Below are 63,601 nucleotides of genomic sequence, written 5' to 3'. Positions count from 1 at the left end.
CATTGCTGCAAAGTCGTGAGTCAGCAGAGTGAACAGCAATGGACTGAGCACACAGCCCTGAGGCGCTCCAGTGCTCAGTGTGGTGGTTCTCCCGGAGAACTCTGCCAGGAATGTTGTCTGGTCCAGCAGACCTCCGTGGGTTGCTTCCACAGCGGTAATGAGACTCGTTAAGAATGGTCCAATCACACAAGACCAAATATATAAAAATAATATTGATTTACCAACAACAAAAATGGGCAGGTATTTGAAACAAGCCAATTAGAGCTTAGCCTCAAGTCACATGCTTTTCAAAACTTTACTTACGTACACACTCGTTTGACCGGTGCCCCGTGCACGCGCAAACACATGCCCGCATGCATGCAAACACACACACACACACACACACACACATATGATAATATGACTAACAGTGGAATAGTGGGACTAAATGATTTTATTTTGTTATTAAAATATATAATTATTGTTAACTTGTTAACGAAGCATTCTTCTGTGGCTAACTTTAAGGGGGTGGCACCCCAGCGCCCCCTATTGACCGGCCACCACTGATAGATAGATGCAGCTTATCATGTTACGGAGAAGCAGCTCCTTAGAAAGAACAATTCTTCGGAATGATTGGGATTGATTATTCACCAGTTCACCATTTTTTCCCCCCAGTTGCTAACCTCCTCACCCAGTCGGTGAAACAGATGTTCTGAAATCATTTCTCTGTGCTTTCACACAAAATGCGTTCAGTGACCACACCTTCATGAATCTTTTGTCCTTCACGCAAAACATGTATTATGCTGCCTATTTGCAGCATTACAGAATTTTTCAAAAGCTAACACACTGCTTTCAAAACTTTCAGTGCAAATGTCCTGTGCTTCTGCAGCAACCAGATTGAAATCCAAAGAAAATATTAGCAGAATATTTACAATAAAATACTGCTTAGTTCATCTGAAAGTCTACTCAGGTGTCCGGTTTTTATTCTCATTACCATCTTTCAGTAAAAGCTTCAGAATGATTTTTTTTTTTTTGGATGAAGGAAGACAGCTTAGTGGGAAGAGAAGAGTGTCAGAGAGAGGAGGAATAATACATTTTCTATAGAGCTCTTGAAAAAATAAAGGATATTGAAGCAAACTGCAGCATTTGATTTGTGTAATGATGTAAAAAGGTGTTCTTATTCTATAATGATATACTGAATTATGTGAAAAATCATTTAAGCTTCAAAGCACTCCAAAGTTCATCATTTCTGTAGTGCTCCTGTTGTTAGTGTTTTTCAGGTTGCTGTGTTACGAGGGACAGCATGCTCTTTCAAAATGACGTGTATTGTTGGTTTGTTTTGGAGATGAGTTGAACTGCTTGTCTGAGATTTATGTTGCTAATGCAGACGGTATGAAGACTGTGTATGATGTGGCTTTAAATCTTACTATCTATTAATCTTAAACTTAATATTAATACAATTGTACAGGTACAATTGTACAAATAACATCAGGTTATTTTTTACTCCTCTATTGTTACGCCAACTCTGTATTACTATGCAAAGTGGCTATTGCACATAGCTGCTTCCTCTGTAACATCAGCCCTCAAAAACCGAGCCACTGTTCATGCTGCATGCAAGCTCAGTGCAAAAGTCACACTATTAGAGCTGTGCAGATGCATCGTGGTAATAAAGTCACCTGAGTGTTTTTGTGTGTTTGTGGTTCAGAATGATGCTGTGACACATCATTGGGACTTTTTATTCCTTTTTCCTTTCCTTCTTGTTTCCCTTTCAGCAAAACTTTTCGCCTTTTATCGGCCCACTCTAATTGATATACTGTCACTAGGCATCTCTACAAAACGCTGAGATGTTTCTGTGAACAGGAAAGTGAGGTAATGGTTCTCTCTTTGTGTCTGTGAAAGGCGTGTGAGGCTGAAGTGTATAAACTGTTAAACTGTTGTTCACACATCAAATTATTTGAAACATTCATTGTCTAAACTTCAAGGTACCAGTTCATTTCTGATCCATTTGAATTAAATCAGATGAACTAGAGAAATCTGAGACACATGGCACAGAACATTTAGTGTATTTGTTAATGCTAACACTGAGATCTAACATCAGCTGTAAGGCAAAAATCTCTCCAGTCACAAGCATGTGTTGGTTGATGAGGCTAAATAGTGTGTACATTTGAGTCTGGTTAACGATTTTTATCTTATCTTGAAATGTTTGTGTTGAATTTCAAATTCTAATTTATCTATACAAAGCTCTTTCTGGTCTAGACAGACAGACAGGCAGACAGACGAGTTGAGGAATATTAGTTTATCATCAGTTTCAACACAAAAGAGGGTGTATTGAGTTTAGACACAGTTCTGAGACAATCCTATAAACCAGACAAGTTTAGCAGGGACAGTATTGTGAATTGTGAGGACATGGAAAGAAGAAACGATGACTGAATGTTTTACTTGACCACAGAGGAAGAGAGAGAGAGAGAAAGACAGAAAGAAAGAACACAAAGAACACGTTGTGGACATTATATCGTATATAAAATGAATACAAGGATGTGTGTGTGTGTGTGTGTGTGACTCACACAAGTAATAAGTTAATAATTACTTTTATAAAGTAATTGAAAAGTTACACTACATATTACATTTTAAACAGAGTAACTTGTTACTCTGTAACCTATTACATTTCCAAAGTAATTGGAAGTAATTACACTATTACAGTAATCTGTAACCTATTACATTTCCAAAGTAACCTTCCCAACACTGTGTGTGAGTGACCTTAGCACACACTGCAAGAACACTCAGAGTGTGAAAAGGGAGGTTTAATCTGTTTAGCATTCAGCACATAGTGAATTAAGGAACAGAATGAGGCACATACAATAGAGCAATTAAATCCATCAACAGGCTTTCCTGAGCTGGAGTGTGTGTGTGTGTGTGTGTGTGTTTGTGTGTGAAACTGAGTGTGTGTGAAACTGAGTGTGTGAAATCTAGAAACACTTCATCTCTCCTTTTATGAACTTAGGTTGGACTATGTGTTTAGTCAGTCTATCTACTTTTAGTTTTAAGGCATTTTCAGAACAAAATGTGTGTGTGTGTGTGTGTGTGTGCTCTCTTTGTAGTATGATCATGAAGCAGGTTGGTAGGACTGTCCATGATTAAGAGCAGTGTGTTCAGTGACCTCTTAAGCATTCAGTCCTCTTTTGTACTGGAAAAGCAGTCCTTGGTATATTGTGGTTTATTATATTTCCTCACAGTCAGTTTATTGCATTAATAAAAGATGGGTAAGGAAAAAAAGAGCGCTGGTTTTTGTGAAATCTTTGTGTCTGTTTTTAAAGGCACCTGTGATGAAAGCAATATCGGACTTTTTACCTGTTATTTCACAAAACCTGCAGCTTTATTCACACAATCTAAAAGATTCGTGTTCGGGTACTGAAGGTCAGGATAGGGTCTGAATTAAGTGTCAGTGTAAAGATGCTAAGACAAATATGTGTGTCTGGTGTGTGTGTGTTTTTTTTTTTTATTTACATTGTTTTATTCATCTATGTTACATGTGCTTGAACATGGTGTCACACAATCTGACTAATTTAACCACTTCTATGGTTAAATGGAACCCTCAGTGGGAGTATTAGTTTCCTAAATCCCATCAGTTGTTTTACCCAAATTACCACACACTCAGAATCGGACTTTTTTTTCGTAGTCGACGTGATGCGCATGGTGACATTTATCATGAAGTGATGGTTTTGAGGTTTTAGTTTTAGGAGGAAGTGGTTGTAATGTCATTTCTGGTTATATTTAAACCCTATATAAGGACTTAAGTTAGAGCACGAGCTGAAGAGGAAGAGAAGAAGAGAAGCAGTAGCAGAATGAGTAGCACAAGCAGACATTACAACCCAGACCTACTTGCTCTAAAAGCAAGATATCTGAAAGCCCTAAAGAATGATTCGGGTTTTCAAAAATGATTTCTAAGCTGAATGAGATCCTTGCATCAGTTTGAGATTAGAATAGCAACAGAAATACTTTTCTTCTTTCTGATATGTGGATATAAACATGAGAAAACAGATTTTGGTTGGATTATCTGAAGAGAAGATTATAAGTTTTTGAGCTCACTACTCAGTTGGAAATTCAGAAAGCTAAAGATTAAAAATTGATTTTAATTCCTAGTTCAATGTCTAAGATGAATATTAAATGAAAACCAGAATTTAAGAGAGGTTTAAAGGTTTCACGGAGAAAGATTTAATCCTCAGATTTCAGCTGAAATTTCCATTTTTTGCTATAAAATTAACACTTGCAGTTTCAATACAACTCATCATTTTTCTAAAGGTTTCCCTGGGAGCTTATCAACATCAAACACACTGCATTCCTCCTTGAAAAGCTGAAACACCGCAGCTTCTACCGACATAGTGGAAAAGTAAGCACTGTGTAAGCAAAACCAAAACTCTTTCACCACACAGGATGCTGACATTTCTATGAGTACGGCTAAGATGGTTAACCATTAGCAGATGATGAATCTACTGCTTGCATTCGCATAACAAGCATGATTCTATAATGGTTTATGTCAACAAATATATCTAAAGCTGAAACAGTGTTCCCTGTTCCCCATTATCGTTACACACTGTGTAGAGTTCTCTATAGTGCTATGATATATTCTAGAAAACATTAATAGCGTTAAAAGGATGTTGCATTTTGCTGGACTTCTAGCTTGACTTCTGCATTCTAAAATCTGAGCTATGGCCTTAAAAAAAAAGAAAAAGATAATATATCTATATATCTGAGTATATGGGTGTGGATGAAACCAGAACGGTTCTGGTTTTAAAATTGAATTGAGTTTAAATAAGAAGGTTAAGGCAGGGTTTAGGAGTGTACATTGTAAAACGTCAGGTTATAAAGAGCCAGGATTAATTGTTAATCCCCAGGTAAAGTATAAGCAGTGTGAAACCTCAAACAAGAAAACCCAGGACACTGTTTATTCAGGGTTTACTAGGACCCAGGGGAACTAATATGTATATATATGGCGATGAATAGCATTACTCATCAGGTGCTGTGTGTCCTTGGTCAGAGCCCGGGTCTTTTATGGGTCACCCCATTGTTGTAACAAAAAACAAATAACTTTTGTGGCACACAACGTCAGCGTAACAGCCAAGCAGCAGTCAATAAGACAGTATATCGTACCACACCATGTCACCATGTCACCATGTCCCTTATGGGCAACATATTGCTATTGTTAGATAGGCTGGGAATTTTCACTCATTCTTCTGACTGAATAACATTTTATGACCATATTTAACCTCTAACATAGTACAGTGGGGGAAAAATCCACCCCCCCCTTCCCCGAACCCTCCCTCTCTCTCCCGCTCTCTCTTTCCCTCTCACACACACATGAGGTGGTAGCGTAATGGTTAAAGTGCTGGACTGCTGACTGAAGGTTGTGTGTTCAAATCTCAGGTCCACCAAGCTGCCACTACTGGGCCCCTGAGAAAGGCCCTTAACCCTCAATTGTATCAAAGTATATAAACTTTAAGTCACTCTGTATAAGTGTGCCAGATGCCAGAAATGTAAATGTATTCATCAAAACTAAGAAGTAGCACCTTCAGAAAGTACACTCTGTCTCCATGCTGAAGTGTAACCAAAAAAAAAGTGAGAGGTTGCAAAAAGCACTTCCTCTCCCACATGAATACATTTAAGCAGGGTGTAACAGCTTCAAGTGCTTTCTTAACTACATGCGCAGATCATTAAGACCAACACCAGTGTAAGAGATTTTTAGTTCTGGCCAAAGGTATTTTGTTCAAGCTCTAAACAGGCAAAAATGTTCAAGTCACATAAACATGAATACACAAATGGCACCAAGTAACTAACATGCACATTTGTCCTGGTCCTGTTATTCATGGCATGAGGTAATGTGGGTGTAATTAGAAAACAAATGTATTTATCAAGGGAATAAGGAAGCAAACCCATGAAGTCCTATCACTGTTAACAACATTGCTAACAAATAGTAAGGTTATCTAAAAAGACGCTCTTTATCTAGACACTGTTTAGCTATCTAGCTAATATATCTAACCAACCAACTATCAGCACTAACACAGTGTGTAGAAGCTGACCAGAAACATTTATTGGCTTAAATTGATAAAATTTATGTTGTTGTTGGTCAGTTCTCAGTTGATCCTGGTTTATATTGTTATATTAAAAAAAACATCTGGTAACCAAGGTCTCGTCACTACACTCCACTACAAACACTGGTCCAATGTGTGAAAGCTCACTCAATTATTTATTCATTAATCATTTTTAATCGTCTCATTCATTGTTTTAGAGTTTAGGGCAGTTATGATTAAATGATTAGCACTAAATGTTTGAATAATAATTTTAAAAAAATTAATAAATTATTAATATTAATAATAATAATAATAATAATAATAATAATAATAATAATAATAATAATAAAAATAATAATAATAATAGGCAATTCTGCAAAACCCACAAAGAACTAAAACAATATAAGCAACATGAGACAGAAATGAGAAAGAGCAGCACTCTAGTAATGTCAGGTTCTGGCACGGAGGCGATCTGTACATATTTCCAGCCCTTTTATTTTTATAGCTGTGGAAAACCCATCCCATCTCATTTGCAGAGTTACCCCCACCTCCAGAGGGGCAGGACTCAGTCGCCTTTTACTACGATGAAACCCTGCTCTTGTCATTTCAGATCTGAGCTTGAGACATACAGAGGTTGAGGCAGAGCTAGAGCACGGTGTGCTTTTATTTTCTTTCGTGTGTGTGTGTGTGTGTGTTAGCAAGGCAGTGGTTTAGAAACAGAACACACATACAGTGATTGGGATTTCCTTTGAGTTAACAGCCGCAGGGTTTAATCATCGGTCAGCTGTCAGTGTGTTCATTCTGTATTGGATTCTTTCTACTCACCATGAGGTGCCTGTTGTTTCTGGGTGAGTCGCAGTTATCTATTTCTGTGTTGTGTTTCTAAGGCAGTGGTTACAGTTTTGTAGTGTTGTAATCATACTACTTTCCTTTTAGAAACTGGTGTGGTGTAACAGATTGTCACAGATCACATATCCGTTTCTGCATGAAATTTCATCATGTATTTGTAATTTAGCAATGAGAATTATTGAGTGGTTGTAAAAATGAAGTGTAGTGTATGCTCTGTAACACTCCCCTGTCAACAGCAGTGCAATGTAGCAGTGTGAAGTTACTCTTAAAGCCTCGCCAATGATTCTTTTCCTATTACAGCAGAGGTGTTTCCTTCCTCTTATACCACAGCAGTTTTCATAATGATGACATTTCATTCCTTGAAAAAAGAAACAAAAAGAACATAATGTACTTTTTCACACTGTAAACGTCTTTACATCCTTTTTACACGTCACTAACACTTGAACACACCCTTGAACACAAGTGGAAATTTTTACCACAATAAATCTTTGCTAATTAGTAATGTTATTTAAGAAAAATGCATCTTTTATTAGACTTAGATGTATAGATTATACAGTACGACTGCCATACACGGCAAGTTGTTGTGAAGGCGGTAATCGTCAGAGGTGCAGAAAGTCCGTCATAATAACAGCTTCTGAATTGAGAATTTAGCATGTAAAGTATGACATAATGTGTTTTAAAAGATCCTTGGACTATATTTTTGCCAGTGAAATCAGAAAAGCAAAATAAAAAATGAGCAGATGTCTGTCTGGACCTACTTTAATGCTCTTTAGTCCACAACATCTGTGGTTTTACAAGCGCCTTCAAAGCAGCCAGTGAAACTACACAACACATAAGTGAACAGCAGAGGGAAATCAGATGTGGGGGCAGAGTGTGGGATACGTCTGAGTGATAAGAGCGAGTGAAAAGGTTAACCCTTGCTGATGCTTTTAATGCTTTTTCCACTGTTTCTCTGACTCACATGCACACAGAGACACACACAGATACACAGACACAGACACACACACACAGATACACAGACATACAAATACACAGACACACACAGATACACAGACATACAAATACACAGACACACACACAGATACACAGACACACACACACAAACACACACACAGATACACAGATACACACACACACAGGGTGATGATATGATATCACGGGACAATGACAATGCAGGATTCTTAGGGGAATTCAGCAGAGCAGCTGTGAAAGAAGTGATAGAAAGGAAAAGAAACAGCTGTGAAGCAAGGAGAGCATGCTGGGGTCTTGTTAGAACACTGCTACGTTGTTAGAGGAGGAAACAGAGCCACAGGAAATCAAAGGTGCATTTATCGCTCCGTGTCCTCCAGCACTGCAGGAGGGTGACGTCAACTCAGGAAGAGCTGATCTGTGTGAGGGGAAAAAAGCTAGAGAGGGAAGCTCAGTTGGGCCAAGTGTAAAACAACTGTGACATATAGAGAGGATCGTCTTAATAAAATAACTTTAACCTTAAAGTAAACATGAGGGAAGATGCAGAAAGGTTTAATAAGAGCATAAACAAACCAAACTCTTAATATCGTGCTGTTGAAGTGGTTGTCAATGTGGTTGATGTGACAAAGTTGATTATTTCCTTATAACAGCAGTGTTTTAACCCGTTACCCCTAGACGGATGAGTTTACAGCTGCTGTACTTGTTTCGTGGACGTTCCACAGCATCAAATATAACAATTAAAGAAAACGATTAAAAAAGGATGATGTGTCATTCTTTAATAAATAAAAAAAACATTAAACTGTAATTGCACTAGATCACACTACACCACTGTTGATTAGTTTTCTATAACAGCACAACACCATGTGTTGTAAGACAAGAACAATATACATTGTGTTAAAGTGCAAACAAAATAATTTCGGTTACATTTTTGTATTATTTAGCAGGTTTTTTATTTCTTTACATGATCAAAAGGGACACAAACCGAATAAATTTGACGTAAACTGTAGAAGCTCTAAGATGAAGCGGTCACTGTGTGTTGGGACGACTGCCCGCTTTCTGCACGGATAAAAAAGGAGCGTGTGAGAATTTTTAGAGCCTTGTATTCTCAAATTACACCCGAGCAAAAACCATGGAAAACACCAGTGACGCAAGTAACCCAGGCCCATGTGTGTTTTTGTGTGAAGCACTCGGGCAGTGCAGCTCCTCTGTGGTCAGTGTGTTTACATTAAAAAGTAGGGTTGCTGTTCACTTCAGTAAGTGTTAGAACTGAGGGCAGGCCTAATACTAAATATTTGTGGTTGGGTGTGTAAAAATAAGTGTGAAGTTAGCTTCTCCTTTCTTTTATCTTATTTAATCTCACACACACACACACACACACACATGCACACACACAGGTTTAATAAATATCTATCATGTTCATCGCAAACGCTATCTAATCATTTGATTCACATGAAACGTTTTTGAAATGGTGTTATTTGTCAGGAATCAGTGTACGTACCCAATGGTTTTATTAACTGTATTAAAAAAGACAGATGAAATCTTAAAACGTGTCAAAAACAGACAAGTGGTCATGTGATAGTCAGACAACCTGAACTGGACTAGAAAGAAATTAGAAAACCAGAATTAAAAGCCACAGAGAGATAAAAATTGGCATATTCTAATGGCTTGTTCCAGACTGGTGCTAAAAACGCCAAGCATATGCTTCACCATGACTGTGTGGGCTTTTATAGTCCTTTTATAGTAAGAGTGTGTTGTGAAGGTAAGTCTAGGTGTGTGTAATCAGTATTCAGGTGAGTGTGAACGTGAGGTGTGTCTCAATCAGCTCTCTAGCTCCCTAGATAGTGAATCAGTGTATCATGTACACACGTTGGGACAGTGGTTCACTAGGCAGTGATGGGACACTGATGACTTTCCAGTGATGTTAAATACCTCATTACTGACTGTAAAAACCAAAACATATCAAATATTTAAAAGTTGTTAAATAAAGTTAAAAATCACTAATAGAAGTAAGTGAGTAAGATAACAAGATGAAGATGGCTGAGAGTTTGGTTCATCCATCGTTTTTTTCAAGCTGAGAGGCTTCAGAAAATATGATGTAATTTCCAGTAAGAGAACAGAGTGAGCATTGATGCTCCCAGGGGTTTTGCACTGCACTGTGCGATTTTTTTGTTTCAGTGAACTTGAAGGATTTTGCCATTTTTGAAAAGAGACACAGGGTTTAACATGGCCATCTCCCTGATCAGCGCCCTGACTACTGAACTAGGGAGCTGACTAAGACGCAGCCTGAACGTTGTAGTCCTCAGCAGCCATGTTTGTAGAGCAATGTGAATTGTGGGAAGTGTAGTTAGATGACATGACAGTCTGTAGTTGGCTTGTGTATTCCACAAGACCTAACACTGTTTGAAGTAAGGTAAGTTACTGTTACTAGTGATTTTTAAAAAAAAAATCTATTTCTTAGTACATTTAATGTTGAAACTTGGAGTACAAGTACAGCAGCTATAAACAGTCCCTCACAGGCCTCTTTTACAGTTCTTCCTCTCTTACAGTTAGTAAGAGAAAAAACACAGGAGCTGATCATCTATTTTAATCACTTGCCCTGCAGCTGAATTGTAGTCAGAGCTGCTATGAAAGAAAATGAATCAACACATTCCAGCATACAAGACAGCACCATGCTATAAGTGTATAACAAGCCAACAACATAGCATTGCACCCTGAAACACCCTGAAACGTGGGCACAGTTACAGCCGGCTGTACGTTTCTGTTCATAGCAACAATAATAAGAAGATAGATCAAGATAAGTGTTGTTTTCACTGATCCCACAGATGCCTGCACAGATGCCATGACATGACAAATATCTGCAAAACATCTGCTCCACACTTCTCAAACATTTTTTTTATTATCACGGGGAGCCTGTGCCTCAGGCGTCATCGGGTATCAAGGCAGGATACACCCTGGACGGAGTGCCAGCCCATCACAGGGCACACACACACACTCATTCACTCACACAATCACACACTACGGGCAATTTAGAGACTCCAATCAGCCTAGAAGCATGTCTTTGGACTGTGGGAGGAAACCGGACCACCCGGAGGAAACCCACCAAGCACAGGGAGAACATGCAAACTCCACACACACACAGTGAACGGGAGGTGTGAGGCGAATGTGCTAACCACTAAACCTATTTCTATAATTCTTTTGATCTATTTATCTTATACTATTTTTAATTGTACACTTTTTTCTTGAAGGTACATCTCACCTCTTAGAGATCAGACCTGCTTCAAGCAATCTGATCAAACCCCTGTTTAGCAAGAAGTGAGGAAATTGAGCCTGCATGGCTACACGTCAGCAGTGAAACAAATCTAGCAGATGTACTGTAGAGTCCAGCGTGATTAGTATCACAGACATCTGCTTAAAGATTTCCAGACTTTCAAATTCAGTGGAATCGCTCTGTTTGTTCATTTAACCCACATTGTTTCCACTGGATAACATGAGAAGCCAGCAGAAGCTCTGCCAATAGAAATGCATTGATGCACAGCTTCAGGTGGCAGGTTCAGATGCAATCTTTTCACACTTAGCTTAACCCTGGGTTAAGCTAACAGTTCACACATGTAATTTAGAAGCAGGGTTAGTGCGACTTTTTCCCCAGGGTTATGAAACTCGATGCAATGTTAGAATGTTGCAGCTAGTTGCTTAGCAACAGACAACCAATCAGAAACTGAACAAAAACCTCATATCACGTTAAAAAAGGCAGGACTCAGCAACATTTAACAATAACGGCTAAGTACCGTGAGGCGGCAAAGCACTAAACATCACGTAAGTGCGTAGGGAGAGGGAAATACGTGACACTGAAACATTAGCAGAAGTTGGACATCAGCAAATACCTGGTGAATTAAACGACAAACTAAAACGGACCAGACTTTGCTTGCTTTTGTTACTACACTTCAAAATGGTGGAACTCAGTACCAGTTTTCATTGAAAATACAATGCAGGTTTTTCTTTTTTATTAAAAGTACCTTCTCTTGATTGGTATTTATATTATATTTTACTTTTGCTTCATGTTTTTTTTTTAATTCTTTTAATTTTCTTTAATCTTTATTACATTAGCTTACTTTATATAATATATTTTTTATTTATTTATAATAGCCTACTTTGTCATATATGATGGCACATGTATTAAATGTGCTCCTAAATCTATGTTATTATAGTATTATTATTATTATTATTAGTAGTAGTAGTAGTAGTAGTAGTAATAATAATAATAATAACAGGTACTCAGTTGTAAACTGAACTAAAGGTAAGTCTTTTCCTGCAGGTCTTCTGTTAGTCATACTGACCAATATGACTGCTTCTTCATACTGTCCTCTGGGATATGAACAAGGGCCAATCATTTGTAAAGGTAAGGACAGACCTGTAACATATATTAGATAATATATCATAATTTCAGACATGCATTTTTTTCTTTTTTCTTAAACAGTTTTTATTCCCTTTAAGACTAACCTGATTTTGTCTATGTTGTTTGTTACTTTTTAATTATAATACAGTGAACAGCAGCATGCTCATTAACCTCACAAGCTTTCATTATATTAACTGATTTATCGTCTGAGGTGTGTGGAATACTGTTTGTATTTTTACACACTCTTTGAAAAAGAAAGTTTCTGTTCTGCGTAATAGAAATAATAGAGGAATAAATGAAAAGTGTTTACATGATTCTGAAATTTCTGGAGATTTTGCTTCTTCACCCTACAGTGAATGTATTTATTCTTTATATGTGATCTCCATCCTACAACACAGATTACAAAGAATGTAAAAACAATACATGTGGTGATAACACAACTTGCCACAACACAGTGGGTAATCCCTACTGTCAGTGTAAACCGGAGTACCAGCCGAATCGAGTTAAATTCACTGAAGATCAAGGTGTACTATGCAGCGGTCAGTATGTTGTATGTAATATTCACAGATTTTTGTTCCTGGATTTCACACATTCATTTTTTTTTCTGAAACAGTTTTTATTCCCTTTAAGAATAATCTGATCTTGTCTGTGTTATCTGTTACTTTTTAATTATAATACAGCGAACAGCAACATGCTCATTAACCTCACAAGCTTTCATTATTATAACTGATTTATCAGCAAACCATATGAAATGTATTCTTATCTACTTGTTTATCTACTTATACTTATCTGTTTTTTTACAAACTTTTTGAGACTTTCTGTTCTGCACGTTAGAAATAATACATGAATAAATGAAAAGTGTTTACATGATTCTAAAATTACTGGAGATTTTTCTGTCTGCTTCTTCATCCTACAATAAATGTATTTATTCTTCATGTGATCTCCATCCTATAACACAGATGAGGATGAGTGTGTCGATAAAGAAAATAGATGTGGTAATAACACAGTTTGTTACAACACAATTGGTAGCTTCTACTGTCAGTGTGAACCGGGCTACCGGCCGGAATTTGTTCACTTCACTGCAGCTGAAGGTGGACTATGCGAAGGTCAGTATGTCTTTAATATTTACAGATTTTTGTGCCTGTATTAACCATGCACTCAGGATAAACCTGAACCTCTGCGCTTGTTCTGTTCTCTTAGACATCGACGAGTGTGAAGGGAACCAATCCATCTGTGGTCTTAATGCTGTGTGCTCTAACAAAATTGGGTCCTACATCTGCACATGTGCTTCGGGTTTTGTGGCCAGCACCGGACAGACGCACTTCAACGCAAGCCAAAATGTTAGATGTAATGGTGAGGTGTGAATTAACATAGAAGCTACACAACAACAACTTATTCTATGTATTTGTGTTAACGTGTTTATCATGCTTGCTTCTTGGTTTAATGAGTAATGTGACTGATTTCTAGACTTTTCTGTGAACTATGCAACACATTTAACAGCTTTACCTTGTACTTACTGTACACTTGCTATGTTTTATTTCTGTGCATGATATATTATTATGATTACTATGATATTATTAGTGAGAAGATAGACCTCTATCAGAATGCTTAGGAATTTTGTTGTTCTGTGTGTTGCTCCATGATATGAAACATATCTGTATCATAAACAAGTAACATAATAGAAGAATAAAATATGTGTCGAGATGAGCTGCTATAGGAAAAATAATAAACACTAGGGTAGATACAGTAACTCTGCTTCATCCCATCTCCATAGTTTTTATTATTTTCCTATAACTGGGCTACCGGGTGAAATAAGTTAAGTTCACTGCAACTTAAGGTGCACAATGTAGCAGTCAGTACGTCTATAATATTCACAGATTTTTGTTCCTGTATTAACCATGCACTCAGGATAAACCTGAACCTCTGCGCTTGTTCTGTTCTCTTAGACATCGACGAGTGTGAAGGGAACCAATCCATCTGTGGTTTTAAAGCTGTGTGCTCTAACAAAATTGGGTCCTACATCTGCACATGTGCTTCGGGTTCTGTGGCCAGCACCGGACAGACGCACTTCAACGCAAGCCAAAATGTTAGATGTAATGGTGAGGTGTGAATTAACATAGAAGCTACACAACAACAACTTATTCTATGTATTTGTGTTAACGTGTTTATCATGCTTGCTTCTTGGTTTAATGAGTAATGTGACTGATTTCTAGACTTTTCTGTGAACTATGCAACACATTTAACATCTTTATCCTGTACTTACTGTACACTTGCTATGTTTTATTTCTGTGCATGATATATTATTATGATTACTATGATATTATTAGTGAGAAGATAGACCTCTATCAGAATGCTTAGGAATTTTGTTGTTCTGTGTGTTGCTCCATGATATGAAACATATCTGTATCATAAACAAGTAACATAATAGAAGAATAAAATATGTGTCGAGATGAGCTGCTATAGGAAAAATAATAAACACTAGGGTAGATACAGTAACTCTGCTTCATCCCATCTCCATAGTTTTTATTATTTTCCTATAACTGGGCTACCGGGTGAAATAAGTTAAGTTCACTGCAACTTAAGGTGCACAATGTAGCAGTCAGTACGTCTATAATATTCACAGATTTTTGTTCCTGTATTAACAGTGCACTCAGGATAAACCTGAACCTCTGCGCTTGTTCTGTTCTCTTAGACATCGACGAGTGTTTGGAGAACAACATCTGTGGTCTTAATGCTGTCTGCTATAACAACAATGGTTCCTATAACTGCTCATGTGCTCTGAGTTTTAAGGCCAGCAAAGGACAGCAATACTTTAACAAAAGCCAAAGAGTTCAATGCAAGGGTGGGGTGTGAATTAATTTGAGGATAATTGCATTAAGCAACAAGCTCTTAACCCTTTAACTTAGGTGTAAGTTTATGATCTGAAATGACAGAAATCGTTTCACATGAATGTGTAACGAAACCAGGCACAGGTGAAAACAATCAGGGATGCCAGTGATGAGACTTGGGGACTTATGGAGAATATGGTGTTGTTGCCGTGGTAGCAACTTTACAAAGAAAAATCTGTCTTCTTTATATAGAAATATAAATCATCCAGAGCTCAGAAGTAGCGCTAGACGAAAACATTTATATATTCTCATCCAGGGACCATCTATGTACTTGAGTCCCAGACAGAAAAATGTCGATATAATCATTAATGTTATTATTTTTGATAAATCTGAAGCTAACTAATAAAATCCAGGTCAAGCTTGGGATTCAGACTCATGTTTGTAAAATATCCCACACAGCACCCCAGTAGTTATGAGCCGCCTGTGACAGGTTTCTATAAAACTGCAACCCAGAATGTTTTATTTCCCGTATACATCAGCAAATTGGCAACAATTATGATTTAAAATGAATGGTGAATGACACATAATGCTTTTTAAACTTTTATTTAAACATTTTAGTTAGTTCCTGTCTTCACTTCCATTGTAGCTTCTCTCTTTCTCTCAATTTTGAGGGGCATTTATCAACAGCATACAGTTTACAGCACATGATTTGTGGCCAGCAACTTGCAGGAGAAGTTTAATGCAAGCGATAAAGTTAAATGCATCAGTGAGTTGTGAATCTGAAGCTAGATTTAATTTACTTGCATTATTGTGTTCATTGTTCTGCAGTCTGTTGATTAAGTGAGGACTAAAACACCTGGGGTCATGCTGGTATAGGAAAATAATCAAAGCTTTTTGCATATTACATATTGCCTAGATTATTATTATGTATGACCTACCAAGTATATAACAGTGCTGTCACCTTGATAAGATTTGTGATGTTTTCTCTGTAGAACTGCAGTGTGACAGACTTGGACACCTATCAGTACAGGTATGAATTAAAAATAAATAAATAAATAAATAAAATAAAAAAAACATTTCTCTAAACTACCAGATATCGATGTCTATTGTATAACAAAGCAAAGAGGCTCGTTCACTTCAGTTTCATTTATGTCTTTGTAAAGGTATGTTAATATTATAAAGTGAAACTATCAAACAAATAATATCTTAAGCTAAAAAATGCTAAATATCCCCCACAGCCTGCCAAATGATCAGTAGCACACAATGTGTGTGTGTGTGTTCTTTTGGTTTTCTTGTATTTCTTATTATTTGCTTCCCTAATGTTTTCATCTGTTCCTTGTTTCCCAATTTACTAAGTGACATTGTATTTAATATGTTGTATATATACAGTGATTTAATGTGTGTGAATGACCACTTGGTATGCTGAGATATTTTACAGGGAAGTGCCTTATAGCTTCACTTTATAAAATAAATAAATAAAAATAATAATAACAACAAAACAACACTATTAATAATAATAATAATAATAATAATAATAATAATAATAATAATAATAGTAATAATTATCATCATCATTAATAAATAAATACATAAATAATATATACTTATTTTAATATATGTATTTAATATATATTTTATATATATAACTAAAATATAAAATCTAAAAATTAAAAATATAATGAAAAATCCCACCCAGAAGAGGACAAGTGAGTATTTTACATATATTTATATTCATATTTGGATATTTTACAGGGAAGTGGCATTTTTAAAGCTTTTATTTGATTGATTTTTTATTTATTTCATAGCTTCACTTTATCAAAAAATAATAACAATAATAATGATAACAACAAAACAACAACAATAACAATATTATTGTTAATATTATTATTGATAATAATAAATAAAATATACAAAACATAATATAATAATAAAAAATCTACAACAAAGTTCTAAAATAATCTAAAAATGAAAAATATATAATGAAAAATCCCTACCCAAAGGAGGACGAGTGGGTTCAGGTTCTTCTGCATATTCCTTAAGCTTGTCGCCGGTGCCTCGGGTTTTCTTGTAGGACTGAACAAATGTGAATGATTCTGAGATGATCATTCATGAAAATCAGCAGCAAATCTCTGTAGTGCTTAAGGAATAAGAAGAGCATACAAAAACCTCATGCTTATCCTTCTCCTCCTCTGTCTGGTGTCACCACAGATCCCTACGCAGCTGCAGCAGGTTCTGGATGAGTTGAAGAGCGCATGTGTGCAAAATGGAGCAAGTGGAGAGGAAATGTTACAGGTAACCATGCATGAGAAGCTGTATGTAACTAAAAGAAATCAAATTCAAATCAATACATTTAGATACCATTAATCTGACATATGCTGGATCTACAAACAGAGCATCAGTCAGTAATTGTATTTATTTCAGTAGCACTGAATGGGCAGGTCATTGGTAAAATCACTTGTTTTGTTTTGTTTTTTTTAACACTTGAGTCTACATTCTACTGTAGGAAAATGATCAGTGACAGGTCATGTGATGATCTGTGAAACAAAGAGAATTTTTTCCTCAATTCAGCAAGCTTTTTTTCCAGTGTACAGCAGTGATTGCACACTGGTTAAGGCACTGGGCTACTAATCATCAGATGGTTATATGTTCAAATCTACTGAACAAGCTGATAGATGGGTTTAGTTACACTAACTACACTAACCTCTCCATCTCTCTCACAGATTCTCATCGAAGCATTAGAAAGCTTTCTTTCAAAGACGTCTTTAACAAATACCAAGCTCATTACTGCAGTGTTCGAGTTGGTTGAAAAGACACTGTCGCTCGTAGGCCAGCTGATGCTCAAAAGCCGTTTCAGCCAGCTATCTTCTCAAACAGGTAAGAGACTTAAAAGAACCGTAAACACACAGCTCACACATTATATTTAGCATGTTTCATAATATAATCTAATCAGACAGAAAATGCAATTATTAGAACATTCACTAATATTTCTTCCACAGGAGTCGAGATGTTGGTCCACAGAAAACCAACCGCTCCACGCGGTCCGTATAATTTGTCCACCAACGAAGTGCAATTCCACAGCGACTGGGAAACAGCAGTGGGAGATTCATACCTGGGTACAAACCTTTTTAAAAAAAATTAAAATCATCTCACTGCTTTTATGTATTTATTTATTTATTTATTTTTACTAATTATTATGTACAATGAATTTTTTGAAACTTTGTTTACTTTGATCTGTAACAAATTAAAAAGATGAATTTGTCCCAGATACAAAAATGGCCTTTTTTATAGCTACTTAAGTTTTATATGAACCTGAGTCAGTTAAATGATTCATTACGATTCATTCATTTATGAGTTTATGTTTAGTTGCATGGTTTAAAAAGATGCAGGCTAATCATCCTGCTGTCTAAATCAGACAACAAGCATCTTGAGTACTTTATACAGTAAGTTGCTTAGATGTCCCCATAAAGAGCCTGAAGAGTATTCACTGAACTCACTGACTCAGCTGATTCAGTTGAGTGATTTGAGTGAGAGAGGCTAGTCTTGATCAAGATGCAGGGATCCTTTTTTAAGCATATCCTTGCTTTCACATTTGACTCACACCTTTTCTTGATCAATAAAGAACTCAAGCAGATTAAGCACGACAACTACAAAAACACAAGCAAAGACTAAAGGATTCACTGAGTCGAACATTGAACTGCTGAATCAAATAGGAGCAAAATGATTCACTGACTCAGTGCCAGTGATATGGTTTGGCCAGTTTTAAGTTCTTAAACTAAAATTATTCTTCTGTTCTTAAACTTAAACTTAGAAATTTATTTACAAAGTCCGTAAGATTTGCAAACAAAACACAACAACCCTAAGAGTAATGTACACTCATAGATGCACACACATACCTGTCAGGTGAGGTGAATCCTCAGGTGTATGACAGGCTTTGGGGATGAATTTTGCATGAATAATGTTTCTGTTCATTCTCAACTGAGAAGAAACCCAGAGGAAAAGAAATTCTTTCACATATTTTAATAATTGCAGTTGCAATTGCAGTAACAAGCTATGCATTGCTATGAAGATGCTACAAAATGTGACTGACCCAACACTAAACACTACCCACTCTCACTCTGCCTGTTTGTGTGAACAGGATATGCCTCTGCGGCCCTATTTGAGTATACAGATGTGAACATTTCACAAGTCAAGAGCTTTATCAACAACAGTTTCCACGAACCAAATAGCTCTGCAAATGCATTCGAGCTCAACTCTAGAGTTGTGACAATAGAGGTCACAAACCCTAACACGGCTCATCTGAAGAAACCTGTTACGCTCAGATTCTCTCATCTGCAGGTACCACACAAGCAACGATACACAAGAGTTTTTCTCATGACATAATCATTTGAATTTTATAACTGATTCAGTGTTGTGCTTGTAATTTATCCTTGAATACACATATTTTATATGTAACCACCCACAGGAGACAACAGAGCAGTAAGATTGGCATGGTATCATTTATGCATATTAATAATCTTCGGTGAAATGAATAGTCTTCAGGAACCTTTTATAAAGTATATATGAAGTATATATAAATATGTATATATATATATATATATAAAGGTTCCTGAAGACTACTGCCGTCAATATTACTTTTGCTTTTTATCCAGGGTTGGGATCGATTCCCATCTCCTGTGTGTGCTTGGAGTTTCCAAGTTCTCCTCATGCCTCGGGGGTTATCTCCAGGTTGTCTGGTCATCATAATTTATGATCAGATATTCATTAAAGAACCATTTTGTTTTGTTTTTTTTAGTAATGATCATGTTTGCATGTGATTATATGCAAGCAAATGTTTAGTAACTCAGGCCAACAATATGAAATAACAGGAAGTGACCTACCCCTTCAAATCTCCCTAACTTGCACTTTCTCTGGCAGGAAGCGGTAAGGAAGGTAGCCTGTGTGTTCTGGGACTCATCAACAGGAGGTGGTGTGTGGTCTAATAAAGGCTGCGATGTGGTCGAATACAGCACCAGTTACACAGTCTGCTCATGCAAACACCTCAGCAGCTTCGCTGTGCTAATGTCGCTCTATGAGCAGGAGGTGGGTGACCCTAATGAAACTGAAAAGCTACTTTAACCTTGAGCTGTTTGGTCAACATAAAGAATGTTTATCTGCATTCCATGGTGTTTTCTATTCTCTGTCTGTGTCCTTGTCATAGGATGTGTTTGAGCTTCAGCTGATTACCTGGATTGGACTCGCTCTGTCTCTAATCTGCCTGCTCATCTGCATACTGACCTTCTGGCTTATCCGCTCCATCCAAAGCACCCGCACCACCATCCACCTGCACCTCTGCATCAGCCTCTTCATCGCCGACCTCATCTTCCTTGCCGGCATCAGCCAAACAGAGTACAAGGTATCATAACTCTGAGCCAATATCCCTAGAACTTCTTGGTAAGAAATTGTCAATTTCAATTAAAGTATTTAAAGATGCAGTTTAAAAACCAAATTTAACGTAGCATTCAGAATTTTTTTAGCAATCTAGATGTGCTCACACATGATTTAAAAGGAACTCTGAGGAGGAACTTGGTAAAGAAACTGATGTCAAAGCTGAAATCACTCTAAAAATTTTACATAGACTGAAGGAAAGTTTTGCAAGTGGTCTCAGAAACAAACAAAAAAAGAAGCAGTAATAGCAGAAGTGAAAATGGTATTACTACACTGACAGGAAAAAAGCATGTAGTTTTATTCAAACTGAACAAAATGTCCTGAAGTGCAGTTTAAAGAAAATTAAATAAATTAAAGTTAAAATTTATGGGTCTATCCTGTTATAAGAAAAAAAAAAACAAAGTGGGCAAAGATCACATTTGATCACATAGATATAAAAGATATAGAATATATATAATTATACCATTTATAAAATATACTCATATACTCAATATATGAGAATGCATGATGCATGTAGCAATCCTTTTTTAGAGATTTTAAAGATATAGAATATAAAATAAATAAAATATAGATATAGAGAAAATCTTTCTACATATTTTTTTTTCAAACTGTAGGCATGAAAGAGGTCAGACTACCAGGTGACAGGCTGGAGAACAAAATGCAGAAGTTAGATGAAAACAGAAAGACAAGATACAGCAGCAGAATAATGTGAAGTAACAGGAAGTTTTGTGCTTTTACCCGGTGCTCAGTAACTCTGTAACATGGTCACGATGATGGGAACATTGAAGGGAACCTAAGTAAATCTATCCACAGATTCCCAATTATTGGTACTGCCTTAAGCGTGCATTGTGTTGTTTCTGGGACATGGTCCAGATTCTGCAAATGTGTACTGATTTCAAAGATTAAAGAAGTTCCACTTTGCAAAATGTTCTTCAACAATTACACAATCTAACTTCCCCTCGGAGTAAAACATCATTCAAAATCTTTCCGTCTTGTGCTTTCTTCTGGTCTTACCTCAGGTGGGATGTGCGGTAGTGGCGGGTCTACTGCACTACTTCTTCCTGGCTGTGTTCTGCTGGATGTGTCTGGAGGGTGTGCAGCTTTTCCGCATGGTGGTGCTGGTGTTCAACACCACTCTGAGTCATGGCTACCTGATGGCCGCCGGTTACGGAGTTCCCGCCCTCATTGTCGTCATATCAGCCTCTGTCAATTACAAAGGATACGGCACGCCACGCTAGTGAGTTTCAGCTAAGCTCTTACTGACCATATCCTTTATAGAATCTCTATCTAACACATCTGTAGTGCACAGAAAGGCTTTTCTCAGGTGAAATCATATCCCCCGGGTGATCATAAACACAATCCTGGATTCTGTAGTTTGATGTTTCACATTGCTCATACTTTACACGGGGTTAATGATTAATCTTGGCTCTTCATAATCTGATGTTTCACACTCCTAAACCCTGCCTTAACCTTCTGCTTATTTGCATATCAACAACCATGATTGGATAAATCGAGCATGACCGCTTTAAATAACAGCTGGTATGAGGTATGTGTTGTTCAGTTTCTAATTGTGTGCCTGTTGCTAAGCACCTAACTGTAACATTCTAACATTGCATCATTTCACACTGTACAATTTTTGGCATCACAATCTGCTAACCCCTCTTCTAAATTACACGTGTGAAACGGTTCTCTACCCGGGGTTATGTGCATATGTAAGTACCACAGACAAGAATCTTAGAGCTTGTCAGGACTGAGAACAGGATAAAATACAAGATCTTACCACAGCTGTTCTTACTTTTGATTTCATTAAGCTTTCCAGTGTGGTTTTGAGGTATTCATGAGCGAACTGATGGGTAGTTGTTGTTTTTTTGCTACATGCTTACTGTGGCAATGTATAACCACAAGATTTTGCAGCAGTGCCAACTCTGAAACATTTCCTTCTACATTTACAAATCATAGTGTTACATACAAAGATGCACAGAAATGGAGATCATCTGCCTTCACAACTGCCCATAGATGACCACAATAAACGTTAAAATGTTGCAATGGTTGAAAATGTTGAGAATCAGAAAAAGTTTTATTGCCAGGTACAGCAAAGGGTCAGCAAGGAGCACTTTACAGTACTAGGAATTTGTCTTGGTGTCAGGTGCAAACATATACACAGGTAAATAATTTAAATAAATACTGTATAAGGTGACTTGTATGTACACAATGTAGAATAAGATAAGTATTGTGTACAAAAGTGTGAGCTTGAATGAACAGTAGTGCAATTTAGAATGTGGAAGTGAGTGTCCGGGTTGGGGGGGGGTCATCTGGGGGTAAATGAAGCACTGTTCAGCAGGCTGACTGCAGTGGGGAAGAAACTGTTCTTGTGGCGTGAGGTCCTGGTCCTGGTCCTGATGGACCGGAGCCTCTTGCCAGAGGGGAGGAACTGAAAAAGTTCGTTTCCAGGATGAAAGGGGTCGGCTGCGATCTTGGCTGCACATCTCTGAGTCCTGGAGAGGTACAGCTCCTGGAGAGATGGAAGACTGCAGCCGATCACCCTCTCAGCAGAATGGATGACACGCTGAAGCTTGGCCTTGTCCCTGGCTGTAGCTGCAGCAAACCAGACTGTGATGGAGGATGTGAGGATAGATTCGATGATGGCATGTAGAAGTTCACCAGCATCTTCTCAGGGAGGAGAAACTTCTTCAGCTGCCGCAGGAAATACATCCTCTGCTGAGCCTTCTTAGTGAGGGAGCTGATGTTCTTCTCCCACTTGCTGAAATTTTGAAAAGTTGAAATTCTTGTCTGTACTCATCACAGATACACTACAGATACAGTAAACAGTCATTATGTTGAGAAAACACTGGACTTATTTCTTTAATACAAGTTCAAGTGATCGATAAATGTGCAACTTTTTTTTTTTTACCTTGCTGCATAGCTGCTGGCTCAGTCTGGAAGATGGATTCATCTGGAGCTTCTTCGGTCCTGTTTGTGTCATAATTGTTGTAAGTACTAAAAGTGTTGGCATATATTTTTATTTTTATTTAAAAAAGAAGCGGGACGTCTTATTAGTGTTTGTTATCTTGTGCTTATTTTGGTGACAGGTGAATGCAGTCTTCTTTCTGATAACTGTATGGAAGCTGGCGGAGAAATTCAACTCCCTCAACCCTGACTTAAACAACCTGACAAAAATCAAGTAAGGTTTTACATTTTACAGATTAACGTTGATTAAACTGTTAAAAAAAAGAGTAACATCAAGGTTCCTATGATATAAATATTCATGTATATAATGGTATATTTATGGAGTAAAAGACATGTGCATAACTTTAAAATTCTGTATACTGAAAATTCTATTTTTGCGAGGATTCGACTTTAAAACCTACAATTACAATAGATACTGATACATCATGCAATAGATACTGATAAGTCATGCAATAGATACTGATACGTCATGCAATAGATACTGATCCGTCAAAATGATGTCTGCACTATAACAGGCATTCATAGACGAGCGAAAGATACACATTGCGCATGCGTAATCCTGAAGCTCATCAAGTAGGACATGAGCAGGCTTTTCAGGCTTTTTTAATCACGCTCAGTTTTTTCAGAGGTTTGTTTTACACACGTGTCTTTTTCCACAGTCATTTTTATCCCATATATATAATTCTGCATGTCATACTATATAGTTATAGAGTCTTATTTTAAAATTGACCCGCTTTAACAAGTCCAGTGAATTAGCTGTGTATAACTCGTGAGCTTTGTTTCCCCCTACAGGACATTCACGATCACTGCCATCGCTCAGCTCTGCATACTCGGCACCATGTGGATCTTCGGCTGTTTTCAGTTTGATGAAAGAATGCTGGTCATGTCCTACCTCTTCACAATCCTCAACAGCTTGCAGGGGGTGCTGGTGTTCATCATGCACTGTCTGCTTTCCAAACAGGTCTGTCTCTTTATCTCCAGTTTACTCAGCACACACCACTGACCTCGATGTTAATGTACAAAAAAAGCACTTTGAATTGAAGATGGTCTGTGAATCACAGTTTAATAGCCGTGTTTCAGAAAGTGTGTTAAAAGACAATGTACATGATTCAGCCAGCAGCCTGGCGATTCCATAATGTCTCTAACATCCTCCTGTCCTCTCATTAGGTGAGAGATGAGTACATCCGTTTCCTGACTTGCCTGACTACACGACAGAAGAGCTCATACTCCGAGTTCAGCACAAACCAGTCCAGCAAATCCCAGGTATGATTGCTTTTAAAGTGAGCCTTGGATTGAATTTGTAATGCAGTCTCATTGGGAGAAAAAAAAATTAAGAATGCATCCTGCAGAATAAAAAAATACTGCTGTCGGGTTGTTCTTGGGTTGTAATAAATGAATAGAGGAGATATTAGCTAATACGACAAAACAGGCCATTAAATTTTCATTTAGTTATCAGACATAAAATGTTTCCTTAAAGCCACGGTTGATGGATATACTGACTCTACTGAAATGGCCCATATTTAAAGGTGGTGTCTCAAAGCTTGAATTAAATGTCTATTTCATTTTAGCTAGCTATCCATTAAAATGATGGAGTGCACCACCAACTTTGGCTGCGTTATCTATCAAGACGGATCCTGAAACGCGCTCTCGTCTATATGCAGTGTGTTTTCCGACAGATATGGCCCAGTGAAACTGGAGTTTTACAGAAGAGATTTTCAGGAAGAGGGCAATTTCTCAGCACCAATAACGTGCTATTAGAGCGCCCAGGTCAAGATAACTATCAGCCGAGCGCTTTGAATGCGGTGACATGGTTGAAAAAGTGTCTGTTCTAGTCCAAACGGCAAATAAACTCTCTGACTTTCTGGCTCCACAGGTATCCAAAAGCATTCACAACACGGGAGAGTCACGGATCTGAAGCCGGAGTGCCTCGAGCGATGCTTTACAAATGCAAGTGTGACCTTGACTGCGTCTCCTGCGTGCTGATTTTTCTGTTGTGAGGCTCGCGTGAGCATAGGCTCATCTGTTGAATTAGCTGCTTTCTCATTCTGCTGTCGTTACTGTTGTTGTTGTTGTACATAGTCTCAGGTTAGTTGTGCTTAAGTCTAAAACCATTAATCTGCCACTCCAGTCAAAGTCCCACTCCAGTTCAGGCTTCATTAATGAAGCATACTTTATACAATGTTCAATACATTAGAAATAAAACACAAAATTAGCCAAAAACGTTTGCCTCCATGACACTGTGACAAAACACTGTCACTGGAGGCTCTTTCCTCACCAGACCAATGATCATACATTTTTCCTTCATTAAACAACATATTTATTTATTCCGCCTATTTAACCTCGAGTTATTAGGTGCGTGCTCTGTTCAAGTCCTCGTGTACACTGTTACTATAGAAACAGTACCATTCGAATGTAATCAACACCTTCTGACCAATCAGAATCGAGACCTCGATGAGAATGCGCTGTGGTAAAAAGGTGAAGTGATTATTTACCAAGTACAGTTAGGAAAAGTTACAGTTACAGTGTGATGGAGCTCACAGGAGGGCTTCATCACACACTCGATCACAGATACGTGCTCGTAAATGGAGTGTGTGTGTGCCTCAGGAAGGGCTCCGGTTTAAGATTAAACCCAAAACGAATAAGGCTTGACCTCAGACGATCGCTTTCTTTAATGAGATCAACAAAGAACAACACCTTTCTGTCCTCAGAGAGCATGTCACTAATGCAGCTCAGTAGAAGCCACTGATTCGGCGTTTAATTGTACAGGCAACAGATAAAATAGCTGAAACGACAATAATGACATTTTTTCCAGGCTTTGATTCATAAGGGAGGTGCAGGACATCCTGAAAAAACCTTTTCTTCATTTGAATGTATTTATAAGTGGATGTATTTTTTTTTAAATATGTTTTTTTAATACAGATAAGTTTATTGTAATATTTAATGCTGAGCTTTAAAGTTATTTTGATAGACCTTTTTATGCACTCTTGTTAGAATGAATGCTGCTTCTGAGCTAGAAAACAGACCTGCGCCTTTCTTTCAAGGACATATTTTGTATTTTTATTAAAAATGTTCAGTCTTGTTATTATTATTATTTTATTTTTAAAAATAAGTTTATTCAGTGCGAGTCTTTCTCTTGCGTTTTGTCTGATGGTTTGATGTTATTGTTGTAATTAAATTTCAGAAAGAAAAAATGTTCAGTCTTATTACAGTCTTGTTATGCAAATGGCTGTGTGGTGCGTATGACACACTTTTTTGTACTGTATATATGATGGAAGCTTCAGATGTAATGTACAGACATAAATGTTTATAGCTGCAGGTACATTCTGGTCCTTACTTCACCCAAAAATAAATAATATACTTTAAAAAAAAAAAAAACTTGGCAGTGCTGACTGTAATGTTGTGAGTTCAAATCCAAATGCCTACATTTAATAATGTTTTTATCCTGTTTATATGAAAAGATGAAGCTTAATGCTACATACAGAAACTCGCAGCAGCAAAGCAAACAGGGATCATTCGTTTCCAGCCATAGCTGCTGACTTATGGTGACAGGGAGCGTTAGTGAGTAGATGTGGGCGTGTCCAAAGTAACGATGCAACAAAGTTGAGAAAAGTTTTACTTTATGCGAATATGGAGTGACTCTTTACAGTGCTTTCCAACAGGAGTGAAGAGAAAAGGAGAGTTCTACCCGTATGATAGGATGCAGATAAATAAATTCCCTCCAAAGGGTTTCATTTTAGCAGCAAGAAAACTGATTTGTTGCCAAGTGAAATGCTAGCTTCTCCACCTGCTGTGAAACCGTGTGTTACATTTATAGTACAGCTGACTGGAGACTCGCAGCGCTGAAATCTCTGCGTTTCTTTCTGAAGAAAACGTCTAAAACACATGGCTTTTCGACATTTTTTTCCTTCGTTTTCAAGTCAGAAGTTTTTAAGGCATGGAATTATGCTTGGAAAATTCACAATGTGTTATAGAAAAATAAAAATAAAAAAAGATTAGGTCGGTTTCACTTTAACCCTTTTTGCCAGTACGCTGGTGTTGGAATGGAAATGGAACATTTTCAGCATCAGTATAAACGAATGATTTTCAGGCTGTGAGTCTGATATAAAATGAGTCAGGACTCCCCTTACACAGAATTTTAGTGGTTGAAAAGAACACCTTTCAATTTTTAAGGATTATGAAGGAGTACTCGGAGCATCTCAGAGAGTGGAAATGGGTCTGATATAACCATTTACTTTGAAGATGTAAAAAAAAATAAACAATTTTTGTTTTATTTTCTAGGAATATATTGCCCCTAGTAGGCGAAGTAAAAACAGAAATACTTAAAGGTTTTAAGTCCTGAGTGTCTCCTTTCATATGAGATTCATATTAACCACCACTGTGGAGTGAGACATGACAAAGACATTCAATGCTGATTATAGACACACTGAAACAGGAGCAAACTCCATTTTTGGCCTCTGGGAAAAAGAACTCAGAATCCTGTAGCATCTAATGAGAGCACTGTAACATCAGATGAGGCACCTGTTGCACAGATAATGTGTTTGTGACATGCAGGCTACAGTATATAGGCTTTAACTGGTTTAGTAATATGACAAGTGCTGGGATTGTTTTCTTCCTGACTTAAACTTTCTTCTTCTTCTTTGGGCTTTTCCCTTCAGGGGTCACCACAGCGAATCATCTCTCTCCACCTATCCCTACCTTCTGCATCCTCAAAACTTGCACCCACTAGCTTCATATCCTCATTTATTCCATCCATATACCTCCTCTTTGGCCTTCCTCTTTGCCTCCTGCCTGGCAGCTCCATGTCCAACATTCTCCTACCAATATACTCACTCTCCCTCCTCTGAACATGTCCAAACCATCTTAATCTGGCCTCCATAACTTTGTCCCCCAAACGTCCAACATGAGCTGTCCCTCTGATGTATTCTTCCTGACTTTTCTCCAAAATTCAGACATCTTGATAATGCTCCAGACATCAGATTCATCATAACTGCTAGAGCTTGAAAAATTGCTTCTTTATCTCAGACAGGAAATGCAATCCAATTTGGATAACGTTAGGAATATTTAGGTGAAGTCTGCTTCTCGTGGGCTTCTGTAGCTTGATGCAAATTAGGCATTTAAAAAAAAATGTATTCGATTTGACCAAATTTATTTAATGAAACCAAGACAATATACTAACATTAGATGTTTACTTCCATTTCTTTATGCAGACAGCAAGCCGCTTTCGCCTTGAGTGCTATTGATGGAACTTCCCTTGCATACAAAAATCTCAACAATGACTCTTAATTCCCAGAAATGCAACCTCTGTCACGTCACAAAGGATTCGATAATTAGCAGATGGTTTGAATCAGGTGTGATAGAGCCACTAAGCATTTCATTTCACAGTGCAGTGGAGTGGGGCGGAAAGTTGGCACTGAGCGCCACTTATCTTAAGGTACCATTAATAAAAACAATGTCCTCTTGTGCAATCTAAGAGCACAACCTTGGAGCCAGGCTGATCTAAAATGTACAGATCCAGTAAATACTATTCAGCAGTTTTGTGGAAGTTTGTCATTTTTAATAGGCTGACATCCATCTTTTAGTCTCTAGGCATTTGTTGGCTGCCAGAGACTTTAAAATGGATTTATTAATTCATTAATTTTTCATTTAGAGCCAGTCCCAAAAATTCACCTTGTTTGGGATGCCTCCACACATACCCATCCATCCATCCATTTTCTATACCCGCTTTATTCTTAATTAGGGTCACATTGGGTGAAAGGCAGGCCACACACACCCCTTATATATATATTTATTAACTTGTAATTTCACTACAGACAATCCAGCTCTTATGTTTTTGGGAGGTTGAAGGACACCAGAGAAACTCACATGAACAGTAACACAATTCTGTATAGATATTAACACAAGTTCAGAATCAAACGCTGGACCCTGGGACCTGTGAGCAGTAGACTCTTTGCTTATTAAAACTTGCATTTATTTTTTATGAGCTGGCTAAACTCTTTGTAAACTCAATCTGGGATCTGAAATGAGTGTCAGACTGAGACCGATGAGAGTAGAGAATGAAGAATCAAGCCATGACTGTGACAGCTCATCAGCCTTGTTTATGAGGTAGTTTCAGTCGTAAATCATGGTAAATATAACCTCCCCAAAACCTATGCAAATACTCACTAGGGCTTTGCCTTTGTTCTCAAATTAGTGTCAATTATTCATCCACAAGCTGCTGGAAACGTTCTTCAGCGGATTTTCTTGTTTATCTCGTTCTACCACATCCCAAAGGTGTTCTGCTGGATTCAGATCCAGTGACTGGAAAAGCCAGTAAAGAACAATGACCTCATAGCTACATTCATGAAAAAAGTCTGAGACAACTTGTGCTTTGTGAATTGTAGCCATGAAGCGATATATACGGTCAGCAACAATACTCATATATTATGTGGCATTCAAGCCAAGACTGATTGTTGTTAATAGCCCAAAGTGTGCCATGAAAAATTCTCTCCACACCTCCACCAGCCACAGACAGACTACCATCTGTATGCATCAGCAGAAATCCAGATTCATCATGCCAAGCTGTCTAGTTTTGGTGATCCTTTGCCCAATGCAGCATCAGCTTTCTGTTCTTGGCTAACAGAAGTATAACATGGTGCTGCTTTTGAAGCCCATCTGCCTCTGAGATACTGTAGCCGTTCTGTCCACTCGAACCAGCTGCTACTCCTGAGCTCTTAAGGAAAGCCTTTAACCAAATGCTGTAAATGGAAGTCTAAAGTTCCAGAGCATATGGTCCAGACTTCCAGCCTCTCGATTAATAAAGTCTGAGTCAGGTTTAGAATCATGTGGTTAAGAGTTCATGTCCTAAGTCCAGAGTCTTTGGTTGTCAAACCTAAGCTGAGATCAGAGTCCCAAGCCATAAAAGTCCAAATTGAGTCCTGAGTCCCAAGCCATAGAAGCAGTGTTTAGTCTACTGTTTCTATCTTCTAGAACTAGTTTTGTGTCTCACTGCATGTCTGAGTCAGAGAGAAGGTCATCTGAGCAAACTGAAACCATTTCTTGCTCTAGATCTAATACCCCTACTTAAAGAGTCTATTTCAAATCCAAGCAATAGAGTCAAAATGGAGTTCAGAGTTTTTAGTTCAGTGTTTGTAACTTGTATAAGCTACAAAACAAACTGCTCTTGATGTTTTTGCAAATTAGAAATGAAGTTAGTTGTGGTTGTTATCAATTCATTCTACATTTCGATGTTCTCTTTCCAATTCATTTCTTTTATTTCATTGCTTTTGCATCTAAAGAAAACAACATACATAGCCATCATGATGGAGCATTCGGAGCTGGGAGGGAAATTCCATCCAGCACATGGGTTTGTGCACTTTTTAGGATGCATTCAATGAAATAAGGCTTTTATATTGACAGAAATATTGGAGTAGCACAGCAATCTGTGTTATCTGAGTCAGAGGTCAGCGAAGAAGAAGAGAAGACCCGATTCAGTAAATTAGTTACTCGGTGAGATTCAAGTCACGGATGTGTGAAGCGAGACTTTATCTCTGCTGCTTGCATTTCTGCCACTCCCTGGCAGGCTGATTTAGCGCAAAAGAAATGGATGTGCATTGTTCCTTCTCTTAATTTCTTTCCAGTATTCTTGATTACACTCAGCCACCCAAATATCTCAAAGAAGATTAATCAGAATGGCATCATGGTGGCTGATCTCCATTCTATTTAAATAATTAGGGAGAGGAATAAATAGCTTCGTCATGTTAATGAATATTGCTCCTGACTATTGATTGCTTATTCATAATGCCAAGCCATTACGCAGTCACTTCAAAGCTAATTGTATCCAAAGTGCCGTGTTTCCAAACTTCAGTTAACATGTCGTTTCTGAGATAAAGCGATATTGCTTCCTAATACAATCAACAGCACAGGGATAAATGGCCCTTGACATAGTGTGAATAGTGCAAGGTTACTGTCTGCCAATGTGTACTCAAGGTTTCCATTAGATGCACAGGAACAGCCTGAAAGACTACTGGATTTAAAGATGAGCAGAGTCAGAAAATAGGTAGGAAGAGGAGGGAGGGTGAAAGGGAGGGGGGCGAAGAGGGAACATGGACGGTGGACAGATATGACAAAAAGGAGGTGGCTTGGAAAGAAAGGGTGTCAGAGAGAGAGAAAGAGAGAGAGAGAGATGGTAGCTGGCTGAGGCAAAGCACTGGTCAAATTAGTGAGGGGAAAGTGCTGAGGGGGGGGAGAGAGAGAGAGAGAGAGAGAGAGAGAGAGAGAGAGATTACTAGCCTCTGTAGCCTCAAGAATACTAAAGGAAGGAGGCACTGGAGGAAGCGACTCTGGGGAAGTGACTCCAGCACCTGGGTGAGTGAGGAACCTCGACTCTGATCATTCTCTTCTGTTAAATAACGTCTGCATGATGCTTAACTTGCCAATAAATTATGCAAAAACTTATCATCATAATAAGGACACATAATAATAGGAAGTGGTTTAATGTTAATGCTCTTACTCTGAGCTCTCAGTGACGTGCGTTAATCTGTCATATGAATGTATGTTGATTATTTTAAGTGAACAAGGAGTGGCTTCCTTTCCATCCTCAGTGTACTCCCTCAGTGGGTTTCTCCTCCACACGGATCTGTTTTTTTCTTTTTATGGTTTTTAAAGCTCAAAACTGTCAGCGTTTTGTTGAATGCAAATTATTCATTGTTTTCCACTTCGAGAGCAACAGAGTAATCGTTCCCGATTGTACGGAGGATGTTTACTGCAATGTAACAAAACATCCAGCAGATACGCATACGTATATCTCTGAAGGACAAAAAAAATAAATAAATGATCCAATTTCCAGTTGTCTGTGCCGAATATTCCTGTCCTGCTGTGGACTATTTGCTCAATACGATGCTGATGAAAAGTTAAAAAAACAAAAACAAAAAAACAAGGAAGGATGCACAACAAGGCCGTAGTGAGGGAAGGAGAGGAAAAAGTCGTCTAAATAACACAGTATGTTGAGTTAAAAAAGCTAAACTGATTATTCATTCACTCAGGAAAGAGTTTCATTTTCAGCCATTGTGCTGCAGTGTGTCATTTTGGACAGTGTTTGAAGGGGAGAAAGTAGGCTGATGCTGCTATATCAGATCAGAAAAAAAAAACCTCATCTCAGTGTGAAAGAGTGTGAAAGCCTCCAAAAAAAAATGATATGATACCCTGAAATGATATCTCAGTTTGTCTGATAGTGTAAAACTTACTAAGCTGCTGATGGCTAATATTTAATATCACTAGATCTGAACACTCAGAAATGCTGACGCTGACATTAAAACATGATGAATAGACATGCGGGGTTTTTTTTTTCTTTAGGTTTGATCCGGTTACGATCTGTTCCTGATTTATTTAAAGAAGCACCGCTCCTTATTAACTCGATTAAGAAGCTGACAAATTTAAGTAGTCTGTTTAAGCCCTTCTGCTCGTTTATCTGCTTTTAATTGGCTTCTGTGAGAATTTCCACATCAGTGCTTCGATATGCTTCATTTTTTCTGACATGGCTTGGTGGTGTTTCTCATTTCTCTGTAGTGTGACAAGCTGCAAATTTGTTTTTTTTTTGTTAAATGAAAGTGAAAAAGAGAAAATGAATTGAGAGCGAGAGGAAAAAACGAAAAAAAACAAAAGAGGGATACAACAGTTTATCGCTGCTATAATGTAGCAATACAGAAACAATACAGATAACGATAAATGGATAAATGTAGGATGAACCATATGATTCAAAAAAGTATGACACAAAGTGTGGAAAAGTCCAGAAAATTGCTGCGGTATGAGTGAAATAAAACAATGCAGTGGAAACTTATTGGTGCCATTGTTAACACTGCTTCATCATTGCTTTTTGATGATGTCTCAGTGTTTTATTCCTTACATAAGAATTGCACCACAAAAAATCGTGGTGTCCATCCATTTTCTATACCCGCTTTATTCCTAATCAGGGTCACGGGGATCTGCTGGAGCCTGTCCCAGCACACATTGAGCAAAAAGCAGGGTTACACCTGTGGGAGTAAACCCATGCAAGCACAGGGAGAACATGCAAACTCCACACAGAAAGGCCCCCGCCTACTCGAACCCGAGATTTGAACCCAGGACCATCTTCATGTGAGGCAACAGTGCTAACCACTAAGCCAGTGTGCTACCCAAAAGCTGGATGTATTTATTTCATTTACTTGCGAATATCGGTAACTTTAACGCTATCAAATCACGATGGATGTACGAACATTAATTGTGTATTTTTAAATCACTGAATTAAATCAGACACTAAGCTGAGAATCAAACCCACAGTGCTAGTGTTTTATATCAGACACATTACCACTGCTCTATACTATACCAGACATGAGTTAATGATCTAAATGCAATACTGTAGATTCACTGTATGAGATTTCACACTGGAACTGGTTAATACTACATGACCTGATCACGCTTTACTCTACATCATTAGAAACATATTTAAAATGTTGTATAAGCAATCACAAAAAATCACGTTTTGCTGAACACAGATTCCTTTCTTTCAGTGTGGTGATATCTTAAATGAAGTTAATGTTAAAGCTACTTTCAGAGCCTACTTTTAGACATATTTACAAATTTTATGCTCAACACTATCTTATTCTATCGGCAGATAATTGTTCCCTCTTTTCCACTCCCCCCCAACTTCTTGTTCCATTTTCCTAATTACTCCATTGCTGTAGAGTAACATTTATTAAAAAATGTGTTCTTTCCTCAGGCCTAGATAAATGATGTGAAAGAATAAAAAATAAAAAAGGAAGGAAGGAAGGAAGGAAGGACAATCTGTAAATTTGTTAAAAAATATCAGTAATTGTAAATAAACAGAGTGTGTTAAAACAGGCTGGACAGGAGAGATAGAGATAGATAGAGAGAGAGAGAGAGAGAGAGAGAGCTTTAGAGGAAAGAGAAGACGGCGATGCTGCAGGAAAGGAAGAAAACAAATGAGTTGTCGAAATTCATTGAGCTCAGAGGAGATTAAGGGACAATTCAAAGCAGACAGATGAACAGAAATGGCTCTTGCAAATAAAACATGGTTATCAGTTATATCAGAATTTCAGTAATATAACTTCCTTGTCTTCGACTCTTGATTGTTTCACCTCATCCTCAAACCATGCTTATGAATTTCATCTAAACGGATCTTCTAAGACAAAGACGGTTTTGGGCTTTTACTCCATCAAAATAGACCTTGGGGATGGATAGTCAGGAATTTTTATGAGAGCAAAATCTGATGCAAATGTTCATCAAGGAAGAGTGACAAGCTGAGCAGAGAACATTACGACATTACCTAGAGCAGCTTGACACTTAGAACAGAGAAAGTTTTTTTGTTTTGTTTTAAAGGACAAGCTGTGCCTAGCTATCTGGAAAATGTGTAATTGCAGCGTAGAGCTGTTGGATAAAGGAGATTACTCTGCTAAGTAAGCAGACATTGTGTGCATTATGATGAGAATGTAATATTTGCTCCATGTTTGTGTCTAGGGGGCTCTGGTCATCAAGCAGTGAGGAGAGCATGAGCTTTTATTTTGAACGTGATTGCACTCATTCAAAGGCAGTCAGGTGTAATTATGGCAAGAGGTGAAGTGAAAATCTGCTGCTGTCATGTTAACAGGTTAAGAGCTAATTCAGTAATGTCAACAGCGACACACCCGTGTGCCATGCCACACACACAGCCGTGTATCTTTTTAACCCACTCTTCTTTTTCTAGGTGGTGCACATCTGAAAGCTGGCCTCCACCGCCTCTGATCACCTCACCATGGATTTTGTCTTCACCTCCTCTGGTCCTACCACATGTCAAGACTTGAACCTGTCGTTCTTCAGTCGACATGATTCAAACTCCACATCTCCCTCAACTCTTCCCCCACCGAACTTTGGGTTGTCCTACTTCACCATGACCTTCGGGATCCTCTCCAACCTGATCGGCCTGGCCATCGTCTCGGCCTCCTACACCCGCTTCCACCACCGAGCCAAGACCCCATTTCTGCTGCTGGCAGCTGCTCTGCTTTTGAGTGACCTGGCGGGTCATTTGGTCACCGGTGCATTCGCCTTGCACCTGCATCTTGGAAGACTCAGGAGGCAACGAGCAGCGAGCAGGGAGGCAAGTGGCCCCCCTCAGGTTTTTTGCAAACTCTTCGGGGCCTGCATGGTCTTCTTTGGCTTGACTCCTCTCCTCTTGGGTAGCGCCATGGCTGTTGAGAGGTGTGTGGGCATCACACAACCTCTCCAGCATTCTGCTTTGGCAACGACAGCCCACGTTCGCCTCTGTGTCCTCCTGCTCATCACTGTGGCCTTTACCTTAGCGGCACTCCCCTTGCTCAACGTGGGTACTTACGAACCTCAGTTCCCAGGTACCTGGTGCTTCCTTCCTGTTCACGGTGCACTCTCGAGCGCTGACGCCGGCCTGGCACTGACCTTCTCCAGCCTGGGCCTGGCAGCTCTAACAGTCTCTGTACTGTGTAATGCTGTGAGTGGGCTGACGCTGCTGCAGGCCAGGTTTAACAACCAAGGGGCAAAACTGACCGCCTCCAGGAGACGCAGATCGTCTATGTCGTCTGTACATTCGCTGGATGTGGAGATGATGGTGCAGCTGGTGGTCATAACCGTGGTGTCCTCTGTCTGCTGGAGTCCTTTCCTCGTGAGTGGATACATTAAATATTAAAGAATTTAAAGAATCCTCTGCTGCCACCAAGGCACATATACAGAAAGCAAGGACAGCCATCAAGTGGTGTACTCATGTTAGCATTTTAATAATAAAATTCTAGAAATTACAGGAAAGCTTTAAATACCTGAAAACTGGCCATTTAGGGGAAAAAGTGAGCAATTTTTTTAAATACATTGCACACTGCTACTTTAATGTATAAAAAAGATAGAATACACACTGCCCATTTAATGCATCTAATGAAGATGTAGACAAATTTATAAAGAAATAAGGCTGTAATCCATCTAATCAATACATAGAAACAGGCTTTAGTTGGACAAACTGCCTATGCAATGTATCTAAATTATAAAACATTTATAAACACTTTTAACTGCAACATTAATGCATCTAATTAGATTTTATATATGTTTATATATTTTATATATGTTTTTATATATGTAAAATTACAAATTACCTCTATTATAACTAAATAAAAGGCTAGGGTTAACATGACAAAATGTTCCTTTAATGCATTTACTGGAAATAAAGCATATGTGTGAAAAATGTAACGAAGCTTTAACACTCAGAGAATAACATCCCAATTATTTAAAGCTAAAGCGAATGCATTACTGTAATAAATAAATAAATAAAATAAATAGACAATATAGCCGTTGCCAAGAGTGTTGAGTTATAGCACTTTAAAGGTGAAAGACAAGTTGAAACGTCATGGATATTCTTGTTCTTGTGATTTGCTCATGTTCCCTTGCTCAGATTTACATCTCCATGTCAGTGAGACAGTTCTACAGAGGAAACACCAATCCAGACCCACAGTATGAGCGGCTGCTGCTGCTGGGCTTGAGGATGGCATCCTGGAACCAGATCCTGGACCCGTGGGTGTACATCCTCCTGAGACGGGCCGTGCTGAGGCGGGTGTGCGGTCTGCTGTGGCCCAGCAGGGTCATTTTAACCCAGAGCAGCTCGTGTAGGAGTTCAGAGCGACAGGAAATCAATTTACACTAACATCACCACTAAATCGTCGTTTTGTTCTGATCATGTTCCTGTACACGAGCCTTCTGCGAGGCTTATCTCCAAATCAAACAGAATACATGTCACACCAACATGCACCAGGTTTGTTAGGCATGTACAAACGACTGGAGATTTGCTCTAATATTAAGGGCTGACTTCTGAGAGTTGGACTGATATTTTAGAAAAGTTTAAATTATTTATGAATTTTTCTGTCTAAACCAGGTTTGACTCTGGAAATATTGGCACCTGTCATGAATATGAGAAAAATTAATATATAGAAGGAACAGCGAATACAGTCAGTGATGATTTTAAACATTTTTGGGGGGAAAACACTAGTTTGGAAAGATTTGTATGTAACATATGAGAGGAATACATGCGTCAAATGTGCTGTGTGTCATTCAAAGAAACACTGGATACAAGCATACACTGGAAAAAAGCTTTTCATTTCTGATACTGAAACACTTCTAGGTATTGTAGGATTCGACCTAGATCCTTTAAAGGACAACCGAAGAACCCTGACCCTTTGTTCACACTAGTAATCGACACTAACACAGTTACAAGCGACTTTTTCCCATGTGCTTTTCATGAGCGAGTTGTGATGACAAGCGACATGTGAAATGAATCCTGCTCGATTCTGTGTGAATCATGTACAACATATAACTCCCTCATTTTACCCTGTCATATAAGACTTCTAATTAAATGTGTTGAGAAACAACAAGAAGGAAAATAAATCTGCTAGTAGCAGACACTGTTTGTTGATGCCTCAGGTGAGCGTACGTAGCTAGGTACAATTAGCTATTCTGCCAAAACAAAGCTAAGCACAAAGCCTAGCGTATATCATGTAACCAGTTTCTACACCGATTAGTGTATTATTTAAGTTGTGTTCAAAAAGAATTATCATATGAAGTGATATATAGCTGCTACTACTGTTTGAAAAATACTCCAGACAGGCCACACACAAACTACAACACAGGCGTTCCCTACACGCCTACATTCAATGTGACGCAAATTAGTGCCAGTGTGAACATAGGATTAAGAGTATTATTTCTTTTACTTTGTGAAAGTTTTACTCTTCATATATATTTGTAGCATTTTACACAATCATTCTTCCCATTCTCATAAAGGTTGCCACTCATACTGGCACTATCTACAGTCTGTCTTGGATGTTTTGTTCGATATTAAACAAATGTGTGAACACTTTTAAGTTTACGGTTCGTTTTATTTCTGGTTGTGGATGCATTCATCTTAATAATTGTTTGAAACGAGATTGACCAAAGGATAGGACAGAAATCAATTTCGAGGATAGTGACTTTTATTTTGGAAAATCAGTCCATCGCGACCATTTTGAAACCATGACTATCCAGGGCTGAATCCCAAACGCCTCCTATTTTCCACTATGTAGGCTGAATCCGTTTATTTAACTCATACCCTACGTAGTGCACTCATATAGAGAAGCGTTTAGGACACGCACACGGCTCCATAAGAAGCAATGCATATTTGCTATTCCTCTTAAAGTGTTAATGCTTAATAAAATGTGCAGATAAGAGTTGTTTGAATATGATAACGTGCGATAAGAGTTCGTGATGTTTATTTCCAGGCATTGATTTGTTGTTGAATAAAACACTCCTCTTTACCAGTTGGGTCATGAATGTTCTATAGAGTTGTAGCAAACTTCAGTGAGGTTGGAACATCAACAAGGTCGTCCCATGCCGACCTCCACTCACTCCTGAAGCGGTGTGTTAATCATCAGCTCTCCATGTCCTTATCAGCCTGACACACACTCCAGTTATCTCACTCTCTGACACACACCTTTACCTCTCCTCATTTCGCCACAGGTGAGTAGTTTCCCTGCCAAGACGGGACGCTCCAGCTTCTTCTTCCTCCTCCTCTTCCTCCTCCCCCTTCGTGGGACTTTTATGAACGCGTTTGTTGTTGTAGAAGTGCTGCTCTGTTCTGTCTCCGCGCCATTCGGAGAGAGGACCGGGAGAGGTCTGAGTAAGTGTGTGTGTGTGTGTGTTTGTGCTTGTGTAGGATGCGCTATGTCGTGTCTCTCGGCTCTCTCGGCCTGCTCCGGCTGCTCGGCGCGCCCTGGTCGTGGAGCGTGGCCGCTGGACTCGGCCTGTACCTGGGCTCCGGGGGCTGGAGATACTTGTACGTGGCCGTGCGCACCGCCAAGAGGGACCTCCAGTGAGTACTGCTCGAGTGCACCACGCTACTAATCCTCATCAAGACTTTTATCCTTTACAGATGTCCAGCACGCACATGGACACTTCGACCCTGTCCCTCTGGAGAGAGCCTGAGCTGTGGAGTTACAGTGCTGCAAACTCTTTTCAGGGGAATGTAACTTTTTCAGCACTCTTTAAGCACTAGATCGCACCGAATGACGTAAAAAATCTTGAATGAAAAGTACAAGTGAAAGGAAAAGAAACAGTGGGGTGAAAATGAAGCCTTTGGTCATGCCGACTCGCACTGTTTATGAGTTACACGTGTAGTGGTCATGTTCATCAAAGACTGACCATTCTATCAATTCTGTGGTCAGGAATTCGGACACAATGAAGCAGTGAAAGTGGAGTCAGGAAATAATGGTACTGTAAATATCACCAAGAATAGGTTTTAAACAATTTGTTGCTGTGAGCATGCGGTGGTAATCAGTAATTGGCCGTAGTGGACTGCTGATTAGTTACTGATTGTTGGAAACAAGCTGTGGTGATCAGTTATTTATAGCAAACAGTGGGGATAAGTGATTGGTTGTTGGGGACAAATCAGGATTACCAGTAACTGATTGGTTGGGTCAGTGGGGATCAGTGGTTGGACTCTGAGTACAAATAGTGCTGATTAGTGATTGGTTGTTTGGATCAATAAAGATTAGTGATTCTCTGGCTCAATGAAGACCAATGATTGGATTTATAGTGATTATTGATTGGATGCATGGTGATTGGTTGTTTTGGATCAGAGATCAGTGATTGTTTGGATTCATGGTGATCAGTGATTGGTCTCTGGGGACAAACGGTGCTGATCAGTGTTTTTTTTGTTTGGTTCAGTGGTGGTCACTGATTCGTTGCTTGGATTCAGGGTGATCAGTGATTGGATTCGTGGTGATCAGTGATTGTTTGGATTCAGGGTGATCAGTAATTGGATACATTGTGATCAGTGATTGGTCTCTGGGGACAAATGGTGCTGATCAGTGATTGGTTGTTGCAAACAAACAGTGGTGATCAGTTATTATTAGTGAGGGCACACAGTGGTGATCAGGGATTGATTTTTGGGATTAAACAGTCGTGGTCAGTGATTAGTCGTTGGGAAACGAGTGACGCTTTCTTTCTGGACTTTGTAACAAATAATATTTTGTCAGGTTATTTATACTTTTAACAGACAGGTCAAAAGATATTTTCAAGGTCAAATAAGTATAGAAGGAATTCACAACAGATTGCTGATATCCTCCAAGCACAGACATGCGTAAAGATGAAATTCCGGAATATCAGAGAAGTCATAATAATGCACATGCTCAACGAACTTGACTCTTCCAGCTTACTAAGAAATATAATTATTTATCCTAATGAATTTATAAGTAATGTAAATTATTGCATATAAGTTGGAACATTCAATATACAACTCCAGTGAAGAGCTGCTTCTTTTTCCTGAAGTATTGGCACCTGTCATGAACACGAGCAGACATGAATATATAGAAGGAATAACTCGTGTGATCCGTGAATCTTATTCATTTGTGCAGCTTTGATTGTGATATTTTTTAACTTTCAGTGTTTGTACAGTTCTGTGCATACTGTAATGTGTGTGTGTGTGTGTTACATGTTGTAGCAAGCATGCTGAATGTCTATGCCTGGACTTGCCAAGTTTTTTCCTGTGTGTCCTGTATGTTGTCCCTCAAATGAGTCAAAAATTCACAGATGTTTGCAGCAGCAACACAACTAGGTTTTATTTATAAAATATAAGGTGGTGAGCATGATGGAGAAAAAAAGTTCAGTATATTACAATGAAACTGAATGATAATTTTTTTTGCCAGCTAAACAGTAAAATCCTGACAGGAGGTTTTTTTTTTTTTTTTTTTTTTTTTTTTTTAAACCTCCCTAAAAATGTAAGAAATCTCGTTCTTTGCTTATTGTCAGGGATTGGATTCCCACAGGAGTTTTGCAGACAATAATACTTCAGATTTATTCCCTCTCCCCCATAAAATTTGTGGTATATAATTTTTTTTGTTTTTTTTTGTTTTTTTTATTTATCTATTTATTTATTTATTTATCTATTTATCTATCTATCTTTATTATTATTTTTATCTACTTATTTATTTATTTTGAGGAAAAGAGCTTGAATTGCTGAAATTCTTCTGGATTCTTCTTTTAAACTACCAGGGAAGACACATTTAATGACTTCTCATCTACTAATTTTTTCACTGAAGATCCTGTAAGGATAGACCTGCGATTAAAGAAACATACAGCCTTCAGAGCGTTTCTTGAATAAATAAGTAAAATGTACATTCCTCATTGTGAGCTTTATTTAGTAAGGATTGCTCCGAGCGATCTTTTAGCTGCCCTGCAAGTTTTTGCGTAATCATATACCATCCTCGTGTCATTGGCTTTGAGTCGATCGTCATAGCTGCGCTCATGCTCTGAGATTTTAATCACAAGTTATCTGACACTTCATGTGAAGCCCTCAATTATGTGTCCTGTTTGAAAAAATAATATAACATTTAATTGCGATTGTGTAAAATAAGGCTGAACCTCTTGCTTTGGAAACACTGCTCCAGACACTTTCATAACGTGCAACAACAACGTAATGAAGTCTAGCTTTAATTCATCAGGGAGCGTGGATTAATTACTCCTGATATTACTGCAGCTCCATGGAATTAATCTTTACTCATTAGTTTCATGTTGATTTTGTTGTCATTCACACTGCTTGTACCTCTTACGACTTGATGGATTTAATACGTTTCTGATGCTCTCGCAGCTTTACAAGGTGTTGTTTTTCTCACATCGTGCTCTTCTGCCTTTCTATCCAGGGCGTCTGTGATCTTGCTCATCCTGTCACACTGCTGCTTTAGCTGTGGTTTTGATTCTGTTTCGATAGTCATGTACAGGATGCTGTTGTTGTTGTGTGTGTGTGTGTGTGTGTGGTTGTGTGTGTGTGTGTGTTTTCCTGTCTGAACTTGCCCAATCAAATTCTGGTGAACCTGTTGCTGTAGTAGTGAAAGTTCAGAACTACAAAACAAAAACTTCAAATACTTATTTTTTTTTCTGCCTGAATGCCAAGCTTGCGCCCATTGTTTTTCCCCTCAACCTCAATCCATAATTTTTGTTCCTGGACCTTCTACGGATGCTTTCATCTTCAGTGTTTAGTCTGTTTGAACATGTCCACCTCTTCTGTGAGGTGAAAGCGCAGCTTTCGCACTGGAGTCTGCTCCGAGGTGCTCTCGTCTCCGAAACTCTTCTCCTCCAGCATACATAATCAGTCAATCCTTTTCATCCTGCCACATTTGGCATTTAACAGTTCAAGGATTTAGATTTTTTTTTTCTCATTTTTTGAGGTCTTCCTTTCTTCCTGTCAGACTTCACAAGACTATTTTTAAATGTCCCGAGACATCCCCAGAGTTTCGAACCCCAGGCTTATGATTATAATTTAGATCTGTCTCAAACGCCTGGTATAATTTGGGATATCTGTAATAAGATCTCTGCCAACCATTATTTCCTTATTTAACGTTATGGAGGCGTAGTGAAAGGAAGTAAAATGCACTCTGCTATGTGCTCTCTTCCATTCACCTGTGTGGAGCTTGAGTACAGCTCTGTTAGAAAGTGCTTACATGTGTGTCTCACTACAAAAGAAGAATACTGTGCTTGTGATTTTACTAGTTTGAGTATTAGAAGTTCAAGCTACAACAGTAATGGAAAAAAAGAGTTTATTCAAGCATATTTAATACATAATCTGTTTACAGGATGTTCACCGGTATGTAAACTGCTTGAACTGCAGACTGATGCATACAATAGAATCACAAATTCTTATCTGGTCATGGACTTTCAGCCTTAAATGGTACAGTGAAGATAAACAACCTCTTGATCACTGAGGAGCAAGCTAGCATGCTTAAATGATGGATATTAGATACTAATGTGTGTGTGTGTGTGTGTGGCAAGTCCACTTATCGGCACAAAAACCTTTCCAGTCAGAAAGTTTTCTGAATAGACAATACATCAAGCGTGCAAAAGCAATCTAAGGTGTTAATGTGCTCATCACTATCTTTGATAAATCCCTTTTAAGTCACATGCTGCTCAAGAGGACACTTTAAATGCCACTTTTCCACTAGGTGTAAAATAAATCTAATTAAATCCTCTCTGTAAATCAAGACGAGCTTGTAATCAGCTCATCGGATATCTAACTTCGGTTCATTACCTGCTGATTAACTGAATTATTTACGTGGGTCCCACACGAGTCAAGTGGAAATGAGATGTTGAGAGACGATCTGTTTCCTGGTTTTAATGTATTTCCTGGATGTTTTTTATTTCTCCATTCCAGTGGTGTGCTGGTGCTCCTGAGGGTGAAGCTGGCACTGTTGCGTCACCTGCGTAACGGTAGCACCATCCCCTCCATCTTCGCCCAGACAGTTGCTCGCCATCCGGACAAACCGGCTCTGATCTACGAGGCCACTGGGGAAACGTGGACCTTCTCTGAGCTGGACCAGCTGAGTAATGGTGTGGCTCACTGGGCACTGAGTCAGGGCTGGGGCTCAGGCGATGTGGTGGCTCTGTTGATGGAGAGCAGGCCTCTGCAGGTGGCTCTGTGGCTCGGTCTGGCTAAACTCGGCATCGAGGCAGCGCTCATCAACTTCAACCTTAGGAGAGACTCCCTCATGCACTGCCTGGGCGTGTCAAGAGCACGGGCGCTCATTTTTGGGGCAGAGCTCGCTGATGGTAAAGCTTTTGTTATGCACTTCCCTTAGGATCACATGATTTGAAGTAGCTTTGCACAAAAAAAACCAGAAACAACTGAACAAGTTGCATCACAAAGTGTGAAAAAAGCAAGCATTTTGGTCTCAACATTCACAAAATGACCATAAAATGACTTCAGAAACTCAATTTTGTGTAGTCTTAGTAACTGGTAATAACAGCATCACAAAAATCATTAGCTTGCTGATGCATAATTGTGACCTGATTATAGTTACTTCAAATGAGGTAAAGTCATGAGACATGATGTTTATAAGAACAAATTTTTAAGGACTTTTTTGTATGATGGACCCAGAATATTAGCTTTTTGATTCTTCAGACCTTTCAGACTGTGCTTAATAAATGATGCAGACACATTAATTCTACTTTTTAGCTTTTAATTCCTGATGGCGTCTCTCTTTGTAGCCGTGTCGGAGGTGAGCTCCTCTCTCAGCGAGTCTATGGCTCTCTTCTGCACCGGAGACCTGAGTCTTGATCACATGACCTCCCTCAAAGCTCAGCCTTTGGACTCACTGCTGGCATCTACGCCGCGCCATCCTCTCTCCTGCACTCCATCCAAGGGCTTCAGCGGTGAGTGGTGACGCCAGCTCGCTCCAAGTCTATCTAAAAGTCGCTGCAGCAATATGACATTTCTGTGGCGTAATCTGAGGGTTACAGCATTCCAGCACAGACATGATGTTAAGTGTGTCAGAAATTTAGAAACACAGATGTGTAGGTAGAGTGAGCTGCATTTTGTGTGTGTATATATATATGTGTGTATATATATATATATATATATATATATGTATGTATGTATGTATGTAATATATATATAAAATATATATATAAAATGCAGCTCACTCTACCTACACATCCGCGTTTCTAAATTTCTGACTATCTATATATATATATATATATATATATATATATATATATATATATATATATATATATATATAAAAAATGTGTGTGTATATGTATTTTTAGTCAGAACGTCTCACTGATATTTATATATATATATATATATATATATATATATATATATATATATATATATATATATATATATATATATATATATCAGTGAGACGTTCTGATATATATATATATATTTTATATTATGCAGATATTTGTTTTTTATTTATTTATTTGCTTATTAGAATAGAAGTCACTCATTTATTACATTTGTGTTGGTTATCTACTGGAGATGTTGTTTAAAAAATATTAATATTTATACAAGCCTGTAGTGAAATGGTCTGAACAATGAAAGCCCCAGTTACTCAGGTTTTGTGTTGAGATGCTCACTGGAACCCAAACTGCTCTTGATTAGTCTCGTTCACGTACCCGGCTGGCGTTTGGCCATGAGGCCCCTCCGGTCTTTCTAAAGTCTTTTAGCTCTTTTTAGGCAGGAGGGAAAAAGTTCCCAAGACTGCAGGATGGGAAAGTGTTTTCAGTCCTGTGAGTTTGTTTTTGGGGTCAAGACTCCTTATTTAAAATCTTTAAAAAGATACGGATTTGTTTATTTAGTCTTTAGACAAAGGAAACTGGGATATAAATTCATATACATACATGTACACACACATGCATATTTAATATAACTGTAATGTAATGTGAGTAGATACATTTTATGCTGTGTTGTTCTTCTTCTTCTTCTTATTGTTATTATTATTATTATTATTATTATTATTATTATTATTATTACAGAAATAAAGATGTGTGTCTTGATCTAAATGAACATATCGTCATAGTGACCCTGACTTCAATCTCATGCAAACTGTGAGACATTTTGCATATCCACTACATTTTGCATTAGCTTGAAATTGTTGTAAATTTACACAAAATACTGTCTTTTAAATTTTATTCGTACATTAACCATCTGACCTGATGATGAGGATGATGATGAGAATGAGGATGATGATGAGAATGAGGATGAAGAGTCATTGTATGTGTGAGTGTTTTAGAAGCTCAAAAAAAGTAAATAAATAAAACTGATGGCTACACAGGGACATCAGCATGTACTCATACTGCTCTTTTATCTACAGACCGTTTGTTCTACATTTACACGTCTGGCACCACTGGACTCCCCAAAGCTGCTATCGTGGTGCACAGTCGGTATGTCCAGCTACACCATTACCTTCTCCTTTAATTCCCAATATCTGATTTTTGTGTTTCTTGTTTTGCTAACAGTTGCACTGCTTGTCTTTGTTTTGTGATAAAGATATTACAGAATGGCTGCTTTTGGCTATTACGCTTTCGGCATGAAGCAAGATGACATCCTGTATGACTGCTTACCTCTCTACCATTCTGCAGGTAAGCAGTGCATTATTCTTAAATTTAAAAAAAAAAAAGCTTTACACTTTCGGAGAACTATACAGTGTTGAACATCGAGAGGAACAGAGTATGAAATTTCATTTATTTATTTATAATTTTCATGTACTTGAAAGAATTTCATGTCTGTGAATGGAAAGGCTGTCAGAAAACGTCAGACACTTCAGAGCGTTCGTGGTGGTGAAATTGGACAGTAGACAGTTTAATTTATTGGACAGCAGAGTCTTGGTGCATTACACCGTCTCTTTATTAGCCTGTCAGTTAGAATTAAAGATTAAACCTTGAAGCAGCCGTGCAATAAATGTACAGCGTTAGAAGACTGCGACACTGCAGAGGTTTTACCCTGAAGTTTTAAGATTCATTATAGAGTTATATAAACCTTTCACACTGAACATACACAAGCTTAGGGTTGGGTTTTTTTGTTTTGTTTTTTTGTATTTTGTTTTGTGATTTTTTTTTGTGTGTTTTAGGTTTGAGTTTTGTTTTGTTTTTTGTTTTGTGAGTTCTGTTTTTTTTTTTTTTTTTTTTAAGGTTTGGGTTTTGTTTTGTGATTTTATTTGTTTGTTATTTTGGGGTTTTCTTGTTTGTTTGTTGTGATTAATGATTTTATTTATTTGTTTGTTTGTTTTTGTTTGCTTTGTTGTTGTTCTATGGCTGTCCCGTCCTGAATCCTCAAATATTTTATGGAAAACAACGCATTAAACACCACATCAGACAAGCAGTTCTTTTTACATTAAAAAAAGTTAGTAATATGTTAAATAAATAAATATGTTTAATAGTGTTCTTAAACTAAACTACTCAGTAAAACTAAACTATTAAAATATCTTAACATATAATAAATTATAAAAACATAGTAAATAAATAATTAATTATTTAAATGAATTATTGCAACCTGGTCTATTTTATGGTAATCTATAGTATAGATTATTTATTTATTTATTTTTATTATTGATTATATAAAAATCTATTTTTATTTAATTTATTATATTATTAATTATGTATATTGAAATATTCTAATATCTGTTATTCTAATATTTACATTAAAAGCTATTTAAATTCTGTAAAAATATGGAGGTCACATGGAAAATAAAATGATGGCTTAATCTTAATTTAAAGCTTTTCTTTTTTAGCATAGTTTTGTGAAACACTGCCGGTGTCGCATTTCTTCTCAGGTAATATAATTGGAGTTGGTCAGTGTTTACTCAACGGCCTGACTGTGGTGGTGAAGAAGAAGTTTTCAGCCAGTCGCTTCTGGGAAGACTGCATCAAATACAACTGCACGGTAAGTCACTGGTTTCATTATGTATTATTCATTAAGATTCATTTAGCTACAGCAAGAATCCTTTCCAGCTCCTTAGTGAACTCATCACTCAGAACTAGCTCAAGTTAGCTCTTTACTAAACCAGTCACTGTCCCTCCAGAAACACAAGGAACACACGTAATCCAGTCCTGCCAAGATTTTTGCAATTGCTTTACAACTACTTTAACACAAAGTCAACTCTGTGACATTTGGAGGAAATTCAGATTTTTCAATATTACAACAGAATTTCTTCAGATACGGGCTTAATCGTGTCATGTGACGTCATCATGACACGCGTCAAGTCTCCTCCATTCACGTGTGTGGAACATGAGTACAGCTCTCATAGAAAGTCATTACATATATGTGTGTGTGTGTCTTCAATGCTAGGAGTTTAGAAGAATTGATTTTGCCGATTTAACTATTTATCTGGAGGGAACAAAAGCACAAAAAACTAATTTTGGAAAATGGAGGAAAATCAGTCATTTTGGAAAATTTCTTCTTTAGGAAATGTAACTTTAGAGTCTCAGTCTTTACATGTTCAGTCTACAGTATGCTGTGTGTAGAATCACCAGCTGAATTAATTCTGGATAATTTGTTCATCTGTATTTGCATATCCTAGTATCATGTGCTGTTGCGCTGTCCGGGACATCTCCGAGTATCACTTTATCGCTGGCGCTTAGCAGTTTTGTTTTCAGCGTTGAGTCTGATGACTCGCTTGCCCTCTGTGTCCTCTTTCTGCCTGAACTTTGTGCCGTCTTTGACACAGCAAATTGTGACATTTCTTCTGCTTCTTCTCTCTTCCACTGGGATTTCTGTCACTGCTCACACTTTCACCTACATCATCTTCAGTCTGTCTGGCAAATTTCACTTTCTGTCTTTTCATAATTCTATAATATTTTATTGCTTCTATCAGGCAAGGAGTTCCTCAGGGTTCAGGTATTGGTCAGGTCATGATTCACGTCTCTATGTAGATGATGTTTAGGTTTGTGCCTCATACATCACTGCCTGTGTTTATCCACGGTTTAGTTTTTCCTGCTCAATGTTAAGTCACCTTCTGGTTATTGCAACATTTCGCTTTGACCTCTGCTTCGTCTGAGCGCTGCTGAAATCCTGGTGTGTGTTTTCATAACCTCACATTTGGATTACTTCAGAAACCTGGAAAAAAGCTGATTATTCTAATCCAGCTGCTTAAGTCCTCACACAAGCTCTCTACTCACTTTATACTAGTTTTCCTGGAATAATAACTAGTAAGTACCAGTACCAGAAGGACAAGTATTAATATTAGTAGTATTAAGTATAGCAAGTACTCAGTAATAGGAGTAGTAATGGTATAAGAAGCAGTAGTAACATTAGTAGTATGTTACAGAAATCATAAAGAAAATGTAGAAGTAATGCTAGTATCAGATTATAGTAGTAGCAGTTTTAACTAATAGTAGTAGCAGAATTAACAAAAGTAGTATTAGTAGTATTAACAGTAATAGTACCAGTTATAATATACTGACATTAGTAATAGTAGTGCGAATAGTAAAAGTAGCGTTATTGATAATAGTAAAGTTAATAACCGTAGTGCTAGTAGTTGAAACTAGTAGTTCTAATAGTAGTAACAGTTGGTAGTAAAGGCAACAGTAATGCTATAGTATACATAGTAGTAATAGTACTTGTAGAAAAAGTATTAACAGTAGGAGGAGGAGTATGAGAACTAGAACTAGTTCCTGTAATAATCATAGTAATAACAGTACTGACAGTAGTAATAGCAGTGTGAATAGTAGAGGTAGTAATAGCAGTAGTGTTAGTAATAGTACAACTCGTAGTAGCAATAGATTTAGGAATAGTAATAATAGAAAAGTAATTAACACTATTGCTAAAGGTAGACATGGTGGTGAACGTAGGAGCAACTGTATTGGTAGTAGTAGTATTTGTAGTAATAGTCATAATATAATAATCGTAATAGTCATAATAGTGCTAGTAGTAGTAATAGTAATATATTTTGCAGTGTTACATGCTGTTTTTTTGGAGTTTGATGTTCCAGCTTGTTGTGAAATTTTATTGTGTTGTATGTTGTGTTTCTCCAGGTAGTAAAAGTAGACGGAGGAGGAGGAATATTTTAGCTAGTAGTAGTATTAGTAATATTTCTAGTATATAATAATAGTAATGCTGACAGTAATAATAGTAGTGCTAATAGTAGTAATAGCAGTCGTATTAGTAATAGTACTAGTCGTCGTAAGTTAGGAACAGTAGTGCTAAAAGTAGACGTACTAGTTATAGTAGTAAAAGGAGGAGTAACAGTAATGCTAATTGGAAATAGTAATAGTACTAGAAATAGTAGTAAGATTAATAACAGTGGTAGTAACAATAAAAGTAGCAGTAACTGCAATGCTAACAGTAGAAGTAGTAGTAAAAGTATTAGAAGTAGTGACAGTAGTAGTAGTAGCAGGAGGAGGAGTATTAGAACTAGTAGTAGTAGTATCAGTAAGAATCATAGCAACAATAGTAGTAAAGTTAATAACAGTAGTGCTAATAGTAATCATAGAAGGAACTGTAGGTGTAACTGTAATGTTAATAGAAGTAGTAATAGTAATAGGGCAAGTATTAGTAATAGTAGTAATCATAGTAGTAGGAAAGTTAATAACATTGTTTATAGTACAACAGAAGTACTAGAAATAATACACATATTGCAAGTAAATAGTAATAGTTTTAACAGTAGTAGCATATTTTGCAGAGTTCCTTCCTTTCTATTTACTTGCTATGAACTTGCTGTTGTTTTCCTCTAGGTGGTGCAGTACATTGGTGAGATCTGCCGTTACCTGCTGTCTCAGCCTGTGCGTCCATCAGAGCGGCAGCACCGTGTACGTCTGGCTGTAGGGAACGGGCTCCGCCCCAGCGTCTGGGAGGCCTTCACTCAGCGCTTCAGCATTAAACAAATCGGCGAGTTCTACGGAGCCACCGAGTGTAACTGCAGCATCGCCAACATGGACGGCAAGGTAGGGTGGCTCCATTACAGTCAGTGTCATTAAATATGATTGTTATCTATCTAATTACGAATAAAGTAATTATTTATAAAATGAGTGTTAGTGGTGGTGTTGAAACCCACATAACCAAAGCCGCAGGTTACAGCACAGATATGGTTATGTAGTGGTGTGTGTGGTCAGGGTTGCCAGGTGCACGGGTTTCCTGTTACTTATATTTACAAGCTAGATATTAAACAGTGAATGTGTTGTAGGCATTGTATTTTAAGTATTGTTGGTATAGCAAATGCATATAAAGCAAAAGTGTATAAATATAGCTCCTGTGTGTCAGAACACTGACCTACTCATTCTAATAGCTATACTTTTATTTCTGATTGTGTAACAACACAATAATACAAAAACATCAGGTGTATTAAAGCTTCATTAATTTGTGTCTTGTTTTTTTTTTTTGTTTGTGCTTTGTGGCTATTTCACACAGCAAATTTGTTTTTGGTATACCTGGCAACCTTGCGTGCAGCCATTTGCTAGGTGGTTGCTTTGTTTGGTTTATTTAGTGTGGTTCCTCTCTGTAGGTGGGATCGTGTGGGTTTAACAGCATGATTCTGCCGAACGTCTACCCCATCCGACTAGTGAAGGTAAACGAGGAGACCATGGAGCTGGTGAGGAATAAGGACGGACTGTGTGTTCCTTGTCAGCCAGGTGAGGTCTCCATCCATGTAACTATACACAGCCAGCTGCTACACACTTTACTCACTAGTCTTCGTTCCTTAAAAGCTGGAACATGTGAGATTTACATATCGACTTGCAAGTTGTTGAGATTTTCTTCCAGCTTTTCTAGAAGTCAAGTGGGGTCACTAAAGGTCATGAGTCCATGAAGCCTAGGAAGGGGACGTATGAATGAAAAAATCTGTTTTTACACTCTTACTTAAATCTCAGCTCATTCTTAATAAAACAAAATAATATTTATTTTTGTGTCCTCTTGAGTATTAGCGCGTTTTGACTGGTCACATGAATTTGAACGAGTTTAATCCAAATCTCATTAATACAAAAACAAGTCCTGGCTATAAATAATGACTCCTGGACCTTAATGTGTCCTGTTAGTGGAAAGCCTTCTGGCTTAAATTAATAATCACAGTGTACTGAAAACATGTGATTTTGAGAGACCAATGTCTCAATGTGTACGCTGTATTACACACAACACTAATAATCCACGCCTTGTTCAGTTTCCCCGAGTGTGTGTAATGCAGCTCAGCTGTTAACCACCTTCACTGATTGATTCTCAGGAGAACCCGGACTTCTGGTGGGCAAAATCAACCAGCAGGATCCTCTACGTCGCTTCGATGGCTACGCCAATCAGGACGCCACCAAGAAGAAGATTGCTCACAATGTTTTCAAGAAAAACGACTCTGCCTACTTGTCAGGTGAGGCACCTCGGGTCGAGATCTGTGATGTATGATAACACTAAAAGGAACGGAGCGAATGTCTGATTACACATCATTACGTTATTGAAGACTTACTTACTACATTTGACTACAGGTGATGTTCTGGTGATGGATGAATTGGGCTACATGTACTTCCGGGACCGTGGTGGGGACACGTTTCGCTGGAAGGGTGAAAATGTCTCCACGACTGAAGTGGAAGGAACTCTGAGCAGCCTGCTGGGTCAGACTGATGTGGCAGTGTACGGCGTTGCTGTGCCAGGTGAGAGCATTGTTTCAAGAATTAAACAGACATCCTAGAAGTGATGAGCAGTTTAAAATCCAACAATGTATTTGTCGTACACAAATGTACACAGTATGACGTAAAGAAATGCTTTGGGACTATCCCTGTCATAAAACTACGTATGTGATAAGTGCTGTGCAAAAATGTTGAACGCTAACTGCTCAGTATTTATAATCAACTTCGAGCTGTGAGGGAAATGATTTAAGTGATGTATGAATGTGTAAATTGCAGGTGTGGAGGGAAAAGCAGGGATGGCTGCGATCGCTGACTCCACAGGAAGCTTTAACTGTGAATCCTTTCTTAGAGAAGTCCAGAAGGTGTTGCCTCCATACGCTCGGCCAGTTTTTCTCCGCATCTCCCCACAAGTAGACACTACAGGTGAGTTAATGCCTCACAGCATCGACAGACCTGCCAACTTTTACACATTTTATATAGGAGTTATCACGTAAAAATATGCAGAAAGAGAAGTTGTCATTTTTTCTCCTAGTAAAAACAACAAATGAGCCAAATGACATATAGATCTGAAGTGACTGACAGCTGAACTGATACTAATTGACCCCCTGGAAGCCCCGCTCCCTTTCCTCCGAGCCAGTGACTTTGCAGTCATGTTTTCTGTCAAGTTAAATGAAGAAATTTAATATGTCTGTAATCATCACATTGGTCTACGGCTTATCTGTGCACTGGTTCATGTACAATATCATCTCTCCCCATAGGTACATTTAAAATTCAGAAGACCAGGTTACAGAAAGAGGGCTTCAACCCCCGCATCACAGCAGACCAGCTCTACTTCCTGAACTCCAGAGCAGGGCGTTACGAGGTCATGACAGAGGAAATGTATAATGCCTTAGTGGAAGGTAGGATACCTCTGTGAGGAGCAGGTCAGGTAAAGTCCAGGGCATTTCAGGGATCAGTTATCAAGGGCAAAAGCAAGCAACCAGGATCTCTGCTGTGGATTGTGTAGTGCTAACATTAAGAGAGTTTAACGTTTAGCACTGTTTAACTGAATAGCACTATATTTAAAAAAAAAAAAAAAGTATTCATTTTTACATTTTGCAGTGTGTAATCTGTGCCTTTTTTGCATGAGACGCACATTAGGTTAAAGGGTTCCTTCAACGGTTGGGACTGTTACCAGCGAAAAGCTTTGTCTGATCTGATGGTTTTTTATTTGGAAAGGTGTGTTACTTTTACCAGAGGTCAAAACATTGAGGTCAGTTCTGCCTGTTAAAATGGTGTTGATTTAATGCTGAACAAAAGTATTACATCACTGTACCTGGTCAAGAGGAGAGCTATTCTCTTGAACACCAGAACTGATGATTTTTCTTTTCAACTGACACAAACACAAAACCAGAAGCACAAACAATTTGATTCCTCTTTTATTTTCTTGTCCTTTATTTACCACTGTTGTTTTAGAGACAAAAAAAAACCTTTTAAGCAATACATAAAAACCTCCTAAAAAGGGAGCGTATAGTTTACTTTATTAATAGCTAACACTCCCTGTCTGGGTTGCCAAACACTAACATCGATGATGTTTTCCGCACCGACTGTGTAGGTCTGTGTGACTAGTTTTGTTTTTAATGGATCGTAGATGGATATTTCTAAAGACGTCTAATGAGTATAAAAGTGCCTTAAATCTTCACTCCCTGAATTTCTAAGAAAATAATCATCCATTGTAGAAAATTTGATTTGGATGTTAATGTCGTTCTGTGACACTGTGTGGGCCATCAGCACTGACCGTTGTCCTGTTTTAACATGATGTGAATGGAAAATAAACATTATTAAAAACCTGCTTTCATCATTGACTTTATTGTCGGACTCTTAGCAACTTTATAACTTTATTGTTGAATAAACATAATAAATATGAATGTTTTTATATTGCAAACATTTAAAGTAGGGGTGGGCGATATGACAAAAGTATTGCTTCACGATAATTAAAGATGATAAAATTCTACAGTGCATCACCATATATAGTATAGATGTTGGATTTACAAAACCTTTAAAATAATTTAAAAATAGTTTAAAAATGCTATAATTTAATTTCCACCAAAGAAATTTAACATTGGAAAAATGTAAAAATCTATACAAAATTTTTTAAAGATTTAAAGTATTTAAGCATGTGTTTGTATTTCAATATTTGATGCAAAGTTTGTAACGTTTATTCACTTGATTTCAATTATATTAAAAATATTGACAATATCCAAGATATTTCAGGGAAAAAAGACTAACTGAAACTCTTCTGACAATATCAAATATTTATTATATCATCATATTTCCCACCCCTAATTTACAGAAGTTCAGAGAACTTAAGCTTTAAACATAAAAACAGATTAGTATTCTACATATTGAAGCTATATTTCTAACATGCTTGATTAGTAGTCAATTGATTTTCAGTCAGTGCTTCATACAACTTTAATTAAAAATGTTAAAAGCCCCAATAAATTACAGTAAAAGGTGATAAAATTAGTTATGTGGGAATATTGCAGATTATGTTTTTTTGATAGATATTTTAGGTCTAGAAGCACATTTAAAAATGACAAACTCTAATTTAATAAAATATAGTGCACTCATGAATTGGGGGGGGGATGTGTGTGGAAGTATTTTACAAATTATCATTTATTATAAGAATATGAATTTTTTTAGACATTAACAATCCAACAGTCAAATTTAACAAACAAAATTTGTTAGTTTTAAAAGAAAGTTTTAATTTGCGGATTGTTTTCGCTTATTTATTTATTTACTTACTTATATATTTATTTATTTTAGTTAATTTCCCTCATCAATAAATTACCACTTTTCCCTGTGTTATAAATCTCATGAGTGTGTGTGTGTGGGCAGTGGGGGGCTAGTGAGGTCTAGTGCTCCACTTTAACATGCACAAACCCTGGAAGTACTTTGAGAGGATGCTCCTTACAGGCACTGCAGAAGTAAGGAAACACTCGTGGTGAGATGATGTCCGTGAACGTGTAGAGCGGCGTCCTCTCTCTCGGGTCATAGAACGTCACCTTCGACCTGTCCATATCCAACACCACCCTCACCACATCTGGCTGCCTGTTCATGGTTAGCGACGACCACGGTGCCGAGCAAGCCTTGTACTCACCGTTCCTCAACCGAATAGTCCAGAACCCCTCTGCGGGTGTCAGCACGTTCTTGCCTTTCCTCTTCACGGATTCGCTGGCTACTCCGATCACCCAGTAGGTGTTGTTTTTGACTTCAACCTCCCAGCTATGTCTGCCCGAGCGGAAGCCCTCAGCGGCCAGCATCTCTGCACTGACGTCGAAGCGCTCTGGATTGTCTGGGAGCTTGAAGATCTGGGAGCAGCACTGAAGTGTCGTGAGGTCCTCAGACAGCTGAAAACAGCTCGCTGCTGTGTTCGGGTCCAGAGTCACAGGGGCTGCACGTGTAAAATGTTTCTAATCATAAAAAGCTGGGCTTGGCCATTGCTGCAATGCCATCATTTATTTACAATAAGCTTGACATTGAATCATTTAAACAGATTAACTTGAACTTCTATTTCAATATTATCATTAGCAGTTTGGTCTTGGTAAGATCTTTGGATTACTGTGGTTGTTGCATTGTTTGGTTAATTAGGCACTTTAAAAACCTGTCATGGTAGTCCGAATTTCAGGAGTCGGTCATGGAGGCCCGTGATGTACAAAGATTCAGGCTTTTCTTTCTCACAGTCGCATCTTAACTGACTTAAATTGTAGAGCAGTGGAGTGGGTGTCAAGGACTGGAGCAAGACAACCCTATCATAAATGATTTAGCCTTAAAGAAAACTCAATTAAAATACCATTGTGGTTTAGGTCTTTTAAGGGCACATTTGTTGGTGGGTGCTATGTTTTTGTCATTCCCATGAGAAAGTGATTGTCTGCTGCTCTGATGTCATAGGGAGACGCTGTTATTGCTGGTTACAATGGTGTTTAATAGGAGAAAATATTTCAAAGATCTCAGATATAAGGGATAACACCGTATCAAAATCCAGCGTAGTAGTGGATATGTCTGTTACAAATGCTGGACTCAAAGTTATGTCAGATGATAAGCTAGTTAGGAAACTATGATATGATGATGGTGACATTGGCAGATTAAGGACATTTCAAACAGGTGTGACTAAATCATGGTCATTAATATTGGTTAGGTTCATGCAAAATGACAATATCCTAAATCTAAACCGATATCCGTAAATGCTATATACCCTCTATACTTACTATACTGGATGATATTCTTCATCTTCTCCCAGACGTTGAATTTTAAAGAGCCTAAATGTTTAGCTACGTCAACCAAAGACCCCAATATCATCTGTGGTTCCTGGGGAATCTGCCAAGTTCTGCACATAGTGGTGACACAATCACTTGATGAACGATGGAGAGTTGAATATCAGTAATGTGTATCTCTGAGTTTGTGGAGTGTTGAGAGAGAGAGAGAACTTTCTGAAGGTCGACATACCTCTTTATGGTTTCCTTGTAATTCTAGAAAGGAATGAGAAATTCCTTACTGAAAACTGCCACATGGTCTTATAAACAACTTTAATAATGTGGTAAAAAAAAAAAAAAATCTCTAAGATGGCCACTGGGTAAAACAGAAAGCCCAGAATTTACTTCCTAAAGGATTTTACCTGGAGAAACGGGATGTCCTGAGAGCTCATCTCCTTTTCGATATACCTGATGGTGTTTGTGAGGGATGTGATTTCGTTTTCCATCTCTTCGATCTTTATCATTACGATCTCGCTCTTTTCCTCCTCCTCTTTCTTTAATTCTGAGACTTTGGCAGCTTCTTCTTCTCGAAGGAACTTGTGCAGTGCTTCAAACTCCTCCCTGATCTGCCTCTCTGCATGTTCGGCTTGTCTCTATAATAATAATAATAGCACACCAAGCTTTATTATTGAAGAAAAAAACAATTTCCCTCATAATTACTGGACCACCATCACTGTCAAGTTCTGAACAAGTGTTCTTGTAAGCCAAAAAGAACAAAAGATGTACAAACGTTATGCTATCGCTGATGTCCATTGCTAGCCAACAAGGTTCAGATGGTAAGAAAGTACCTTGATGTGCTCTGCTGTTAGATCAAATGTGGATTTAACATTCCTGAAGAACTTCAGCTTCTCCTGCAGTGGCTTAAGAGCTGTCTTCAGTTCAGCCTGAAATAGAATGATAAAATATTCAGGTTTGTATTTCAAGACTCTAAAGCTTACATCATGTTTATCCATCAGAGCATGTTTCTTTCCATATATCCGAAGCTAGTGGTGCATGAGGTACACCCTCCCTGCTTGGGAATCTCATAGCTGTCATAGCATTTGTATAAGGCAAGAAGACACAGCTATGGTGATGCAAGCTCAGGCGTTGCTGCCCCGGCATTACCCTCACTCAAGTCATAAAGTCAAAGAGGGTAGGCACTGTCAACTAGCATGCAGAGTGATGAACACTTGAGAAAGCACCAGGAATCCGGTTTCAGCCTTTTCAGGCAGCTCCCTGCCAGGACCAATAAAAATATAGAGATATTCTTAGTAGAGGATGAAGCCTGGTGAAGTCCAAGCAATATCGGTTTCTGTGAAATCAAATCAAGCCAAATGTTACATTAATATCCTAATGGTTTTTCATAATAGCATGTCATATTAATTAGTTCTTTGCATCTTTGCAATTATAGATCTGTCACTGGGCTGATCTGACGAAGAAATGTGAAACCTGTGGCTTCGAAACAAACCATAGAACTCACTCCAGACTGAATTTCTTTTACTGTATTTGTTAAAATTCCAGGACCAGGATTGCATTAACATTCCCAGCTCAATTAATATATTCCTTGTAAATTGAAAGGGTATACCGGGAATACCTTTTTCATAGATCTATGAATCATGATACAGTCTAAGCCCTTCATTATTCTTTCCTCTAAACATACCTTACAATCTTGTGAAGCCTCTTCCAAACTGTATAATCTGTGCCCTTTGTGGCTTCCTGAGTCCTTGCACTCAACACATGTAGGCTGTAGATCTTCCAGACAGAATAAGGTCAGAGATTCTCCATGTTCCTTGCAGGCAAAGGGGTTACTCTTGCGCTGTTCTTTCAGAAAACCTTCACAGGTCTTCTTGAGCTTTGTGTTCACCATGAGTTCCCCCATGGACGACGGCTGGCAACAGAGTGGACATTCGCAAGTTCCTCCACCTCCACACCAGCTGCTCTCTAGACAGGGTCTACAGAATCTATGTTTGCAGAAAAGCACCACAGGTTCTTGAAAAATCTTCCCGCATATTGGGCAGGAGAGGTCCTCTCCAAGGGCAGAGTGTCTGGTGGTCATTGTGTCTCTGAGGGCCCAGCGTTAATGGTGAGGTACATATAGGGTTACTGTGCTCCACCCACCCCTCCAAGGGTCTCTACCTCATCACATGTCACACACTTGGAGTCTTAGGAATCTGACTTCCGATTTGGCGCTTGATATATTCATCACCCAGACCTACATATTTAGTGAATCTTCAGAAGGGGATTGTTGTGTGTAAACATCAGAGTGAAACCAAAGTAGCTGGAGAGGATTCACTCGAAGGTGATTATTGCCTTCGTCTTGGAGGATCATCTGCGAAAAGTGTTTAAGGCACATGGCAACTGGTTATATACACCACTTCAGCGAGTGAACTACACTAGGAGAAGAGTGGTTTGGATAAATATAGATATCACATGTGGGACCAAATAGGCTCAAGCCTTAAACTCAAACGTGTTCTAAAGTACTAACAAGCCGCAATCTTCAAAATTCCAGTTCTCACACTGAGCACTACACTAGCATCCTAAAAGAACAAGTTTTAATGATTCATAGTCCCATGATCCAGAGTCACCCACAAGAGGTTCCCTTTTACTGAAGGTTTCTGCGTCATCTCAGGAAGTTGTTCCTCAACATCACCTGTCTTGTAGACTTTCTGTTTTCTGTAAAGCTGCAGTATGACTATTTCCAACGTGACAAATTATAACAGTTGAATTGAATTAAATGTAACAAACATTTTTTACTGAAGAAAATATTTTGAAACTCGTAAACAGTCTGAACAAATACATCTCATCCACACAAAGTTCCCCAAAAGACATTCCATTAAGTCCTACAACCATGAAGCAGTCTAAGGTTTTGTGTAGATCTGTATTTTTTTTTTACATAGTTTTATTTGTCCTGTTGTGTGTGCTCACTTTGTTGTCTGGCTGTACCATAATTTGGAATGATGACCAAATTAAACTGATGTTACAAGTAGAATCTTGTTTGAAAGACGGATCTTTAACCAGTCCACAGAAACGTTGAATTTTATAGACCAGAAGTAGATACCGGTCCTTTTGTTAGCGCCCCTTGCTGGCTGTTAGGAGGATTTTGCATGATCAAAGTCAAGTCAAGTCAAAGAAGCTTTATTAATAAAGCTTAACTTAATTCATTCTTAATAAACAGGCAAAATATTATAGTGTATACACTTAAATAATGTTATGATTGAATAGAAGGATTAGGACCATTTTTTTTACAGTTATAGTGGACTTTACTGCATAAAGTTTGATATATCCCTCCCTATCTGTAACCAGCATATATATATAATTACGAGTTGCTTTGTTCTGATTGGTTGGATGTTGTAGACCACTGAGGTATATGATATCCCTGAATGTGAGGAGAATTTCAAATATTACAAAAAGGCTAAACATAACTGATTCCACCTTAAAGAGTAACCATGCACCATCGAACCCTTATAGTCACATGACCATGTTCTTTTGATAGAATGTAAAAAAGAGATGAGCAGCTGTTGTCTGGTGGGCGGGGCTTATTTCCGGGCCAGAAATAAGGAAACTAATAAGGTCTATTGTGTTGTAGACATGCAAATCACAGGGTTTATAGGATATATTTAACATTTTGTGATCATTCCAGGTCTGTGAACACTTTAACTCTAAATTACAGTCTAAACCTTTAAGTCTGGGATTTTTCCCCCCGATGGTGCCTGATAGATAACGGGTCGACTCCAGAGACATGTCAGTGAGTGAGCTCAGTACCACGGAGACAACATACTAAATTTGTCTACAAGCTTGGGCTTGTGCCTTTAGCCTCTGTTTTGCCAGAACTGTGTAAAACCTGAAGCGTCTGTAACCATCTGTAGAGTGGGATTGAGTTACAGTGACGTTCCCTGTGCCCTTTGAGCTCCAGTGCATAGATATTTGACCCTTTCCGCTTCACTTGCGGTTTATAAATAAGTAACAGTTTAAAAATAAAAAAAAAGGTAAATGAGGGGAAGCTGTTCTAGTTCTGATGAGTGACAGAAATGTGACAGTGTGTCGGGTTCAGCTTCATAATCGGAGGAAATGATTCATAAAACAGCTGAGGTTTGGTTTCTGTTGAGCTTAAAACAGCATATAGCAGATCAGTCGAATAGCATAGAAATAATTTCTAGTTTCTAGTGAAATAATTTCACTGGCAACCTGAATGGTGTGGGAGCAGGCATTAATTAAAGAATAAAATACATGGGAAATGCTGTTAAAGTAAAATAATCAATGATGGTAGGGTGTGATGGAGTGGAGTTACTGTTACCATTATAAAGTTGATTATTTTCTAATAACAGCATGTCCCAGTGTGTTTTATTCTTTTATATATATATAATAATATATATATATATTATATAATATTTATATATATTATAATATATATATATATATATATTATATAATATGTATATATATATATATATATAATATATATATATATATATATATATACATCTGTGAAACTCTATCTATCTATCTATCTATCTATCTATCTATCTATCTTGTGTACTGTTACCAAAAAGTCCTGTCCCATAATTTCTCTCTCTCCTTTTCTCTCTCTCTCTCATAGATAATAAGATATAGCTCCTTCCATAAACCTCCTTGCAAAAAAAAATCACCATTTAACTGCTTTTCCTTTTTCTAAATAACGCTATGTGAATATTAGAATGAGTGCATTAATATAAACCTGTTGTAGTCTATAATAAATCAACCCTGTTACCCACACACATTCCCCCCTGTGAAATAATTGGTATGTTCCACAAGTCACATGTTCATGCTGCATTGTTCTCATATTCTTTTTTTCCCTTTGTGTTCAATGGTATCATGTTATATTATGCACAATATCTGATGAGGTCACTTTAAAAGTACATTGTAAAATTATTATTCATTGAAAAAACCCTTTCTAAGTAAATGAATGGTCTTAACGTTTTTATGGTTTGGCTACTTGGGCTAATCCAAAAAAAAGTGTATGCTAAAAAATAAAATAAATATAAAAAAAATAAAAATAAATGCATGTTTTCAATTTTAAATATTTAAAATATTGTTTGGTTATAATTAATTTCTAGAATATTCTCTTGCAATCCCAGATATCATCTCTTTTTTAAAAAATGTCCAGAAAGTTTGTTTTTCAGTCATCTGTGTCCTCGTTCAGCATCGAGAGGCCTCAGTCTCACAACAAAACCTCTTAAGAACTTCTTTGGTGACTGTAGAGGAGCAAAACACGTGACCCGGATATAAAGCAGGATTCAGTCGACGTCGTCCAGCTAACAAAAAAGCAACTAAAGGGCTGGAAGTGGAAGCAAATTAGTGGGAATTATGTTAGATTAAAAGTGTGTCTTTAAAGAGAGCACAAAAAAATACGGTCATTTCCTTATTACTTTATTACTTTTAGAAAAGGATTTTATTACTTAAAACAGGAGAAATGTTAAGATGGTATAACGTCTGGGTGTGAAAGTACACTGCAGACTCCAAATGTCTTTAGTGAAGGATCATAAGTACACAATTTTTGTATACTTTATAAAGTATGATGTATTCTTACAAAAAGGGACACCACTTTCTCAAAAATAGGATTTCATTTTGTAAGATGTAAGTTCAGATATATATCTTTGCCGATAAAGAAACATGCTACTTGTAAATGGATATTTATATACACATTTGTCAATAATTATGAAAATAAGAGTAAAATAAGAGAAAATAAGTTTGTCTTTCATACAACACAGTGGGTTACAGTGAACCTGGAAGTGTAGTTTTAATAAAAATTCATTTTATATGTAAGGAATAAAATTCCTGGAAAAGTGCTGTGGTATAGGAGAAATAAAACCTTCAGGATGTTATGTTATAGAAAAACTCCCTTAGATCACCATCTAAGGGAGTTTTTCCTTGCCACAGTCACCTCAGGCTTGCTCACTTGGGATAACATCTAGGACTGTTTGTCTGTTTATATGTTTGTTGTTTTCTTGTCGTTTCTCATGTAAAGCTGCTTTGAGACAATACTCTTTGTTAAAAGCGCTATACAAATAAAATTGAATTGAATTGAACTCCAAAACAACATCAAACACCTCTTCAAATCAACATCAAACACCACTCCAAAACATCAAACACCACTCCAAAACATCAAACACCTCTTCAAATCAACATCAAACACCTCTTCAAAACAACATCAAACACCTCTCCAAATCAACATCAAACACCTCCCCAGAACATCAAACACCTCTCCAAATCAACATCAAACACCTCCCCAAATCAACATCAAACACCTCCCCAGAACATCAAACACCTCTCCAAATCAACATCAAACACCTCTTCAAATCAACATCAAACACCTCTTCAAAACAACATCAAACACCTCTCCAAATCAACATCAAACACCTCCCCAGAACATCAAACACCTCTCCAAATCAACATCAAACACCTCTCCAAATCAACATCAAACACCTCCCCAAATCAACATCAAACACCTCCCCAGAACATCAAACACCATTCCAAAACAACATCAAACACCTCCCCAGAACATCAAACACCTCTCCAAATCAACATCAAACACCTCTCCAAATCAACATCAAACACCTCCCCAAATCAACATCAAACACCTCCCCAGAACATCAAACACCTCTCCAAATCAACATCAAACACCTCTCCAAATCAACATCAAACACCTCTCCAAATCAACATCAAACACCTCCCCAAATCAACATCAAACACCTCCCCAGAACATCAAACACCATTCCAAAACAACATCAAACACCTCCCCAGAACATCAAACACCTCTCCAAATCAACATCAAACACCTCTCCAAATCAACATCAAACACCTCCCCAAATCAACATCAAACACCTCCCCAGAACATCAAACACCTCTCCAAATCAACATCAAACACCTCTCCAAATCAACATCAAACACCTCTCCAAATCAACATCAAACACCTCTCCAAATCAACATCAAACACCTCCCCAAATCAAC

At 37.9% G+C, this 63,601-nt stretch overlaps 4 protein-coding genes across 8 annotated transcripts; 3 read left to right on the top strand and 1 right to left on the bottom strand.

Annotated features, from left to right (window-relative positions):
* The first annotated feature begins 6,640 nt into the window (after positions 1–6,640).
* LOC131344984 (adhesion G protein-coupled receptor E5) lies at positions 6,641–26,849 on the top strand. 4 transcript variants are annotated; one of them, XM_058377595.1, is made up of 19 exons: positions 6,642–6,892; positions 12,175–12,258; positions 12,654–12,794; positions 13,215–13,361; positions 13,456–13,608; positions 14,202–14,354; positions 16,076–16,113; positions 17,292–17,375; positions 17,804–17,957; positions 18,080–18,196; positions 19,219–19,418; positions 19,998–20,162; positions 20,281–20,475; positions 21,527–21,744; positions 23,431–23,497; positions 23,597–23,688; positions 24,267–24,435; positions 24,642–24,737; positions 25,348–26,849. In XM_058377595.1, the coding sequence occupies exons 1-19, from the start codon at positions 6,871–6,873 to the stop codon at positions 25,387–25,389; spliced, it is 2,337 nt and encodes a 778-aa protein (XP_058233578.1). In that variant the 5' UTR covers positions 6,642–6,870; the 3' UTR covers positions 25,390–26,849. The 4 variants fall into 4 exon arrangements, 2 of the variants coding, with proteins under 2 accessions (XP_058233578.1, XP_058233579.1); XM_058377596.1 differs by lacking the exon at positions 12,654–12,794; XR_009203423.1 differs by lacking the exons at positions 23,597–23,688; positions 24,267–24,435; positions 24,642–24,737; positions 25,348–26,849 and having other exon boundaries at positions 6,641–6,892; positions 21,527–23,238.
* An 8,343-nt stretch (positions 26,850–35,192) lies between these two features.
* Positions 35,193–38,284, top strand: ptger1c (prostaglandin E receptor 1c (subtype EP1)). The gene is made up of 2 exons (XM_058377996.1): positions 35,193–36,117; positions 36,892–38,284. The coding sequence occupies exons 1-2, from the start codon at positions 35,239–35,241 to the stop codon at positions 37,138–37,140; spliced, it is 1,128 nt and encodes a 375-aa protein (XP_058233979.1). The 5' UTR covers positions 35,193–35,238; the 3' UTR covers positions 37,141–38,284.
* Positions 38,285–38,679: 395 nt separating this feature from the next.
* On the top strand, positions 38,680–54,174 carry slc27a1a (solute carrier family 27 member 1a). 2 transcript variants are annotated; one of them, XM_058377993.1, is made up of 13 exons: positions 38,680–38,981; positions 39,178–39,333; positions 43,666–44,060; positions 44,499–44,663; positions 46,115–46,184; positions 46,291–46,382; positions 47,573–47,682; positions 50,472–50,681; positions 51,239–51,365; positions 51,950–52,087; positions 52,203–52,367; positions 52,620–52,766; positions 53,102–54,174. In XM_058377993.1, the coding sequence occupies exons 2-13, from the start codon at positions 39,179–39,181 to the stop codon at positions 53,257–53,259; spliced, it is 1,932 nt and encodes a 643-aa protein (XP_058233976.1). In that variant the 5' UTR covers positions 38,680–38,981; position 39,178; the 3' UTR covers positions 53,260–54,174. The 2 variants fall into 2 exon arrangements, with proteins under 2 accessions (XP_058233976.1, XP_058233977.1); XM_058377994.1 differs by lacking the exon at positions 38,680–38,981 and having other exon boundaries at positions 39,055–39,333.
* Positions 54,175–54,279: 105 nt separating this feature from the next.
* On the bottom strand, positions 54,280–59,412 carry trim35-13 (tripartite motif containing 35-13). The gene is made up of 6 exons (XM_058377995.1): positions 58,275–59,412; positions 57,424–57,519; positions 56,998–57,228; positions 56,829–56,851; positions 56,591–56,709; positions 54,280–55,776 (listed from the first exon to the last, which is right to left on the bottom strand). The coding sequence occupies exons 1-6, from the start codon at positions 58,668–58,670 to the stop codon at positions 55,238–55,240; spliced, it is 1,404 nt and encodes a 467-aa protein (XP_058233978.1). The 5' UTR covers positions 58,671–59,412; the 3' UTR covers positions 54,280–55,237.
* Between the last annotated feature and the right edge of the window lie 4,189 nt (positions 59,413–63,601).

This window comes from Hemibagrus wyckioides, linkage group LG24 (genome assembly GCF_019097595.1).
Source record: "Hemibagrus wyckioides isolate EC202008001 linkage group LG24, SWU_Hwy_1.0, whole genome shotgun sequence".
Lineage (NCBI taxonomy): Eukaryota > Metazoa > Chordata > Actinopteri > Siluriformes > Bagridae > Hemibagrus > Hemibagrus wyckioides.
This window is presented reverse-complemented; position numbering and strand designations above follow the sequence as displayed.

Coding starts and splice junctions, on each gene's coding strand:
- LOC131344984 (XM_058377595.1), top strand. CDS start 6,871: ATGAGGTGCCTGTTGTTTCTGG. Junction 16,114..17,291: donor TTGGACACCTATCAGTACAG/GTATGAATTAAA, acceptor GTGTCACCACAG/ATCCCTACGCAGCTGCAGCA. Junction 23,689..24,266: donor AACAACCTGACAAAAATCAA/GTAAGGTTTTAC, acceptor TTCCCCCTACAG/GACATTCACGATCACTGCCA.
- ptger1c (XM_058377996.1), top strand. CDS start 35,239: ATGGATTTTGTCTTCACCTCCTCTGGTCCTACCACATGTCAAGACTTG. Junction 36,118..36,891: donor TCTGCTGGAGTCCTTTCCTC/GTGAGTGGATAC, acceptor TCCCTTGCTCAG/ATTTACATCTCCATGTCAGT.
- slc27a1a (XM_058377993.1), top strand. CDS start 39,179: ATGCGCTATGTCGTGTCTCTCGGCTCTCTCGGCCTGCTCCGGCTGCTC. Junction 39,334..43,665: donor ACCGCCAAGAGGGACCTCCA/GTGAGTACTGCT, acceptor TCTCCATTCCAG/TGGTGTGCTGGTGCTCCTGA. Junction 46,185..46,290: donor GCTATCGTGGTGCACAGTCG/GTATGTCCAGCT, acceptor TTTGTGATAAAG/ATATTACAGAATGGCTGCTT.
- trim35-13 (XM_058377995.1), bottom strand. CDS start 58,670: ATGACCACCAGACACTCTGCCCTTGGAGAGGACCTCTCCTGCCCAATA. Junction 56,710..56,828: donor TACAAGGAAACCATAAAGAG/GTATGTCGACCT, acceptor CACTATGTGCAG/AACTTGGCAGATTCCCCAGG. Junction 55,777..56,590: donor GAAGAATATCATCCAGTATA/GTAAGTATAGAG, acceptor TTACACGTGCAG/CCCCTGTGACTCTGGACCCG.